General features: G+C 38.4%; 1 pseudogene; it reads left to right on the top strand.

Annotated features, from left to right (window-relative positions):
* Positions 1–24,787: 24,787 nt before the first annotated feature.
* On the top strand, positions 24,788–58,393 carry LOC130019363 (proteasome subunit beta type-7-like; annotated as a pseudogene).
* Positions 58,394–72,089: the final 13,696 nt, after the last annotated feature.

The raw sequence follows: 72,089 nt of genomic DNA, 5'->3' as shown, positions 1-72,089 counted from the left end.
TCAAGTAAAAGGTGGGAATGTGACTATAAAAACAAAATGAAACGACCCAAAGCTTCTTACACAAAATTCATTATCTTGAATTATCTTTATATTTCTTTTAACCAGTGGCATTAATAGGAGTTTTTCTTTACTTATTTCGGGGACACACCTAACAGCGATTAGGACTTACTTCTGGCTCTGTGCTCAAAGATCACTCCTGGAGATACTGAGGGGACCATATATGGTGCCAGATATCAAACCCAGTTAACCATGTGCAAGATGAGAGCCCTACCCACTATAGCACCTTTGGGACCAAATTGGATTCTCTTTATCCTAGGTCTACAGAGCCTGACTACATTCATCTCGCAATACATTTGCACTACAATTTCAAATATGATTTCTTGATCTGTAAAATTAAATCAAAATTTAGGACTGGAGTGATAGCACAACGGGTAGGGCACTTGCCTTACATGCGGTCAACCCGGGTTCAATTCCTCCATCTCTCTCGGAGAGCCTGGCAAGCTACTGAGAGTATTCCGCTCACACAGGAGAGCCTGCTAAGCTCCCCGTGGTATATTCGATATGCCAAAAACAGTAACAACAAGTCTCACAATGGAGATATTACTGGTGTCCCTCGAGCAAATCGATGAACAACGGGAGGACAGTGCAGTGCCACAGTGCTATTTTCAGAATTCTATCAAGAAACCAATAATATTTTAATAATTATTTTAAATACTTGTGAATCTTCTATTATTTAGAGATTAATAATGCATTTATTATTTAGAGATTAATAATTTTCTCCCTTCATATTTATTCCAATATTTTAGCTTAAGTTTAAATTATATTGCAACCTAAAATTATCTGACACTTTCATATTTTAAACCTATAACATATTTGTGGAGATTGTTAATATTATTACTTTTAATTCAGAAATGAAAATATGGAAGGAACAGTAAATATTACAGATTCATTCAAATGCTGGTAAGGAAGTCAAGAAAGCTGATTTATACCCAAAATTCTTTCAAGTCTAACTTCATGTTCTGAATATTACTCTATACTTATAAATCTAAATGTTCATATTTTTATTTAAAATATACTCAGTAAAAATATAAAATATTGGGTCAATAAATTTGCTACATGGCATTTTAAGATGAACAAGTTAATACTTATAGTTAGAACTGTGCATTGCTCTCTTCATTAACTCTAATTTAGTGGTGACATGACATGGTCTACCAACAATGTTTTTAATGTTGCATCTGTACACCAAACTTTAAGATTTTGTCCTCAAATTTCCAAACAGAAGCCAAAGGCATGGCATGTGATAAAATCATTGTTCATACTAATGGGAATGAAGCAAAGGAAACAATAGATTATCTTATTTAAAGAGATTGTGACTTTTCTATCTATGCTTTCTATACTTTGGGAAATATTTAGATCTTTTAAAAATACCATGGGCTGGAGCGATAGCAGGGCTAGAGCGATAGCACAGCGGTAGGGCGTTTGCTTTGCACGCAGCCATCATGGCCGACCTGAGTTCGATTCCTCCGCCCCTCTCGGAGAGCCTGGTTAGCTACAGAGAGTATCTTGCCCGCACGGCAAAGCCTGGCAAGCTCCCCGTGACGTATTCGATATGCCAAACACAGTAACAACGAAGTCTCACGATGGAGATGTTACTGGGCCCACTCGAGCAAATCCACGAACAACAGGAGGACAGGACAGTGACAGTGCTAATAATACCATACAAGGGCATGAAATGTATTTGTACAATCATTGTACCATGAATGAACGTTAGAATGCTTTTAATTTAATCACTCAGTAACTTATTTTTAAATATCCCCTCAGCCCCCATACCACCTCCAAGTAATGAAAGTCCTAAAAGGCTACTAAATACAGTTAATTTTTTGTTTTTGTTTTTTTATTTATTTGGGGATCATACTTGAAGTACCAGGAGTCACCCCTGACTGTGCTTAGGTAGGAACGTGTATATAATGTCAGGGATTTGAATCAGGTTGGCAAGATGCAAGACAAACACCATCACATCTGTACTTTATGGCCTTGCTAAATGTTTCCTGAGTGATTTCATTTTCCTTACTTTCAATTTACATTAATCCTGAAACTTCTATGTATCTAGTTTCTTCATTAAGCATGACTCACTTAGATGCAATGTATTCCCTGACTTCTAAGGGAATTAAAATACTATATACAACTGAGTTCACAAGTAAATCTAACTAAATATAACTGGACAGTGATGTTATGTCATATATGTAGAAAACTGATATTTTAGTCTGTGTAAACATGATTGAATAATTGTTTTTGTCAAAAGCATTGATTTTTTTGTCATCCTTCTCTTCTTTATTTCTGCGCATAAACTGGTTTCACTCCTAAACCGTCGAACATGCAACAGAATGAAGCACATTTTATTTCCTGAAATTTCTTTATTCCCTTCATTAGTCTTTAAGAGTTTCATTATTTGCTTCCTTACCAGAGTATAGTTCTCTAGAAACATTATATGGATATTATCCAGGTGTGTGAACTCCAGGGTTTTGGCGATTGGCCAGTTTGAACAATTAGTTAAAATTCTCGTTTAGTTTTAACCAGATGTTAGCGTCCTCATTTCCTGACCTAAAAGGCTTTTTCAAATTAAGAAGAACTTTAAATACTTGTCCCATTCTTTTTCTGAGCTAGCTGCACCTTAATGCAACTTAATATGGTCTGATATTTAGCCTGTATATATAATTAATGAGGTTTATACAACATTTGGAATAAATCAGATCTAAGAATACTTTAAATATAAGAATGCAAGCATTAATTAGCAAATATTTATAAATACATGTCTACTGACTTTAAATCTCCTTTTGCCAGATTTTCAGTTAAAATTTTAATGATTAAAGGGATTGGTACACGGCTTTTCAAGTTTTTAAATGTTAGGTAGTTTCATCCCTTAATTAGGCAGTAATCTTTCAAAAGATACAAATTGTAAGCACTTTGCACCACATCCCGACTCAGTCAAAGCTGTGTACTTTGTAAGATCCTCGTACAGTATTTGTTGACTTATAATATGATGAGTTATTATGTACTTTTGTATTAGAAGAATTTAAAAAAACAGAGAGATATTATAGTTTAGCCCTAGTAATTAACATCATCCATGATCATCAATATTTAATGTATATTTCCTCTTAGCTTAATATTTCATGCATTTTATTTCTCATAGATATTTAGGAAATTAAAGTAGAGTTACTGTCCTTGTCCATCTTTGACCAACACAATTATCACAGAGTAAATCCAGAGACCTGAGCTAATGATGATGGGTAGCTGCTTCTTGCAATTCTAAACAGCCAGGGACAAATTTGATGAGTGGATAGAGCAAAGGGAACAGAAAACATTGTTTTATTTGAGTTCAGTTAACACCACAGGTGGGAATGTCAACTGTTTAAACCTCTTTGGAAAACAATAAAGACACCTCTCAAAAGACTAAGAATTATTTATCTGGACCAATAGTACAATGGGTAGGGCACTGTTTTTGAACACAGGTGACCCAGGTTCAATCCCTGACATCCCGTATGGTCTTCCAAGCACTGTCAGGAATAATTTCTGAGTGCAGATCCAGGAACAATCTCTGAGAATCACCAGGTATATCCGCACCACTGTCCCTACCACCCCCACACACACACCAAAAAAAAAGACTACAGGTTGAGATTTCATATGATCCAGCAATACTGCTTCTTCATATCTGTTCTAAGGGCCCAAAAATTCTGCTCAGAAAAGATATTTGCACCCCTTTGTTCATTGCAGTACAATAGCCAAAATCTGGAAACAACCCAAGTTTCAAGAATAGATGATGTGATAAAGAAACTATGGTACATATACACAGTGGAATACTACTCAGCTGTAATTTTTTGAAATGCAATTATATAATTTATGCCTGCATGGATGGCTCAGAAGCAGATGGTGCTGAATGAAACTAGTCAAAAAGAGAAGGGCAGACAAAAAATGATCTCTCCCATATGTGATAAAAATAGTAAGGAAATAATCAAATGGCCAGACACAACAGAAAATAAGGACTGATATGCAGAAGTGAGTTTACAACAGCAAGAAGATAGGAGTTGAGTGGGGGACACAGACAATGGTGGAGGAAAGCAACACTTGGGTGGAAAGTGTGGTGCTGTAATATTGTATACATGAAATTCTATCACTGTCACTGTCATTGTCCTCCTGTTGTTCATTGATTTGCTTGAGCGGGCCCAGTAACATCTCCATTTAAAGACTTGTTGTTACTGTGTTTGGCATATCGAATACATCATGGGTAGCTTGCCAGGCTTTGCCATACTCTCAGTAGCTTGCTGGGCTCTCCAAGAGGGGTGGAGAAATCCAACCCAGCTCGCTTGCACAAGGCAAACGCCCTACCGCTGTGCTATCGCTCCAGCCGAGACAGATTGTGAAATTCTATCACAAACATCGTAAAGCATGGTCCCTAAAATAATTGTAAAGACCTCACTATTTAAAAAGTTAAGTATAATAAATAGATTAGGAGGGAATCCTCCAATGTCTATTAACTAAGAGACTGTTACCCTTCCTGTTCCCCATCTCTAGCAATTGCTGAAACCAAACACTTAGGTCCTCCATGCAAAGTCTTTGGATGGGGGATGTTCTGTGTCTAGATAAAAGTGAGTTTAATATTTCTTTATTAATTTTAATGGCATAACAAGAATGTGTATCATTTTGACATAAAGAGCTCAAAGTTACTATGCAAGCACTCTTCCATTAATCTTTAAAATATATTTGCTGGGTGAGCAGCCAACATAATCCTGCCTAAACAGATAAGAAACCAGAAAGCTGGCGATAAGGTGACTTGTCTAAAGCTGCTGTACAACAGATCAGGGACAGAACTCAAGTTCTCACCCCTGTTCTGGGCCGGAAATGTCACTACAGAAAGCTGGTGGTAGGAATGTGTAAATTTTTTGGTAATAGGGACTCATTCTGATCATTTCTGGACCACTCAGACAATAATTGTTTGGAACTTTCAAAAGAGAATTCCATACATTCAAAGAAATATTCTGTCACATCAGTTTTTTGAGTAGTATCCCGGGTTGGCATAATATCAGCTTTTAATTATCTAGAGAATAATTATCCATTTGTGACTTATCAAGATCCTTTTTTCCTCTCTTGCTTCCTGCCTTTAGGCCTTTTCATTGCTTGTTATTATTTGTGTCAGAGGCCAGATCTGCTGCTTTACTGGTGGGTCCTATTAAAAAAAGATTTACTGGGCAGAGGTAGAAACCATTGCATACGTAAAGATTAGGATCATCTCAAAGTCTAATCCAGCCACACCTGAACTTGAAACACACACATCTTGAATTCAACAGCGAATAATAATGAACAGTATTTGTCAGGGGACAATTTACTTTTTTTCCCCTTTTACCTTCCATATCTACTTGCCTCTCATTCCGTACTTAATACTTACTCTCAGAGATCACTGAAATTTGACACAAAACACAACCATCTGTTTGGTGTATTCTAACAATTCTCACATTTCAAAACCCTGCATTTTCCCACCCTCAAAAAGGCATCCTCAATAAATACATCTTACATGTATTAGGGAATAAATGAAAGGTGAGTTTGTTCCATATTATTTGTGGGTTTGGTGGTTAATATATGGCAATCAGCATCCTGCCACCTTCCCACCCTCAAGGATTCTGCCTGGTTCAAGACCTAGTGCCGGTGGCGGCAGATTAGTAAGAGGTGGTGATTGCCTCATGAATCAGGGCGAAGCTTTCCACAGGTGACAGTTAGTTTGATCTTCCGCGTCACTCTAGGAGGTTATATATCTTTTGTGATTATCACTCACAAGGATATCCTTGAGGGAAAGCAAGGCTGCCTCCCCAAACACAACTAAATGAAACGAACAGAAAGGAGCAGAGATAGCGTCAGGGGGCAATTGCGAGGAATTCTTTTAGGGTATATCCAAATAAAATGGAGTGTGTTTGGTGAACTCCCCCTGCTGCGGCTCCAAGCCCTATTCCTAGAGCTCTGCTGACCACATCAAAACAATGCTGCTGCATAAGCAAGGGAATAAACAGAGCAAAGACCCATTAGCTCCGTTTCCATTAGACACACAGAGGGGAAAAAAAAAGAAAATCAATAAGAGGCAAACAGAAGATAAAATTGATAGGAAAGAAATGTTAATTTTAGAGCTTTAAAATGAGGCATTGCAAACAATGGTATGCAATAAAACCTTAAAAACTATTTTTAAAACTTTCAAAATCATTTACATGGGGAAAAAGAACTCTAGCAGGAACATATACAGCATATTAAACTTTAGTGCATTTTTAATGACTTGTCTTAAACAAATTATGCATGAGATAGATTACACATCCCTCACCCACTTAACAAAAAGGCATGTGCATGAACAAAAAACAAAACCAGGTGGCTTTTAAAAAGAAATTAAGTATATACTTGGTGACTGATTGGGAGAAATGCCAAGTGATGTGAAGGACCTCATAGAATCGAGTTCTCTTGAAAGAAGCTAGATTGATGGGCTTTTCAGCAGACTGTAGGTAGAAAAGTATGAAAGATATTAGTCCCCTCTTTGGGATTCCAGCCTATAAATGTCCTCATCAGACGGGGGGGAGAGGAACGAACAAGAATTCCAGGGCACAAGGCTTATATTTCAGTTCTAACCCCAATGTACCCCTAGACATGTAATTCAACTTGCCCTTTTTCCTCTCATTTCTAATATGGAGATAATGACAACCATGCTGCATTTCATTCCTAACTTGAAGCCAGGCCTACACTCTGGCGTTTTCAAAAGCCCCAGTTTATTATCATACACAGGCCTGGTTCAAAAACCACTGGTTTTCAGTATTATCTCCAAGGCCAGGGTGCAAATGAACCACCCAGAAGAGTATCAGCACACACAAGATAGAGCCCACCTTGAGAATTTCTGAATCAGTAGGTGTGGGTGGAGAAGAAGTTTCTGTAACAAATAACCAGGTACTGCAGGAGATAGACAACACATCCTTCACCCATTTCACAAAAAGGCATGTGCATGAACAAAAACAAAACCAGGTAACTTTTAAAAAGAAATTAAGTATATACTTGGTGACTGAATTGGAGAAATGCCAAGTGATGTGAAGGACCTCACAGAATGGAGCTCTCTTGAAAGAATCTAGATTGATGGTTCTAGATTCCATGATGCCGCAGTGGGGACCACAGAGTGAAAATTTATGATTCTAAAATGATCCACAGTATCAGCCTGACCTATCTGGTACCTGGTTAGTCAAACAGACCCACGAGTCCTTGTTGAACATATTGACACATCCCATTAAACTGGAAGTCTCATTTTGCAAGATGTCTAGGAATTGCATGCCCATCCTGCTTAAGGTGCATGCTTGTAGACTACCTTTGAAGTGTATGAAATTAATTTTAAAATATTGTTGACATCTACTGTAGGATGATGGTAAGAAGAGAGGCCCAGTGCTGGGTAGGTAACACTGAGGTAGGTAATACTTAATATTTTCACATGTAAATACTCACGCTTTGCATGCGCAAGATCCCAGTTCTATCACCAGTACCTTGTGTGCCCTGAGAAGTGTCAGGATAGCACTGTCCTACCGTTGTTCATCGATTTGCTCGAGAGGGCCCAGTAATGTCTCCGTTGTGAGACTTCTTGTTACTGTGTTTGGCATATCGAATACGTCATAGGTAGCTTGCCAGGGTGAGATATTCTCAGTAGCTTGCCAGACTCTTCGAGAGGGGCAGAGGAATCGAACTCAGGTCGGCCAAGTTGGCCTTGTGCAAGGCTGATCCAGGCAATTCCTAGTACTGAAGGGCCTGAGCAGCACCACAGACCACAGCTGGCACTGAACCATCTGCACCGGTTGGCCAAGAAATGACAGGAGTAGAACTTGGTTCCCTGAGCATTGCTTGGAGGCCCCACCACAAGAAGAGAACCCCAACCTGAACATAAAAAAAATGCAGGTTCAGGATCTATGTTACAAACCACAATGCCCAAAATGAAAGAGATGGAGAAAGAGACAGAGACAGAGAGACAGAGACAGAGACAGACAGACAGACAGAGATGGGATGGGGGGAATGGAGGGAGAGGAAAGGAGCCTGCCATAGAGGTGGGGGGGGGGAGGAGTTGGGAGGAAACTGGGGACATTGGTGCTAGGAAATGTACACTGGTAGAAGGATGTGGTTTGAAACATTGTATGACTGAAACTCAATCATGAACAGCTTTATAATGGGCTATCTCTTGGTGATTTAATAGAAATTTTTTTAAAAAAATCCAAGTTTTTTATCATTTTTTCCAGGAAGTCCTACTTTTGAAACCGACATATGTATGAGGTAATCCAAAATAGTTTTTACTAAGGAGTGGACTCAGCTGTACTACAGCAGATGTCAGGTGACAAAATGTACAACTGCTGCGGTGTCTCTTCACTGTCCATATTAATTGCGTTTCCTTAGGGTATGATTTCCCCATGCATTTTTTTCCTGTTCTCTTTCCCATGATCCCAGGAAAACTCATCCTTAAGTTTGCTGTGGATGTGCTTGCTTCTTATCTAATTGAGAACACTGTGAATTTTAATCAGAAGCGAAGCAAGAATAAAAATAATTAAAAGGTGCTCGTGTACTTCCGTCAGGGAATTTCCTTTAGGGTAAGGAGTCCCTGGGTTAAGTGTCAACGATCTAATATCAGCCTAGCATCCCAACAATCCCTTCATTCAAACAAGGCTTCCTATTACCTGGAATACAAATCGGAGCACCAGCATCACATTTGTGAGATTTATTCCACCATTTAGAGAAATTCTTCTTGTAGCTCCTCTGATAACATCACTGGCAAAGCTGAACGGTTCAAAGCAGATTTCATCTCTACTAAATAGAGGTTTGGTGTCTGAGGATGAACTTACAGACTATTAAAGTTGTGAAAAACAAAGACAAATATACAACATAAAACAATTCAAGCTCCCAAAGCTTTATATTAGCTTCTTGAAAAGAACAGCTACAAGAAGAAAAAAAGCAGCAAAGATTAAATCTTTTAAGATTCAATTTGTCTATCCTGCCATTTAAAACCTAACCTTGCCTGAGACTTAGAATTACGACTGTATTTTAGTCTACATCTAAGAAAAGCAGGCTCATATCATTTCAACGATAAGCTTTAAAGTAAAAGCAGTGAGAAAATATTCTAATTTTTATCTCTCCTCCTCATGAGAGATATCAATAATGAAAGTAATGTATGTTCATATTACTTAATGATATTCTTTTTTCATGCAATTTCTTTCTTAAAGGGTGAAGACACAGTTTAAAAATTAAGAATTAACTATTACAACAAGAGATATTTTATATCTGAATTTCTTTGCAGCATAAAATTTTTTCTTCACAACAATATTTTAAAAGTGATAGTCTTACTATAATAAATTAAAAACTCTATTATTCTTTTATGAACCCTAAATGTACACAGTCACTTATGAATACATTTCAGGTTTAAACAAGTCATCTTTCTTGCACAAACAAATCAAAACTCTAAGCACTGTCTGCTTTGCAATAGAATTCCTACTACAGAATTCTCATTGTTCTGCCTTTCTAATCAGGTAGTTCTCTATACGTTTCTGTTCTGTTTTTATGATGCTAGTTTGCTGCTAAACTTAAAATTCTCCTTAGCTTATGAGAATTAAAGGATTCATGTTTATTCATTGCAAGTGATGAGAATCTACTTTCAGACAAAAGATTTTATTAGCAAATCATACCACATAATCCACCACTTACCTGTGAAAAGAAGTTTGATCTTTCCAATTGAGTTGTGTTTAGAACATAAGTAGCTCAGTTAGTCCCATTGTGTTCTACATGCCAATCCCATAAATGACTCATTGCTACATCAGGAAATGATTTTGGAGGACTGGGAGGATAATTCAGTGGCAGAGTGTGCTTTGCATACGAGGGATCTTGATTTCAAATCCTCACAACAAAAAAGACAAGAAAGAGAAAAAAAATCATTTGGTTGACACATGCAAAAAAATGGGCATAGACATCGACCTAACACCATGCACAAAAGTCAGATCAAAATGAATTAAAGATCTCAACATCAGCCCAAAATCCATAAGATACATTGAAGACAAGGTCGGCAAAACCCTCCAGGATATTGAGGCTAATGGTATCTTCAAAGACAACACTCACTGACCAAGTGGAAAGAGAGTTAAACAAATGGAAATTAAGAAGCTTCTCCACCTCAGATGCAGGTTGAAAGTAGACTGGACTGAACATGTTCGCCACTCAATGCCTCTTTTGCTGATCACAACACCCAAAAGGAGAGAGAGAACAAAAGGGAATGCCCTGCCGACCTTGTCTTCAAGAAGAAGAAGCTTCTCCACCTCAAAAGATACAATAGTCAGAATACAAAGACAATGTACAGAACGGGAAAGGATATTTACCCAATACCCTTCTGATAAAGGGTTGATATCAAGGACATACAAAGAACTGGTTGAACTCTACAAGAAGAAAATATCTAATCCCATCAAAAAAATGGGGTGATGAAATGAACAGAAGCGTTCCCAAAGAAGAAATCCGAATGGCTAAAAGGCACATGAGAAAATGCTCTACATCACTAATAATCAGGGAGATGCAGATCAAAACAAAAATGAGATATCATCTCACACCACAGAGACTGGCCTACATCCAAAAGAAAAAACGCGACCAGTGTTGGCGTGGATGTGGCGAGAAAGGGACTCTCGTTCACTGCTGGTGGGAATGCTGACTGATTCAGTCCTTTTGGAAAACAGTATGGATGATTCTCAAAAAATTAGAAAATGCGCTTCCATTTGACCCAGCAATACCACTCCTGGGAATATATCCCAGAGAGTCAAAAAACTACAGTCAAAATTACATCTGTGGTGGTATGGTGCCGCCAGCAGGTCAATCTGTACCTGTGAGGTGAGTGTATCAGCAGCCTGATGGCAATGTCATACTTTCAGATACCCCAAAATTGCTGCTGTGCCTTTGGCCAGACCCCAAAAACTTGGGGAAAAGTTTACCAAGAAAGTAAAAGGCCAAAAGTTAGGTATGTGGGAAACATACCCACAAACCACCTCCGGCTCAGCTATATAATTAAAGGCAAGGCCTCTCTGGTTCCTGATTGAACTGCTTAATGGACATGATCCCAGAGACTCAGAAACAAATCCCAGCGGCTTTAGGTAGAAATGCGTCCGGTCCCTGCAGTAGGTTACCGGTGCTGGGCTAACCCAGGTGGGAATAGGTTTTGTGCCTTGGCCTGTTCCCCCTGGCGGCCCAGTGGCTGCCATCCTCCAGAGGCCACTGGACAGTCAAGTTTGGGCCCAAAGTGACGAGTCATGCAGGGCCTCATGGTATGGGCGTGGAGCCGGTCCTGTCCTCCCCACCCCAATGAGACCCCAAGTCATAACCCACAAATGGTCTCTCTGGCTTCTGATCAAGCTGCTTAATGGCCATGATCCCAGACACTCAGAAACAAATTTCAAAACCCAGCGGCTTTTGGCAGAAATGCGTCTGGACCCCACAGTAGGTTACTGTTGCCAGGCCACCCCAGGGGGTAAGGGTGTTGTCCCTCCACCTGCGCCCCCTGGCGGCTCCATGGCCATCATCCTCCAGAGGCCATTGAACAATCAGGCTTGGGCCCGCAGTGACAAGGCATTTTGGGCCTCACGGGATTGGGGTGGAACTGGTCCTGTCCTCCCTGTTCCAACGTGACCCCAAGTCATTGAACGGCCTCTCTGGCTCCTGATCAAGCTGCTTACCAGCCATGATCCCAGAGACTCAGGAGAAAATCTTGGAACCCAGCAGGTTTTGGCAGAAATCCCTCCAGATTTAAGTATTAAAATTAAAATGCGGAATTTCAAAATCGCGCAGCCACTACTGTAGCCACGTGACATCATATGTTATTTATAACCAGCTGTAGAAAACAAATTGTCTACTGTTGACTTTTCAGCAGATCTGAGTGTTGGGGTAAAATCTCAAATAATAATGGTGGGTCTGGTGTCAAAATATTGAATGTGATCAAAGTAGAGAGAGAGTAATGTGGAAATCATCTGCCCCACAGGTAGGTGGAGGGTGTGGGATGGGGGTATATGGGGGTTGTTGAGGGTGGAGAATGGGCACTGGTGAAAGTATGGGTGTTTTATTGTATGACCGAGACTTAGACCCGAAAGCTTTGTAACTGCTCTCATGGTGATTCAATAAATAAATTATAAAAAATGAAAAATAAAGTAAGGTGGAGGTCATGCACAGTTCAATCAGCTAATCACTGGCTGAATAAATAGCAGTACTCCTACATTAAGAAAAATAAAAAACAAAGAAATGACATCTGTGCACTATTCACAATAGTCAAAATCTGGAAAAAACCCAAGTGCCTGAGAACAGATGACTGGTTAAAGAAACTTTGGTACATCTACACAATGGAGTACTATGCAGCTGTTAGAAAAGATGAGGTCATGAAATTTACATACAAGTGGTACTACATGGAAAGTATCATGATAAGCTAAATGAGGCAGAAGGAGAGGGACAGACATAGAAAGATTGCATTCATCTGGGGATATAAAGTAACAAATTGGGAGACTAACACCCTAGAATAGCTGAGATAAGTACCAGGAGGTTCACTTCATGGCTTGGAGGCCAGCCGCACATGCTGAGGGAGAAGGCAGGTCAGATAGAGAAGGGAGCACCAAGTAAAGCATGTTTGGAGGACTCTCCCAGGATGAGAGATGCATGCTAAAAATATATTATAGACCGAACATGATAGCCATTCAATTCCTCTTTTGCAAACCACAGCACCCAAAAGGAGAGAGAGAACAAAAGGGAATGCCCTGCCACAGGGGTGGGGTGGGATGGGGGTTGGGGGGGGTGGTAGGGATGCTAGGAGCATTGGAGGTGGGAATGGGCACTGGTGGAGAGATGGGTACTCAATCATTGTATAACTGAAACCCAAGCACAAAAATTTGTAAGGTCAACAACTGTACCACATGGAGTTTCACTAATAAAAAATAAAAAAAAATCATTTGGTTGAAAGAAACCATATAGTGAGGTCCCCTCCCTAACCCAACGGAGTCAGCCCCAGCAGTCTAAACCTTCCAGAACTCAACCACCTCCAAGCCCATGGCAGCCGCTCTCTACATGCTCAGACAAGCTTCACCCATGACTCAATATATCCCTGGATATCTCATACTTTACACCACTGATAAACCAATATTTGATGGGGTTTAAAATAGAAGGCAACCAATCTTGGTGGAAATATGTTTGTTCAGATATATATATATATATATATATATATATGCACATAAGGTTCACCCTTTAATAACATGTTAGTAATCTCTTATAGAAGAGCTTAATGGCTACTAGGAGAAATACAATAATCTTCACACACATTCCTCTATGAAACCATTTTTGGATCATTTTTAGCAGATTATTCACAACACACAATTCAAAATAAATTATTTCAGTTCTGCTTTGGGGGTAGGGTTTGGGGTTCAAGATGGAAATATGGTGGTAGAAAGGTGTAATAGTAGTGGGATTGGTGTTTGAGTATTAAATATAATAAAATATTGTGAACTACTATATAAAAATTAAATTAAATTAATTTTTAATATTTGGGATTTTCTATTAATATTATTAATAGAAAAATATTTCTATTAATAATATTTTCTATTAGTATTATACTTAATATTAAGGAATATCAAATTATTGAATCAGTAGTGACATAACAAACAAACAAAATCTCCTAGCCCACATTTTTTTTAATTAGTGAGACAGCATGAGGTACAGTAGACTTAGAAATTTTTGTGCTTGGGTTTCAATTATACAATGATCAAATACCCATCTCTCCACCCGTGCCCATTTCCCACCACCACGGGTCCCAGTATCCCTCCCACTCCCCATCCCCCCATCCCACCCTGCCTCTGTGGCAGGGCATTCCCTTTTGTTCTGTCTCTCTTATTGGGTGTTGTGGTTTGCAAAAGAGGCAATGGGTGGCAATCATGTTTGGTCTGTAGTCTACTTTCAGCATGCTTCTCCCATCCTGGGAGGATCCTCCAAACACCCTTTATTTGGTGTTCCCTTCTCTATCTGAGCTCCTTTACCCCTAGCATGTGTGGTTGGCCTCCAAGCCATGGAGCAAAATTCCTGGTACTAATCTCAGCCATTCTTGGGTGTTAGTCTCCTATTTTGTTACTTTATGTTCCCCAGATGAATGCAATCTTTCTATGTCTATCCCGCTCTTTCTGACTCATTTCGCTTAACATGATACTTTCCATGTAGTACCATTTGTATGTAAATTTCATGACTTCATCTTTTCTAACAGCTACATATTACTCCATTGTGTAAATGTACCAAAGTTTCTTTAACCAGTCATCTGTTCTTGGGCACTCAGGATTTTTCCAGATTCTGGCTACTGTAAAGAGTGCTGCAATGAACAAACAATTGCAGATGTCACTTCAACTATACTTTTTTGCCTCTCTGGGATATATTCCCAGGAGTGGTATTGCTGGGTCAAACGGGAGCTCAATTTCTAATTTTTTGAGAATCGTCCATACTGTTTACCTAAAGGGCTGAACCAGTCGGCGTTCCCACCAGCAGTGAAGGAGGGTCCCTTTCTCGCCACATCAGCACCAGCACCGGTTGTTTTTGTGCTTGTAGCCCCCATTTCTTTATGCTACCTTAGGCCACATATCTTTCCTAAGATATTAGGGAATAACAAATTCAGGACTGAATCTATATTCCCACCCAACAGTAGTGCCACAAGGACAAAAATTCAATGTATTTGCCTTCAGTCTCTTGAGAGACTTTGCAGTACTAGACAATGCCTGTTGTTCCTTGCAGGCAATATTGGCCAACAGAGGTTGGGAAGACTCATATAGAAATACACAGAAGTAGTAGAATAGCTTCTGCTAACCTCAACAATGATATGAAGCTCCCTGAAGTAGATCCTGTGTAATCCCTGTCAACCTTGCTGAGGCCTTAGTACATAATAGTTCTCTGTGAAATAAAATTGAGGACACAGTAAAAAGAACATTTAATGGAAACAATAAATTCAAATGTTACTTATTACAGTCATCCTGTTAAAAACTCTCGATACTTTCTCTTAGTCATTTTAGATAGAGAAAATAATTCCTCCCATAAGAAAAATAATGCACACACCAAAAATGTCCATCTGAAACCAAGTGGTCCATATGTGCTTTCTCCTTTGCTCTCCACAGAACCATGTCACCAACAGCATCACCAAGGGTGGATCTCATCTCTACTAACCAGGCACTATATATTAATCAGTTATGATAGAAGTTTGCATTAAAGGGTTTCTATGTGTCTGAGCTTATTTCTCAAACCTATTCATTCGAGCAGTATGTAAGCAAACAGTGAGTGGTTTTCTGCTTTTTCTAATTCACTGAGTAACAATAAACCACTCAAAGAAAGAACGAGAATTAAAATCAACAGATGGAATGTTAATGCTACAGAATTTGCATGTGTTTCAAATCTGCTGCTCTTAATTTTTGTTTATTTTTCTTCACTTTGTTTTATTAGATTAATAGACTTTTCACCTATATATAGGAGCAAAGAGACGTTATTAAAGTACAGGGGGAGACTGAAGTATGTTCTTGTGTGCTAAATAGAGACACAAAAATGTATCTAGCCAAATGAGAAAATAACAGCATTATGAGAACCATTTATGATTTTAACATATGTTTTAGTGATTTGAAATAAATTCAGCACCATTTATTCATATGTTTAGCAATATTTTCTCTAAAATTATTTCGAAGAATAAAGAATTGACATTTAAAAACATACTTTGGAAGTAATGAGAAATGTATCCTATAAAGATTTATGAAATGTGTCATAATGCACTTGCCTTTTTCATGCTATCCTCAAACAATGGTCTCAAACAGAGATATTTTCAAACATTAGGTGAACATTAAATTGTCTTTGAGAATTTTCTAAGCACCAGAGATTTCTCAAGTAATATTTCTTGCAAGATTAAATAAAAAGATACTATAATGAGATCTTCTCAGACATTATGTATTTGAAAATCAATTCCACAACTCGGGTTGCTATTTTGTTTTCTGAGCAGTTGGTGTAAAGTACTACATAATTTGAACATTCACCTACTAAAACTTGCATGCACATGCCTAACACTGATTTTTCCAAAATACGTGACAACGCATACTGTTTATTAGAAGGTAAGACAGAGCTCTTAACGGTCCCCTAGGGATGTCTCTCTCCTTTTCTTCTTTCCAACTGTGATTTTCTTTGCATTCCCTTCCCTAGCCTAAAAATGTTTTATGAATTATTTCAAGTCTGAGAATGTGTATCAGATTTAATCCAAAAAGGGGAAAGGGAGATAGTAGTATTTACACATTTCTGGGAGCTGGCAGGAAGATAAATCCAATGTGACAAATCTCTGTGGGCTATTAAGTGGATTTTGTTATGGAAAATACACATAAGGCATGCCTAATGAGAATGTAGGGTGCTGTGTTTTGAGAAATGGAATATTATTTATGAAGTAGGTGGGCTCCAAAAGACATGCATTTAAGGATTTAAACACTGTGGACTTAAATCTGGGCATGCTCTAGACTTAGATCTAGGCATGACATGGAACAGAAAATATAATCATACATTTTATGCAATAATGTATATGCCTTTAAAGTTTTGAACTTTTTATTTTACAAGATGCTAATTCAGAATTGTTAAAGGGGCTGGAGCGATATCACAGTAGGTGGGATGTTTGCCTTGCATGCGGCAGACCCGGGTTTGATTCCCAGCATCCCAGATGGTCCCCTGAGCTGCCAGGAGTAATTCCTGAGTGCAGAACCAGAAGTAACCCCTGTCACTGTTGGATGTGACCCCGAAAGGAAAAAAAAGAAAAAGAAAACAGAATTGTTAAGGAGAAACTAAGTGCCATATGACACGTGTTCTCTCCTAGGAGTCAGAGATTTTAGATTCAAATCCTGCTCTAGTCTCTACATTTTTGTCTATGAAACAGTGTGATAATACCTATTCTGCCCATCCGTGTAAGTCTCAATGAGAAAATGCATTTAAAAGAGATTTTAAAGAATAAGATCTTTAGACATGTAAAATGTCACCATCATTAAAATCTAAGAAGTCATTTTGACCATTGAGAAAATCCTCCACGTTAAAGTCATCTCATGGCTAGAATATAGCCAGGCAAGCTCCTTCACCAGCCAAAGAGAACCAGCCAATATAACTTCATTGCTAATGATAAAAAAAAGAAAAGACCTAGTAAGAGCTGCAAGAAGTTAAGCATATTCTTAGAGAAACTTTACTTTCTTTCATCAGACTGTGTGCAGTATGAGGACTTAGATTCTGCTTTGTTCATCTCTGTATCCCCAGCATCCAGCAAAGTTAACTCACCAGATGATGGGGAAAGAAGTAATGTGAGATGCTTGTTATAGCCCAAGGATCAAAGACAGAAGCAGAGGTCCTTGCCTAAGTAGGATGTCCAAGGGGTTCAGTTCTTCTCAGGTATGGGAGCTGGTTAGACAGTACAGCAAAGGATGGAGTATTCATCCAGCACGTAGGGTGATTGCCTTGCACACAATTAACCCCTTCTTGATCCCCAGAATCCCTGAGTCCTGCCAGAAGTAATCCCCGAACACAAAGTCAGGAAAAAAAAAACTGAGCATGACTAGGTGGGACCAAAAACAACAAACATCATCATAAAAAAAAATTTAAAAAAGGTAATGAGGCTATTCATTTTGTGTGTGGTGACAACACATGAAGTACAGAACAGGCAGTCGGGGAAGAGAGTCATGGGTTGCAGAGATGCCCAGCAGGGAAGGAACTTGCCTTGCAGATGGCTGGGTTTTATCCCTAGCATCACATATGGGAAGGAAGAGAGGGAAGGGAAGGGAAGGGAAGGGAAGGGAAGGGAAGGGAAGGGAAGGGAAGGGAAGGGAAGGGAAGGGAAGGGAAGGGAAGGGAAGGGAAGGGAAGGGAAGGGAAGGGAAGGGAAGGGAAGGGAAGGGAAGGGAAGGGCAGAGAGGATGCGAGGGAAGGGGAGAAGGAAGAAAAGAAGGAAGGAAGAAGGGAGGGAGGGAAGGAGGGAGGGAGGGAGGGAGGGAGGGAGGGAAAGATCTTGAAGGGGAAACAGAAACAAATGGAAAGTGTGAGGAGAAGTGGAATCTGATTCTTGCCTTCGTGCCTCTTCTCCTTGACTCCACCTTTGATAATGAGGCTGTCTAAGGCAGTTTAGTCCTGTGCTTTTGACTGGGCACCAAATACACTTTTGACCTTGGAGTAAGAGAATTTGAAGGCAGTTTAGTCCTATGCTTTTCACTGGGCACCAAATACACTTTTGACCTTGGAGTGAGAGAAGTTGAAGGAGTCGCTCTGGAGTTTGTGGATAGGGAGCAGGCTGCAAACACTACCCCCACACTAACCAGCTGAGCACACTGCAGGTGACACTGAAAGCGTGCTGAAACAGAGCTCCACTCCATGGGCACCCAAAAAGAGTCTCATTGCAATTTCACTAGCATCTTCCAGACGTTGCTCAACCTGTCCTTCATGGCCTGTGAACCAGGCAGAGGAAAGAATTTTGGGTAACAGAGACTCAACTGGGGGTGGCCTGATGCATTGTATGTTCATTAGAATCCTGCAACGCCTTAGAACTCTATTTTCCATGCTCTGTAGATGAATTCTCCCATATGCTGTTAGCTAGCATTCCTTAGGGTTTTAAATGTATCTACCTCTGGGCTGTAAACCAGGACCTTTACCTACTTTTCTACCCACAGAGCCTCTGGGGCGTTAACCAACCTGCCCAGTCTGGCGTTGAATACTTCTCAGGACCCTGCAAAAAGAATGCATAGCATAGATGAAAGGTCATCTACCTGTATCCCCATTCTCAACAATAATATAGACAATAAAACCCTCTTTCACATCATCCATGAATATCACTAACAGATGAGGGTGTACAGGGATGAATCTACCAGGGATGCTCCTGTAAAGTGGGTAGAAGGGCATTCACTGCCAATGTTAATGCATACAACAAATACACATGAGGCACTTTCCTTGCAGGAAGACCTGGTATGTCTATAGCTCAGGTTTCTATACCTTTGCAAAGAAAACGACAAGAGAGTGGTGAGCATAACATCCAGAGAATAACTTATTTCCCACCTAGGGGTTCTCCACCCTGGGGCTTCACTGAAATCGAAGTTAGTCATGTTGGGAATGGTATTACCATTTTAAGTTTCTTAAAAGTACAACTGCTAATACATCCAGTCAGGCACACACCTCTGGCATCTCCTCAGGCTAGAAGTGCCTCTGAAAGTCACATTTCATCTCATCACAGAGTATTTTGAAAGTGCAAGACTAAGAATGAAGACAGTGAAGTCACCAGAGCTATGGGAAGAGAAATCTGTGAATCTGAGACACATTAATTTTTCAGGAAAATGTGCATATGTTTAAATGTATTTTAGTCAATCGTGTGTAAAGATCAAGTTACAAAGAGAGTTTTGTGTTTGATTGTTGTAATATTTTCTACTGCTTTCTAGTATTTATATACCAACTCTAAGAACATCAACTAAATTGTAAGTCACATTTTCTAATGATTCTTTTTGTTATTAAGCATGTAGATCAGTGAAGGAGGAACTAGAATTAACACTGTCTCCTTTTGTAACCAGCATGTCTTCCTCCTATCCAGGGAAAGACTTAGGCAAGTTAGGAAATAGAGAAAGTGGAATAGTTCAGACCCTCCACTTCTTAAATCCTGAGAGAAGGCATTCTAAAGCCATTCCTAAATGTTTCTGATCCAGGAGCATCCAAATACTGGCTAGGGGGAGGGGAGGAGAGGAGAGGGGATGCGGGGTGGGGGGGCACATTCCTGATGGCCTCAGGGACTACGTCTGTCTACTGTCTGTCTGACTACTCCTGATATTAGGGTTAGCGTCTGACACTCCTTGTGGGACTGTTCCATGGCAAATAGATTGGAGCATCCTGCATGCAAAACATGCACCTTAGCCAGAAAAGCTATCTCTCCAGCCCCTAAATACTGCTAGCTTTCCTTTATCCATTCATTCTGGGTGTGTCTCTAATCAAGAAACAGGATTAAAGCAGTTGTGTACTAGGACAGCACAAATCTATCTGTACAAAACTGAAAGCCCATCCTTACCACAGAGACAGGTCTTAAGTGACTGATAAAGGATTTATCATTTTTCTCAAGGGTCAGAGAGTGTGATGTTTTGATAAAGGGGTCATGGAAAGTCAATCACAGTCAAACAAAAAAAAAAGAAATTTGTATGTTCAACCCAAAAAAGATGAAACTATACAGAAGAAAAAAATCATGGTTCCAAAATAAATAAAATGTGGCTCAAGGCAATTTTTTTTCATTCCCCTTTAGGTAAAATAACCCTTATATGCAGTATAATATTTTTAGGGCGAAAGCAATCACCTTTTCCATCTCTCTCCTATTTCACAATAGAGTTTTTTCCAAGGTCGTTAAAATGAAAGAATGACAGTAGACTTTCTTATCAACAGCTTGTTCCAACAGATACAATACATGGGTTGGGGATCAAAAGAGCATGAGAAGCATTTCTGCCAACATTGTAGAAAATATTGAACATCTGCTATATCTGGGATCCTGGGAGTTGTAATTATAATTTTTGAAATCTGTACACAAGAGTTATAAATATTAGAACTGTAGCCTGTGAAAGCCATGAAATATTTAACTTGTTTGGCAGGCTTAAGCAAAACTCATAAACTTAATTTAAGCAAGCCAAACACTATAGTTTTACCAATTTTATATCTTTCATGTCATTAGTTAGATAAATTAAAGCAAACTATAAAATAGCAAAGAAACTGCCAACAGGAAGTCCTGAGGGTATACCAAAAAATATGAACTCATTTTACTAACGGTCTACCTTTTGCCTTTCCTAGTTATCCACACTTGTCAAAGACTCATTGATTTGGGGATGCGGGGGTGGGGGGGAGGGTGGGGAGGTGGGGGGGAGGGTGGGGAGTGGGGGTGGTGGGGGGGTTGCTATTAAGAAATGGCTTCAGGGTAAGGAAAGCAGACACCCTCTGTAGCTTCCAGCAGCTGCAGTATGAACCACGGGCGTCTGGTGGCTTCTGCAAGTGTCTGTGCAAAGGGGCCTACAGTCATGTACCACCCTGAATGAAAATCTTTCAAACTCAGAAAGAAAGCCCTGGTATCTAGCTCTGTGCTGCTGCAAAGATTAGCTGAGAAATGAAAGGAGCGGAGAGAGACCAGCTTTCCTGGGGCCAGGTTTAGGGCTCCACTGTATTAGCAAGACTCAATCTTCACAAAGGAATTAAGGAACAGAGGAGAGGGGACTTGCCTTGTGGCCAATGCAGATTCAATCTCCAGCATCTCATACAGTCCCCTGAGCAACACCAGGAGTGATCCCACAGGTAGGTGGGGCCCAAAAACCCAGGGCAAGGGAGAGGGCAGAAACCTAGGGACTGGAATGGGCTCAGCTAGATTAGGTCCCTCTTGCCTTTTACTTCTTGACACACAATAGTGATAAGCAAACCAACTTGAGTGTCAATAGCCAAGCTTAAACTCCTAGAGAAAATGCTGTTACATTTCTTCCTTTACATCACAGCCCCAGAAGGTTCCCCATAGGAAATAAAAGACAAGAGTATGCATTATAGTCTGAATGACGAAACTAATGGATGGTGCTAACATTTCTCCTAGACCACTTCATTTTTATGTCATCCGCTTGCAATTGAATCTCTATGATTGCCTATTTATGACTATGGGACAAAGTCTTTTGAGGGGGGCACACCCAGCTGTACTAATTCCTGACATTGCACTGAGGGATCACTCCTGAAGGGCCTAATAGTGCGGGAATGAACCCAGGTGAGCTGAGTGGAAGGCAACTGCCCTACTCACTGTGCTGTCTAGCCCCTAGGACAAACATTTTTTATAGATTAGGGAAAGAGACAGAGAGAAGTGACGACGTGAACCAATGACCACAGAACTGACAGAGCTGGGTGTGGTTCTGGGATCACCAGCAGCTGATATACACACAGCAGCTGTTTGATTGGAGACTGAGGCAGGAAAACGTAGGGGGCTCCTAGGCCAGAGTCAACTCGCCAAGAGTACTTCCAGTTCACACAGCTTTCCTTCCTCGCGGCCCTTCTCTCTGCCTCGGCACTTCACAGATTCAGTGTCTCTATTAAAACTTCCTGCTCCTCTTGGCCCGCCTTGTCTCTCACTCTTAACCCCTACAAAGGACTGAAACTGACTGTCAGTTCTGGGGCTTGCCACAGTCATAGCAGCCTTTGTTAACAAGTTAAGAATCTCCAGGAATCCCCTCTTTGCTGTCTCTACACTCTGTACATGAGAGCAATCAAATGCATCAGCTGGAAACCCCTAGCTGCGAACGCATAAAAGAGCAAATGAATAGGAGAGTTCAAACGAGATATTTCACTGAAATATCCTGCTGATCCCGTTTTATTCGGCATTTAAGAAAATAATACCCATGCCCAAACAGCCCTTTCTCCCTAAAGTAGAGGGTTGATATCACACAGACTAGCTACACGGGGGAACCAATTCAAGGCAAAACTGCAAGTTCCAATTCAATCCAATCAGCCCGTGTCATATGTCTGGGTCCAGTCCAAGGGGCTTAGAAATGAATTTGAATGAGCTGATGTGACTTGTCGGTGGCCCACACAGGCAGCCCCTGATGCCCCAGGTTTCCTGGGAAGGGAGAGTTATGGTTCTTTGTGGTGTCTCCTGTGTGCCAGGCACTGTGCAAGATTATTTAACCTGTTTCTAGATTCATCTTCATAATGACTGGCTGGCATTGATTTACGTGTCCACGGTGTCCTTTTGAGGAGACATTAAGTTATTTCCCTGAGAGTAGAGGACCAGTAAGTGGAAGCTAAAACTATCGTAAGCAATACTGTGGCGAATGAAAATGTTACGGTGAATCTACAAACAATTCAACCTTGACAACTTTGGATTTTGACGCTGACCTAGCTGGGATACAGCGCTCAAACAGAGGAAATGCTGCTGTGTAGACAGTCCTGCCGATGTTCTTGGGACTGCTGTAGAGAGAGTAGAGTGAGCAATTTTGCCTTGATTTCTAGGGGAGTTCTTATGTAGAGGTCAGGGCCACTTTCCAACCTCCTCCTTATCAGCCAAGCAGGGCTTTGCAGATCAAGTTGAATATGTCTAATCTCTTAGAGTCCAAGTGATGAGTAATAGAGGGAGGATCAAACTAAGACCTTATCTTTATTCTTTTGATCTTCATCAAGAGTAAACTTGAAAAATAATTAAAGGTGGGGGTGAGGCTAGAGATTTAGCTGAATAAGTTGGAACACACAGTTTGCATGAAGAAGAAAGGTTTGATTCACCATGCTACATGGTCCCTCAATTATTGACAGGAGTGTCCCTCAAGCATTTAGCCAAGACTTGCTCTGGACACTGCTGGCTGTGATCCTCCCAAAATGAAATGAATTAAAATTAAGGAATAAGTCCAAAAGAGTTCTGAGTGACAAGTGAGAGGCATGGCATGCATGGTCTGCATGTGGGAGCTTCGAGTTTGATCCCTGGCACCACATGATCGCCTAAGCCCTGTCATGAGTCACCCATGAGTCACCCCTGTGCTCTCCATCCATAAAAGTTAACAGCATAGAATGAATAGAAATGAACTTAATAAATTCATTCATCATAAAATGAATAGAAAAGAACCAGAGGCAAAGTTCAATGACTTTCAAACTTGAAAATGACAAAACATGGATGACAATATTTTTTTTCTCTGACAAAATAACAGCAAATTGGAAACTCCAACAGCATGGCAGAGATGACCCACTCCATTACCACTCTAACAGAGTAACGGCCGTTCCTTAGCTCTGAGATTAAGATTTCTCCTCTCCGAGAGGACATAACCATAACCTCTGATTACACAGAAAGACTTGAATCCTAAGTTCAGTCTGACATGCCCAGGAGGAAGCAGAAGGGGTCTGGAGTGTGATCTGTTTTGCTGACACCTGGGCACATTCCTTCTCTGGCAGCAGTGCAGACTCGGGTACACTTGGCAGCAGTGTTATGTGAGAGGGAGAACAGGTTTCCCTGCAGGACTGGGCAGTGCTATGGGCAGCTTAGCTGGATTTCTGGTCAAGTCACTATGTCTTCAGGGAATTGTCTTTTCCCCTCAGAGTACTGGGCTTGTTTACATATATGTTATTCAGAGCTACATAATCTGTGCACAAGAGACAGAAATCCTGGTAAATCAATCCTTAAAGCTTGTTGACATTTGTCCACTTGGCAGATCATAAAAGCCCCTTGAAAATCACAGGAGTAAAAGTGTAAACTACTTACCAAATTGTATGATGTAAACGCCAAGGGAAGCCGTTGCGCAGGATAAGATCACTGAATTGTGACTGCCTTCCGAATGGAACTTTATTTTGGTCTTGGATTACATGTGAGGTGTTGCCAAGATCAACTGAAAGGAAGACAAAGACATATGAATGCAGCCCCAGAGCTGACTTTTAAGTTCTCTATCTTCAAAAAGCCTGGAGATTCTTTAAGAGATGTAGTTTTGCATAAACAATCATTGCTAACAAGAGTTTTCCCCAAATCCCAGTTAAATTTTGACCAGTTCCCTGTAAATGTTGTGTGAGTGCCTGAAACGGTTCTGGAGTTTTGAAAGAGAAAAAAAAAAACAAAATAAGGGAAATTTTATGGCAGAGAAAAGAGCACATAACATACACACTGAATTGGCGGAAAGCATTCAAACTGCAAGGGGCTGAGTTCAAGATGTCCACTCCTTCCCTACACATACTCGAATGAATAAAATAAAATGAAATAATGATGCATGAAAATATGATGATTGCCCACTCTACAATACACAAACACCTACTAGAAGCTAGAGTTCCTGAATTGAAGTCGATCCCAAACTCTGTGAAATCAGGTTCAAAGACCAAAATCCTCAAGGTCAGAAGGTAAGGTGTGGGTAAGGTCACTTTGCACTTGGCCAACTCTAGTTTAACCACAGATACTGTATATGATCTCCTGAACCCCTCCAGGAGTAGGCTACCCTGAGCACCACTAAGTGTGCCTCCCTGCCAAAAATAAAGAACATAAACTCTAAAACCCTCTTCATATATTGGAACAATCTCTAGAGTCCATTTTAAATCATTGCCTCAGTTGTCTCTTTAATTGCTTACAGAGGAAAAATGTATCAGTTTCCTTTCATCTACTATTCAGCAGGCAGTGAGAAATAAGATTCAGAGTGGGCAGAGAGGGAGAAAAGAGAGGTAGGGAAGAGAAGAAGGGAAAAGATGAATGAATGCTAGTATATGTATTTAGGCAAAGACTTTACTTAATAGCAAGCATATTTGTATCAGTAATAAAGCAAAAGAAGCCTCCGTGTCTCAGAGCTCTTCCCATGTGAAGACTTCTTATAGACACAGGGTAACCTCTTTTGTGAGAGGAACAAGGTGTCGAACCCTAATCACCGGATTCCAACTCTTTACACAACTAAAGATGAAAAATCTGCTTTCTACACTCCAGGAAGTATTTTCAAAGTTTTATAAGATCAGTGGCTGCTATCCTAGGATCTACAGGTGGCAGACACATATCACAGCACCACAGAACCTTACAGTGATAAGGGATCTCCAGGGTGACTGTTTCAATATGCAACTGAGCACACACAGTCCCTCCACTCAGTTCTCTCCGAGTTTGTACCACCAACCCAGGAAATATCCTATCTTTAAGGCAAGGCTCTTCATCTTCATTCAACTTCTCTCACTCTCCGGAGCCCACTTTTCTGAAATTATAACCACTGTAGTTTCCATCCCCTGGCTTCAAAGGCCCACCTCAAAGATGCAGTGGGTCCTGTTCCAGACCTCCACAATAAAACAAGTGTTACAATGAAGCATCACAGTTTTTTGGTTTCCCGAAGTATATAAAAGTATGTTTCCACTATTAAGTTGCAATTGCATATTTTACTTAAATGTGACATAAAGACACCAAGTGAACATATGCTATTGGAAAAAAATATCACTGGTAGATTTGCTTAACATAGGGCTGCCACAACACCCCCCATAAAGCCCCCAAAAGCAACATCGATAGAGAGCAATTAAATGAAGCACAATAAAATGATGTATACCTGGAGTTCTATTTCCTCACAATATTAAAGAAGAAATGCAATCCTCCCTCTGAAATATGAGACAGTAATCAGGGCTCTAGAAACAGCAAGCATGTGTGAGTCCAGTACTCTTTTTCTTCCCTTTATTTTCCATTACAAAAAGACAGTACAAGGAAGCATGCAGTTGCCCCTAAGTGGGCAACTTGGTTTGGGGACTCAGCCAGGCCTTGGTAGAACCTCATTCTTATGGAGCTATGGAGAAGAATTTTTTATAGGCTTCACCAAGTCAATTAAGTTATTTCTACTCATAGAAGATGCTTTTAATGAACTCAGTGATCTGTTCAACTACCATCTTTTCATTCCACATACATTTTCTGGGTGACTATTAAGTTCAGGGACATTTATTGGTAATTAAGAAACAACTCTAACTTTCAAGAAACATACAGTCCAGATCAAAATTTAGAGGAGCCAACAGGGAGGCCTATTACATCATAGTTAGAAACACAGATCTCAATGAATCCAAGGGATCCAAGTCTGCCATCGTTAGTTTTAGAGAAATGGATGCCAGAAAGGTAAATTGAGTTGAGCAGACAAGTAAAAATCACTATATGCAGATAACACCTGTAATCATGAATCAGTTGTGACAAAGTAAAAAGATCTCTATAAATTTATTTCCCTGGCAGCAAAGAACCACTCGTTCTTTATTTTTTTTATTAGTATGTTTAGGTTGGGGTTAGGGGTTCCCAAGCTGTGCTCAGGAGAAATATCTTCATAGGCAGTTCTAATGCAAATAAGTAGTGGTTTAATGCCAGGATCCAAGGATGGAGTGCTATCCAGATTCCACAATGTCAGACTTATCTGGGCCATCCAGGGTATGGAGGAACCCTCAGGTCCATTCTCAGCAGTGCACCAGGGACTCTAGATATAAACCCAGTGATACTCAGAGGACCATGTAGTTTGGGAATCAAAACCAGGTCAGTTTGTGCCCTAACTGCTATGCTACTTCCTAGCACAAGAGTCTCTGATTTATAGTAATAGGGCAAAGAGGCAGAGCCAATCAAAAGACTCCTGTGAGATAATGAAAACAATACCTATGGAAAAAATTGTTATAGTCTTGGAGCCAGAACAGTACAGTGGGTAGGGCACTTGCCTTACACATGGTTGACCCAGCTTCAATCCTCATCACATATGGTCCCCCAAGCCCCATCAGGAGTAATCTCTGAGAGGAGAACCAGGAGAAGCTCCCCAAAACACATATATGTATATGTAACATTACATATACATGCAACCTTACTATTCTAGATGACAACTACTCTCTAAATTGTTTTGTTTTTGAGCTACACCTGACAGTGCCTAAGGCCCCTCTAATTCATGGCCTAGAAGTTATTCCAGTACTGCTCAGGGGACAGTGAGGGCCGGGGAACAACCTGGACCTCCCACATGCAAAGCATATACACCAGCACTTTGAGAATCTCTTGACTTTCTCTCCAAACTTCTTTCTTTTTAATGGTGAAGGATGGCTGGGGCCTCCCAGAAGTAGTGCCCAGAGCGTTCAGGGGCCACTTCCAGCAGTTCTCAGCCAATTTGGACAATGGCTGAATGTGACAACCTAGGATCACTCAAGCCACACTAATGCTCCTTGGGGCTTCCAAGGCTGTGCCTGGTAAAGTACGTGGAACCACATGGTGCTGGAGACCAACCAATCAGGTTTGGCCACATTCAAGATATCTCCTTTACCCCTGTACAGCATTCTAGCTCCTCTTCAAACTCATAACCCAAAGAGTCTATAGTATCTATTACACACACACACACACACACACACACACACACACACACACATTGGGATTTTTCTAACCATCTTTGTATTGTGTTAGTACTAAGAAATATATTGTGTGCTCTGTAATATAAGAATTAAATGGATTTACAAATCAGCTTCCTGGGGTTTCAGAATAATTTCGTACCAGTGCTAGAAGAAAAAAAAAGAGGATCTCATCAAAACTCTTCCAGAATCACCTCATTTTGATAGGAAAGTACTTTGTGATGATTACCTAATAGGCAGCATTTGTTGAAATGCTTTTAATAGACCTTTTTTATCACATGCAAAAGAATTTCAATGCTAGTTCAGTCTCCTGTTTCATTCTGTCATGAATCAATTTGTAGAGACATTTAGAAGTCAATAATCCACTGCAGCTTTGATGACAGGTGATTAATTTCTACATTTTAGAGACATAATAAGATTTAGCAATAAAAAGGCCTTGAAGTAACCTACCAAACAGCTTTAATCTCAGCCTTGGGACTGTTGCTAAATATGAATGCTTGTACACAAATGTGAATGATTTAAGTTAGTAGGTTTTATTGCAACCTCCTTGTGTTTTCATATTAATCTTGCTTTACAATCAGGCCATCTATACAATCAATTTATGTTGGATATTTTTTCCAACACAATGCTTGTGGGGAGGAGGGGGCTAACAAATTATTTACACACAAAGGGTTTGTTCTACAAAAGAACTCATTTTCCATGCTTATTGCTGAGGGGATGACTGATTTTATTGGTGCAGCAAGGAAAAAGAAAAAAGGAAGTGAAGGTGGCCTTCAAAAGATTCAGACAGCAGATAGGTCGGGAAATGAATGGCTCGAAATGCTGAACAGTACCCCACACCTCCTTCCGCTCAGCAGCTGCTCTCTTCTTCATGAATGTGCGTCTCTCCATCTTTTCTCAGCCCGACTTTGCACATGGGTCTCTGAATAGTTTCTCACATTTATCAAAAGGTCTCTATAAATCACACACTCATGGGGAAAAACAAAAAGAGTGAAGTGAATTCAACTGAAAAGAAGTGTTTGTCTTTGACCATTAAGACATGGTAAGGTCCTCGTAGCGGATGGTTTTTGAGAAAGATGGGGAGATGTGATGTTCTACATAATTCATCATTTCTGACCAAGAAGTAGTATGTTCTTAGAAAACACTAAGATTCCTGTGGCAGATGTTTCACGTTCGGTCAAGTTGTGCTATGCTTGTTAAATCTTGGTAACTTCAAGTTTCTCTTTGTTCTGACATGTTTGATGTACAGGGAAGATCATTGCTAAAAATCTTTATGAAAGAAATGTGGGTTTTTTCCAGAAGGAAATGAGTAAAGAAGACAAAAGGTGGCTGCTTGAAACACATAACGAGAGAGAGAGAGAGAGAGAGAGAGAGAGAGAGAGAGAGAGAGAGAGAGAGAGAGGGAGGGAGAGAGAGAGGGGAGAGCATATTATGTTCTGGGGAAGATCTAAGAACAAAACACAGAGACAAGAATAAAATGCTTCTCAGGACCACCCAGCAAACCAAAACTCCAACTCAACTTGCTTGACTATGTTCTTCCTTTACCACAAACACCACAATCAAGATGCAATGTTCCTCAATTTTTTCTTGTTACAAACATCAGATGGTGGTCGTCTTTCTTTCTTCCTTTCTATTTTGGGCATGTCTCAGATTAAAGTGAATCTGAAAATAGCTCCTTCTTTAATCTGTGATTTAGAGCACCAATTCCTATGACTCAGTTATCTCAACAGTGCTCAAGCAGGTTTGGATGCCTCCAGTTTTACCCTAAATCCCTCAACCAGCACCACATTTCCCTGTGCTGCTGACAGGTAGTGTTTCTGCCAGGACCCTTTGCTGATCTGTTTGCTTTTGCTTTTTTTCCCCTCTTGTTAACACGTTTAAGGTGTATATCTAGGTAATCAATACAAACTGAGCACTTGCGTAAAGACTGGGAATTTAACTGTGAAGAGGACATTGTTGTCCTCTTCATAGTTAAATTTAATTAACACAAAATCTCTCCAAAGAGCTAGACATTATGTAACTACCAGAGTGGTGTGTGTCATAGCAGTTTTGTTTACCTCTACTCAGGAATCTGAAATTTTACTAAATGTAAATTAAATAAACAGAATTGTTGTTTTAGCCACACAATGTCTTGTTTTTATTGCAGGATATCTCCTGAGTTCCAGGATTTAGATTTTGGAGTAAGTATCAAAATAGTCAATCCCAGGAGACTTTGGTTCCTACACACACACAAAAAAAAATGGAATTATTTGCCTTTGCAAACTTCATTGGACAGTAACATACATACATATATACATGTACACAGTTCATCCTTTTGTCTAACCAGCAATATCTAGCTGTTACTAATGTTTCTTGTAGCAAGTTCTAAGTGCTTTATTTGCAAAACTTTACCTAAGCTTCAGAAAAACTTGATGAGGCAGATGCTATTATCATACCAATTTTACAGAAAACTAAAAATAAGCAATTTGTCTGAGATTCTTCTGGATTCATGTCAGACTACAAGATACCTCAACTCATAAAAAAAGAGACAGCAAGAAGAGAATGCATAGCATGAGGATTTTCATAAACCCTTTCATTCTCCTGGGGAGTCCAATTTTATATCTTCTCCTGAACCTTTGCCCCAGACTCTAGAGAAAAACATCCTTCAAAAATCTTGCATATTCAATGTTCATTCTTTCTTCCTGTTCATTGATCAATCTATTCCTGCCCTTCTCAAAAGCCTTTTATTTTCTCATAATCCCTTTCTTCCCTAAGTCCGACTCATATTCTTAACTTGAAAGATTCTTCTGAACTTTCTTTCTTAAGTACTTACATATCTCTATTTAACTGTCACTTGTTTGCTTGAGTTTTTTTTTTGAGTTAAAACTTTCCCCTTATAGTTCCATTACTTTAAAGATCAACTTATGTGTCATTCTTCATGAAGGAAATTCCGTAGATGATTGGAGAATATACTACTCTTCAAAGTACTTATTTGAATGTTTAGCTGCATGAAAGACAAAAAAGCCATGAAATAAATAGAGTTAATTTTAAAAAGAAAGGGTCTGGTATAAATTAATCTGACTTTAAATGGATTAAAGCATTTTTCTTTTATTAAGATACAATTTATATTTGATATGGTCTATGGATTAAGCATTTTAGAAAAATCATCTCATATAAATAGAAAAGGGACTTTTCTAATACATTTAAAAGCTTCATTAGGGGGTATGGTACTGCCAGCAGGTCAATCTGTACCTGTGAGGTGAGTACATCAGAAGCCTGATGGCACCTTCACACTTTCAGATACCCCCAAATTGATGCTGTGCCTTTGGCCAAACCCCAAAAACTTGGGCCAAAGTTTACAAGAAAGTAAACGGCCAAAAGTTAGGTATGTGGGAGACACACCCACAAACCACCTCTGGCTCAGCTATATAATTGGAAGCATGGCCTCTCTGGTTCCTGATCGAACTGCTAAACGGCCATGATCCCAGAGACTCAGAAACAAATCTCAGAACCCAAAGGCTTTTGGCAGAAATGTGTCCTGTTCCTGCATTAGGTTACTGGCGCTGGACCACTCCAGGTGGGAAAAGGTTTCATGCCTTGGCCTGTTACCCCTAGTGGCCTGGTGACCGCGTCCTCCAAGGCCACCAGACAGTCAGGTTTGGACCTGCAGTGATGAGACACGCAGGGCCTCACCAGATGGGGGGTGGAACCGGCCCTTTCCTCACCATTCCAACAAGACCCCAAGTTGCCACCTTCAAACGGCCTCTCTGACTCCTGATCAAGCTGATTAATGGCCATGATCCCAGAAACTCAGAAACAAATCTCAAAACCTAATGGCTTTTGGCAGAAATGCATCTGGACCTCATACAAGGTGGCCACTGCCTCAGAGCTTACTGGAAAGCCAGGTATGAGCTGGCAGTGACGGGGCAACTGCAGTCTCATGGGAAGGAGGGTGGTACCGGCTCATCCTTCACGCCCTACTGAGGTCATGAGTTGCCCCCCCCCCCCACAAGAGGCTCTCTGGCATGGCCATGGCTCCAGAGGCAAAAGGACTTAATCCAGAGCCCAGCAGCTTGTGGCAGAAAAGTGAATGGGCCATGTGTTAATCTACAGCACCATACCTCCCTGGGAGGGAAAGGGTATTGCTCCCTTCTACCTTTTTCCCTGCTAGCAGCAAGGTGGCCGCCACCTCAGAGCTTATTGGAAAGCCAGGTATGAGCCAGCGGGGATGGGGCAACTGCAGTCTCATGGGAAGGGGGGCAGTACCAGCTCGTCCTTCACGCCCTACTGAGGTCACGAGTTGCCCCCCACGAGCGGTTCTCCGGTACGGCCATAACACCAGACGCACAAAAACCAATCTCATAATTTTCTGGCTCTTTGCAGAAATCCAAAATCATTATATGATTATATGATTCTCATAACCAGCTATAGAAAACAAAGTATTTCACAACGCCTTTTCATCAATTCTGATTGTTTGGGGGGAAAGTCTAAACAATAATGGTACATCTTTTGTCGAAATAATGAATGTAATCAATGTAGAGAGGAGTTTAGTAGAAATCATCTGCCTCACAGGCATTGGGAGGGGTGGGAGGGGGGTATATTGGGGTTCTTGGTGGTGAAAAAATGAGTATTGGTAAAGGGAAAGGTGTTTGATCATTGTATGACCGAGACTTAAACCTGAAAGCTTTGTAACTTTTCCCACAGTGATTAAATAAATAAATATAAGAAGAAAAAAATAAATAAAATTATGAAAAAAAGTTTTTAAAAAGCTTCATTAAACCATTTTTATTGTTCCAGTCAAAAATAAAACTTATGTAACATGAAGGAGAGAAGCAAACCTTGATAGAGTATTAACTCTATGTAAGGAAGTTCAGAGGAATTTTCTAATTAAGGATAAGTTCATTGATTCTGTAGCTGTCTCACAAAGTAAACACAATACTTTTGTAAGTAAATGTAAAGAACACAAGAACTGATGCTCAGTTCTTGTCCTCTTCCTTGCAATTCAACCACAACCAATCAACATCAACATCTATTCTGAGCACTAAAAGCATTAAAAGTCCCTCACCCTTTCTATGTATCAAGGTCTTATCTGAAGAGTAAAATACTAGGAAAGTAGTCACTCAAGAGATATTAGGGAGGTTATCTCTAAGCAATGACCTTCCCAATGACACTTCTCCTAATACTCAATATGCCAAAAGTATAAAAAGATATTTTATTTGAAATTGTTCATTAGACTGTAGGAACAGCCTTCTGTTAATGTCCAACTTGCACCCTACATGTGCTCTAAGATCATGGAGACACATCACATGCTGGAAAAAGTACAAGCTACACTTTGACAGAGCTGACTTTACCTTCTGGTTCTGTCACTTCTGTTCTGTGTATATTAGAGAGGACCTTAACCTCAATAAACCACTATTTTTTTGAGCTGTGACATGAGAAAATAATGGGAAGGTTGCCATAAGCAATCATTCAAAACCATTTACATAAAGTATGAAGCAAGTAGTAGGTGTCCTATAAATAATAGTTTCCATCTCCCTGGACAGAAATATTCTCCATGGAGGATATGTTTGTGCAAGATTTCAAAGTGTATGTAAATTTCAGTGTCTGTAGGAAATAGAAATAGAAACATTAGGAAGCGTACAAACTAAATACAGGAAAAAATCTTAATAACACATCATCTTTTCCTTTTAAAGAATAGTCTAAGGATCAGAGCACATGCAAATATGATAGACGTATAAGTGATCAAAAGCAGAAAGGATTTAAAAAATCTCTGCAGAGATTTACTATGCAAAAAAGAACACACAGTTGGAGATAAGAAATGCTATTGAAAACAATAGCTAGCCTTATGCTGTTCTCTTGTAATTTTTTTCTGACTTTTTGTGATCTTAGGTAGCAACAACATATATCAAAGATGGATGCGCTGCTGAGACAAAAAGACGGTTGGTGGCTGTGTTAACCTCAGAGAGCTATTACAGTCGAGTAACATCTGTAATGAAATGACGGCTGCCTGTTTTTTCACCAATGTCAAATCATCATAAAATACTGGGGAGAAGGGAGGAATCAAATCTTGCAGTCCTCGAAATCTGATATCAGGTCTATAACCAACCCTGGGCAAGACGGGTAGCTTTTACAAGAGGACAAACACACTGTAAGGGAATGAATCAAAGCAAAGGATTAGATAATTGAGGAGGTGACAAGACATCAGATAGCAGGTGGCAGAGTGAGGTATGGAACAGAAGTTGCCTGCCCAGTAACACACAAGAAGAGTTACGACATTTATGCATTTTCATTTCTACAGGTGGGAACCTCAAATCATTTCATGGGCTAGCCTCTGAGTACCTCTAATCCAAGCCTGCCACAGCTCGGTTGATATACTCCTGTATCATCAAAGATAGACCCAACATATTTTCAACAATATTTCTTTGGTCCTAACAAGATACATTTTAAGTCTAAATAACCTGTAAATCCAAACCTTATTTTATATGTTTAAGAAATATGTTCGCACAGGTTCTATTGTACAGAGCCATAGATCCAGGAAATATTTGTTCCCCTACTCTGTGCTAGTCTTGTGCAAGACGATTCTCCCACAATTCCATTTGTTTTTCTGTCCATGCCGCTATCTTTTTATAGATGACAAAATAAGAAGCAGAGAAGGCGAGTCACTTGTATAATGCTTTCCCCCAATATGCTAAATCTGATGCCAACTTCAATGTTCACATATTTCAAGACATGACTCTGCTTGCCTTTCTTTTTTTTTTCTTTTTGGGTCACGCCCGGCATTGCTCAGGGGTTACTCCTGGCTCATGCACTCAGGAATTATTCCTGGCGGTGCTCAGTCCTGGGGACCATATGGGATGCTGGGAATCAAACCCTGGTTGGCTGTGTGAAAGACAAATGCACTACCTGCTGTGCTATCACTCCAGCTGCCTCTGCTTGCCTTTTACCTGAATGCAGAACCTTAGAGCTTTCAAGCTTTCTCCTCTTCCCAGGACATGAAGGAAGAATCTGGAACCTAGAAGTCCTCCATGACAACTGGCAGCTCGTGGCAATATTTTTCCCATTTAACTGAAACAGCATAAAATTTGATTATTGGCCTATGATTTGAAAGAAGATTTCCAGACTTCTTTTATTTAAAAGCAAGCGAAGAACATCTTTTAGCAAGTAAAATAACATCACATGGCTGAAGAAGTCTGGGGATAAGCCAGCCCTACAACAAAGGAATGATTAGCTCTCAAAATAGATTCTAACCCCTCCTAACCAATCTGCATTCCTATTTTAAATTATCCTCTTGACCTTAAAGACAATACTCGGTGGGAGAGAGACACCTAAAACTCCTGGTCTTCATAACTCAGCCGTGTGATGTATTTAAAGTTTCCCACAAAGTAGCAGTAAATTCGGTTCCAAAGACAGTTTAGGAAAGTTACAGGAAAATCGTTGCTCTCTCGTCTCAAGGACTTTCCGGTACTTCAAGAATTTAATTGTTAAAAATATAGGATCTTGAAATTACAATATTTTCTAAAATTGGGCAGACATCTTTTAAAAAAAAATAGCATTATAAGGGATGAAGTGATGGCATAGTGGGTCGGACAGTTTCCTTACATGCAGCCAACCTGAGTTCAGTCCCTGGCACTGTGTATGGTACCCCAAGCACAGAAGGGAATGATCCCTGAGACAGAGGCAAGAGTAAGCCCTGAGTACCACCAGATGTCCCCCACTCCCCACCAAAATATCAGCTTTACAGCCTTAGAAAAGACCAGTGTCTAAATGTCTTAGAAAACCCTCAATGTAATCTTGCAGCAGGTGAAGCAATGAAAATTTTAATTCGTCAGGAAGGCATGTTGAACCAGAAACAAATACAAAGGTGAGTGATATAAAATAAACACCTATCCTGGTAGCATTCTACTAATGATTCAAACTGAACAAAATATTGCACTCGTCACTCTTTGAGCACTCTCTTACCTCATCTGAGAAATGCAGTAGCCTTGTAGAAGTTATTTGACTTAATATACTGAGTTAAACTTACCCTTCTTGCTTCACAATAGTCTAATATTAAATTCTCAGCTTACTTCCTTCTGAATGTCATGTCGGAGCTAGTTGAAGGTAGGATGTTAGCACAGAGGTCTTTAGGATCAAGTTGTTCAGATCTTTGTAAGGAAAAGACCCCTTTCAATAAAACACACTCATAATTTATTGATTTAATAAATTTATTTAATAACAAAAGTATGAATGGAATGCGAAGCTTCCTTTGGAGGGAAAATGCATTATTATTTTATCATTTAATAATATCCTGCCATGTACTGGAATCAGTGTTTAATAATATTAGATCAACTCATAGTGTACTGAGAAATAATAGACTAGTCTTAAAATAATAGCCAATGAGCATCTCATTCCTTATTGTTTTCCCATAAACTGTAATTGTAGCTACCATAGTAATATCTTATTGTAGTGTAAAAAAAATATTGCTTTTATTGGTGATGAAGTTGTTGTAAAGCCATATACAAATTTTTCAGAAAATTATGGAAGATGTACATAAAACTTTCAAATTTGTAATTGTACCTTTTTGCCTTTGGAGCATTAGATTGTACTCAGATTCATCACTGGATTGTCACAGCTCAGTGACTTTTTACCTTTTTATCCATGGGGATTGGCATTGAATCGAGCTGAAAACCATTGAGTTACACAGCAGTAACTTGTTGGAGGGCTCACAAGAAACCAATGTTAGAAAACTGTGGTTTTTTTTCCACTCTGGAGGGTCCATGTTCTTTCTCGAACCATGTATCACTGTCTCTTCCCCCTCACATTTCTCTAAATAAATGTCTTTAAAACTAAAAAAAATAATTGCTTTATTTCTTGACTTTACATATAAAACACTCCAAAACAACTATTGCATTTCTCCCTAGACTGTCAGCAAGCTGGAGCAACAAATCAGAATCTCTAGATTCTCTCTTATATCACAGGTTTACTTTTCCTATTTTTTTTTGTTTGTTTTGTTTTTCAGTTTAAAGAAACTTAAACATGAATTGAGCAAGATGTAAATTAACTGAGGTGCTGACTTGCCTCAAATTGTCATAGCATGGAGCATTCCAAATGTGCCTAATTATAGAAATCCCTGGTGTGTTTATTAAAACTAAATATTCCCCAGGCCTCTCCCAGGAGCTTCTGATACTATATATCTCACCAGGCAAGTCCAGTAAGCACTGTATTGGACAGGTTTCTGGAAAGGGAAGAGATCTCTCTTTGCGCTCCACAAGATGGCTGGTTCAAACCAGTTAGGAGAGGGTAAAAGATACAAGTCCTCTTAATTGGAACACTGGAATACAAATGCTTTGTTTACTGCTGATCATTCAAAGGACACAGATAAGAGCAGTGAGGAGCTGACTTTAAAGGCAAAAGAAAAAAGTAAAACACTTGGATGAGACAGCACTCACCTATAGTTCATTAATTAAATCTGAAGAAAGGTGCCTGCCCAAAAGGTTCTGAAGCTGCACGTTCACCATGCCACCTTTTTATGAGTAAGAAACGCATGAACTTCAGCTCCTGTGAACCATGAAGTTCTCGAAAGATCTACCTTCCGGTATCAAATGCCTGTGTCCTTCCCAACAGGTGAGAGATCAGGAGACAGTCCTCATTGCCATTCTGATGATCAAAAATTGACCAGGCCTTTCAGTACACAGAGAGAAAAATTCCAAACCAAATGTACTGTGGTTCTTAAACAGATTAAGAATAAGAAATCTAGTGATTTGAATGATAAGGAAAATAAAGAAAGATGTGAATTAAAGGCCCGAGAGATAAAGGCCCGGGGTTTTTCTTTTTTTCAAAGACTAAGCTTCCGCACAACCACTAGAATCAATACTCAGTCATTTCCATGTTCCATGTCACTCACATAAGCATTTTCACCTTCACCACCTTTAATCAGAAAAGAAGAAATAGAAATGTTTACTTGTTAAGTAAGTAGAGATCTTTCTCTTAAACTAACAGCAGTAGTACATGAGAATTTATATTAATGTTCCTTTTCTAAAATCAGCATCATTTGCTTTCAGGAATATGTCTGCTATAAGCTATATTATAGTGCAAATTAAAAGGAAAAATGAAGGAAAAGTCAATGACAGAAGAATTCTGTAATTTTGTAATATTGTAATAACACTCAAGGAAAGCCTTAGGGAACATGAAGCATGAAGAATAAAAGGTAAATTTAGATATTATCACTGCAATCTGTCTAGTCATTATATCAGTAAAGTAAGACATATAAACAAACACACACATGCTTAGGAAGGTTAATTTTTGTTTTCATGAACTAATACGATTAAATTATGACAAATTCCATGAGCATTATGCATATTTTCTACTATACAAGTTCCAGTGGGACTTGTTCAATGTTGTATCTACTATCCACAGAGCTGAGTATAAGATGTGGCACATGCCATATACTTAATAAAGCTAAGTGAATGGATGGATGGATACATGGATGGATGGATGGATGGATGGATGGATGGATGGATGGATGGATGGAAGGAAGGATGGATGAATGATATTTCAGACACTTGAAGAATAAACAAATATATCACAAAATTTTGAACTCCCTTCATCTTTAAGAGCCAGACATTTCTGAAACCATGTTATATAAAATGAGACCTGTTAGGATGAAGTTATGAAATCCCCTTCATAAATTCAGCAAGGGATTAACTAGTTTTTAATGTTTCTCAGCTTATGTTATCTTATGTTTCTTTCTAATTAACTTTGAGTTAAGTAATTTTTACAAGAATACCACAGAATTTCCCATTTCTATATGCATCATATTGAGAGAACGGGGTGTTGATATGTGTATTACTGATGATGTTACCTTTGATTACTTGGACAAATTTATTTCCACTCTCAACACATGAGGACATTTTCATAGAATGAAAACATTTTGTTTGCTTCTTTAATGTATAATATGTCATTAATATATAACATGAGGAATGAGGACATTTTTGTAGAATATAAACATTCTGTTTGTTTCATTCTTAAAGACACTAATTTTAGACTCCATGGCAATTCTTTTTAAATAATTTTTATGATTTTTAAGTCACCATAAAATTACAAAGTGGTTCAATTCCTCCATCCCTCTCGGAGAGCCCAGCAAGCTACCGAGAGTATCTCGCCTGCACGGCAAAGCCTGGCAAGCTACCCGTGACATATTCAATATGCCAAACACGGTAACAGTAAGTCTCACGATGGAGACATTACTGGGCCCGCTTGAGCAAATCAATGAACAACGGGAGGACAGTGCATTTATGATTAGGTTTCAGGTATACAATGTTACGATATTGATCCCTTCACCTTCACCAGTGTCACTTCTCTCCATCATTGGCCATCTTCCCATCTTCTTCCCTCTCACCAATCTGCTTCTATGAGAAACTGTATTTAATATATGTGTTTTTGTAGTGTGGTTTACAGTGTCATTACTAATAAGGTTTCATACATAACACTTATCACTTTTCGGCACCACCGCCTCCAATTACTATGTTTTATCTCCCTCCTCCTACCTCCACACACTCTGTCACCTTATCTCTTTCTGCCACCCCTTTCTCCTCAGGTAACCCGGATACTATTAACAACGCCCATTTGTCCTTTCATTTTATTTTGATTATTCATCAATTTCACATCCTTAAATATAGCACATGTGAGTTAAGTACTCCAATACTTACTTTTTTCCTCTGACGTTTTTCACCTATTTCACATAAATTTCTCAAACTCCTTTCATTTTGTAGCAAAGGGAAAAACTTCATTGTTTATAACTGAATGGCATTCATTTTATAGATGTTCCATATCTTCCTTATTCAACCATCTATCAATAGGAATTTCAACTCTTTTCACATCTTAGTGATCATTAATAATGCTATCACAAACATTGGGGTGGATTTTACACAAATGTTCATATTCTTCAAACAGATAACCAGAAGTTAGATTACTGGATTATATTAAAGCTTTAAATGATAAAGAAATTCTATCCACAACAAAATAAAACTAAATTGCTGTTTAATTTTCTCATTAAAAATGATAAATCATTCCAGTAACACAGAACAATAAAGGAACAGTGGATAAAAATTAGTACAAATTCCCTACTACTTAGCACTTCTGAAATCAGCAATAATTTCATTTAATTTAGTGAATGTATGCATGCACTAGTCTAAACACACAGTTCTAATGGAAAGGTATTTATGGGCTGTAATAGGCTCCTTCTCATGTGCATTTAATGGTCAAATTCCTCCACTGCGTTTTTAAAGGAAGTTAGCCACTATGGGTAGAAAATAAATATCATACTATGGTATTGCATACATTTTGGAAAAATGTCAAATTAAAATACATTTAAAGTTCTGACCCTTGAAAAGATAATGTCCTCAGAAAATTTACTTACCCAAATAACTCATTTCCTGACAGTGATGAATAACTGAGATTGTGCTATTTATGGAAGTGATTTAACTGGCTATGCACAAGTGATAAAGTTCACTTCACTTTCTATGAGAACAAGTACCTCATGATGAAAGAAAAGAATATCCAACAAAAACTTTGAGATGTTTAGATGCTGTATAAGTCACATCCATTGGGAATCTCAAAAACATTGGAAGAAAAAGATCAAATTCACTGTTGCAGTAACTGTCTTGGTAGTATTTGGCATTTTTGCTCTGTGAAAGAGGCATCAAAGATATCCTCTGAGTACGCTAGACTTGAGAAAAAGAAAATTAAAAGTATTAAAATGTTAAGGCCTATGTTCATAAAGTTCAGGGGAAATCTGATCATACTACATAGATTTTAACCGGGCAAGTAAACAAAGTGAAGAAACTCTGAGAAAATAACATTTATTTCACTTTACAATAATTATGGTTTGAGGAAAAAGGAAACAATGCAAGCCAATAAATTTTAATACAAAATTAAACACCAAGTAATAGTTTTACACTAATAGAGTTTATAGGGATCACATATAGGAATAAAGTTAATATAGTACATTTTTATCTATCAACAATATTTAATGAGAAATGTATATTTTTAAGACCCATTTTGAACTGAATAAAATATCTAAAATATCTCAGAATCAATTAAATCAGTTAAACATAAAACATTTAGATTTATCTGTAGAAAACTATAAAATGCCTTTAAGAAGATATAGAAGACTGAAAACTATTGACATGCTTTAACACTGCATAGATGTCAATGCTTTCTTAACCTACATAAAGATTTTTCCATTGAAAACTACAAATTGAGAGTTTTTGACAAAATGAATCTAAAGTTCATTTAGAGAGTAATGTGTCAGTATAACCAAGAAAAGTTTTAGAAAGAAAATTGTATGGGGATTTTCTCTGTCAGATATTAAATGTATTTTTGTAAAGCTATTATAAAGCTATAATAATTGCAAGCGTTCGGTGGGCTACAGTTGCACTCTATGATACAAGTTATTATATTGCATAGTTGTATTAAGAGGAAAAGCTCCTATGAACTTAGAGGGAAGTTCAAAAGTAAGAGGAGAGTAGTAGAAAAAGTAGAGTTTCTCTAAAAAAGGGAGCATAAATGAAGTCATTTCTATGAAAGAGTTTTGCCTCTTTCCTCCCATGGGGGGCAATTCTGATGGAACTTCTCATTTTAAAACTATGAAAATAAAGAATGTTTACACTTTTTATAGTTTTGAATTTTTTCATCAGAGTTCTCAAGTTTAATAAGATCACTTTAAAAATTCCTCTGGCAGTTATATGGAAGAAGAAATGGGTACATTCAAGTTCACATATAAGAATAGGCAGCAACAAAAGGGATTTTAACAGTAGAGACAGACAGTAAGAATACTAACTATGTTGATATCAATGGCATAACAGAGTACATGCCAATTAAAAATCTGAAATAATTTTCAGATATTCTTGAGCAGTTGTATAATAAGAAATAAATAAAGATGGGTTCAGAGGGGAAATGATAGAGAGTTCAATTTCTAAGTTGTTATTTTCAGGAAATAATTTTCATTCTTACATATTTATTTTGCATACTGAAGTTCATTACATAATTTTATTTGTAAAAATTCTTATGAACTGCAGAAAAATTTGGAGAATACTAGATTTGAATAAGCAGTTTTGCATAGGTATGCATATTCCCGTTTTCCAAACAGAAAAACCAGGTGCTAATAAAATTTGTGAAGTTCCTTTATTAACCTAATCAGAGACAATATGAACATTTTAGCTTTAAGATCCTAGCTCTGTTTTCAAATTACTAGGCCACCTGAAACAGGACATTCTGAACACTAAACTTCTGACTTACTAAGGTTTTTAAATTTCTCTGGTTCAACTCTGATGATATAAAAAACTGAGTTTCAGACATCTGGCCCATATCATCCAGTAAACATAGAGACAGAAACCTGATTATAATCCAATAGAATAAATCCTAATCAAGCTAGTGACCCACTGACACCTTCTGTCTCATTACTTGAAGCTAAATCAGGTAGTAAAATTAATAACATTTTAAAAACATTGAAAATATCATATTTTCTATTAAAAATTACAACTATATTCAATCCTCAAAAATTCATAAATCAGAAATTATATCAAGAAACTAAAGATAAGGTGAGTCAACAAAAGTTTATAGGAAAAACATAATTGCCAAAATTCACATGGACAATATTAAACTCAGTTTATGAAATTCTAAAACCTTTCCCCAAGTTCTCCCCACATATAAGAGAAATAAAATAAGCATGAGAAGATATACTCCAGGAGGCATTAATGATAATTTTGAATAGATCGTCGGCAAGATGATGAAAATTAAACAAAACACGAAAGGTTTGTCTATCCTATTAAAATCAATAGTTTAAAAATTGCTTACCGATTACATTTACCTTGACATCATAGATTACCTCTAACACTATTCTTGCCTTGATGTATTTTGACCTCTATTCATAGAAAATGAAACTCAACTGTAAGATTGATTTTTAGATCTCTTTATTCAAAGTAAAAAATGAGCCAAAATCAAATTTCAGCATACATAATATTTATGCTTACAAAGTCAGTCTAGAAAGTGTCAACATTGGGTGCATATTAGCATTATGGAAGATCAGCAGGTATTGGGTGACAAAGCCATGATCAATAAGAAAGTTCCCAGTAACTAGCTTGATTATATATATATATATGTATTTTATATATATATATATATATTCCTTCATTATACTATAGTTATTTTCAACAGTATTCCTTAAATTCATTTTTCTAAAATGTATAAAAATGATCATTCAGTATTCCTAATTTGGAGAATTTCTCCTATCCACACGATAAAACAATTAACCAGGATGTTAGAATAGAAAATGAATGGCAACCGAGAGTTCAGCATTCTTATTAGGCCACATGGCAACCTACCTTGAAATTCAGATTCTACCACTTGTTAGCTATATGACTGTGACCCCATCACTCAGAATCATGGTGTTTCAATTTTATTATCTATTAAGTGAGGATGAAAGCAATTGCACCGCTTTCATAGACCTATGAGGATTAAATTAATACTTATAAAGTTCCAAGTGCAAAGTATGGCTCAAAATAGGTGCTGAATAAAATTTTTTTCAGTGAAATAAGTTTCGTGAATTTTCACAAATTATTTAAATTGTCTAGGTCTTGATTCCCTTCTCAATAACAAGAAGTGATTGTACAATTTCTAAACACTACTATCTTTGACTTGATTTTTCTCAAGATTCAAATACTTGTGACAACTAATGGAGTATCTATTCCTGAATAGATAGGCAAATTTTGTTTCCAACACGTAGATATATAATCACCAGTTTGGGGGTCATTATAAAAGAATAATATAATGAGAAAGGGCATAAAACAAGAGGAAAATATGAGGAAAGTCACTGAAGTTTAAGTACTAAGTGAGTGATAATCGGAGCTTAGTTTGAATTTAGGAAACAGTTTGACAGTGTTTAAATCCCAACAAATCCTAATCTGTGAAACCATTGACAAATTCTCTAGCATCTCTATCTTCACATTCCCCATCCCTACTTTACAAGTACAGTATAATGAGATTGTGCGTATAAAGCATGCAAAATGTAATTAATCACCTGTATTCCAATGGTGATTATATTTATGTTTACAATGTTTATAAAGTGAAGCAACTTTTAACCAACTCTACTATCAAAGTAGTCGTGTCTTACTTCATCGAGCCAGAATATATCACATTTATAAATATCAATTTTGAAATGTGTCTTTTCAATATTCTGTAAAAATATTGGGAAAGGTTTTTTTTCTCCTACCTGAGAGACACTTCCTTAATATACCAAAGAATCCCTGGTTAGTTACCACTAATACACAGTTCCAACATGAAACACTCTGTTCATTGCCTTTACTCTCACAAAGGATGCAAAACAGAATGATTGTATTTTAACCTAAAGTAATTTTTTCACATAGTCATCCTCTTATTGCTGCCTGGAAGACAGCATGTCAATAATTTAGACAGATGAATGTCTATCTCCTATATTTTGAGAGTGAAATGAGTTAATTAATGTAAATCATCTAAAAATGTCTTAGCACACTATGTTCCATAAATGTGAGTTAATATCATTATTTGATGTAATAATTTAACACAATTAAACAGGTACACTACAGAAGCAAGAGACTCGCTTTTGCAATAAATAGTATGAATATATATAAAATATGCATATATGTCTGTATGTATAAATATATATATATGATATTGTAACTGTGGTGAGAAGCAGATAATGGCTTTGAGCTACAGGTTCCAAGTGATGATTACTGGTCTCACTAGAAATGACATGAAACTGTGTGAGTCATGAAGAGGACAGAAGGCAAAAAAAAAATCAGGGAAGAGATGTCTGCTGGTGTTATTACATAGGTGTGTTTAGATGGCTTTTTAATATCACAGTGCTTTGTTATTTTTTTCAGGGAACACAAAGAAGAGAAAGTTTCAAGGACAGCATGGAAGCTTCATACTGCCAGCCCAATTCCTAATAGGTAGGTCAAGCAGCTAGGACTTAAAGAGCAGCTAAACAAAAAGCTATTTGGAAGAAATCCCATGCAAGTGAAATAAGAGCTGGTGACCTGGAGCAGATGGTATGAGATAAAAAAAAAAAGTGTTGGGCTGGAATGTGTGTGGGGTGGGGGTGGGGGGGAGGTTCTTCAGGTTGGACCAGAAGAGAAACTAACCCTCCAGTCATGCTAGTAAAGGGTCAAGGCTCACTGTGTGTTCTTTATAATAGAGCAATTGGAAATTGATATCACAACTCCTTGATTTCCTTCAGTACATGTTATATATTCAATAAAATACATGGAGACTGATTTCAGCCAGTCTCTTCAAACCCTATAATCATTCTCAAAACCTCTTGGATTGAAAGACAGAGGTAAATAAAAATAAAAATTCTGCTACTCTGAATGTATGAAATCAAGAATAACGACTTATTTTGAAATACTATGCTAACCAAGTCACTGTAACCAAGGATGCTACGCATTGGATGAAGCTCTCTTAAGACCGCAAGACACCTGGAAATTCTTAATGACTTAACAGATTTGTCTGTTTGAGATCATAAAACATTTGCTTCAATCTAGTCTTCCATACCACAGAAAGAGGAAGTTTCCAGCGACAATATTTAATTAGTATCTAATTAAGAGCATCAACATGATAAGTGATGCAGGTTCTGGCCCCAGTGTTTGTACCTGGATATGGGTAAACAGTTTCTAGTGAGTCTTGGCTGTCTGACAGCTCTCAACTGTCACTGGCACCGCAAAGCCAAGGGAAGGTGCTGATGCTCCTTGGCAAGTGTACACTAGTAAACATTCAAAGCAGTTGGAGAAATCCAATCACACCAAGTAAACAACTTAAAGAAAAAAAATATGGGCAACTAAATACTCACATCTATATGCTCCACAGTGGGCCTACATTATCTCTCCAGTTGTCTGAAAAAAATCATCAATGTTTCCCCCTCTTAATTGAGGTACTAGAATATTGCTCACCCAGGTAGAATCAGTTCACCTGCCAAAAGCCAACTATTCATTTGTTGCAAGTAAAATTCCTTGATAAACTACAATTACCAAATTGACTTGCCTCTGGGGAGCAATATGCCTTCTGCCAAGGCACTGAGGGAATAATATCACTACATATCTGGAAATATCTGGGCTTATTAATCTTTTTACCACTAGGCAACTCTCCCAAAAATGAAGACTCAGTGACTATGCTTCTTGCATTTTGTTACACACAAACCAATTACATGACCTTCTCCTCCTCACTGAATCTTTCTGGACCTCGGTTTTCCTCACCTATGAAATGAGGAAATTAGACCGTCTACAGGTCTCTGCTGGTCTCAAAAGATATGGTTTGGTGTGCATATTTACATAGCATATTCCTTCTGTAGATTTTGAAATTTCTCAGGAGACTCTCATTAGTATTCTCAATATTTCTGTGAGGCAGCCAGGTGGCAAGGTTTATTATGCCCATTTTTTAAAAAAGAAAGACAATGAGACACTTTGCTGACAAGGCATTCTTGACCAAGAAATACAGACGAGAAGTTAGGTGTCCTAACACTAATCAAGAACTCCCTTAACTCACCTTGCTACTAAACTAAATGGAAAGTCTATGATGAATAAAATATTCTATGCTCACAGGGGTAGGGAATGGCATTTGATCATCTTGCAGAAAACTAATGATTTAAAACAATGATTTTCAAACTGTAGCCCAGGCAGCATCGCAAGTAGTGACTGCAGTTCTCATTGACATGTCCCTATCTGTGTTTTCTCGTTTCTATACTCGCCAAAAGGTGAATTTACTGAAGAGGAGAGTGTTAAAGAATGTCTATCAAAAACAAAAATATAATCTGTAGAAGATTAATTAAACTTGCAAGGGAAAGTCTTCAGAAAACAATCTAATTGATATTCATTTAAATAAATAGAGCTAATGTTTAATTATACATATCAATGAAATGAGATATTCATGAAAAGAATAATCCAATGGACTTTCAGTAATAGTATGTATTTCTCGCAGAAGCAGTGATATTCCTAGCTTAGAGAAAATGAATATTATTATTATTACTAGAAAGAACATTATCCAGAGATTCACTATTTTTTATTTAATTTCCAAAGCCTCATTCTCCCAGGATGATGCAGAGAGCCAGGTGATAACCATTACACAACAGGTTACATAAGAAGAGAGAACCCTGGGCTTAGAGATACTAAGTGGTTTATTGCCATGTCTGCCCTATTAGCCAGACAGAGACACAGTCTCTGCCTTCCAAAGCTGTTTATTATATAAATTGGCCTGAAAAATACTCCAGAATAAAATCAGTCAATGCATCTACCTCCAAACATACAGAAACGTGAGACATCCTTAGGGAACATATCCCAGTATCATTTTCTGATTTTATTTGACTTGGAGGATTGTTCCACAATTCTTATTTTCTGATTTTCTTTGACTGTGTAGCTACTCTTCTGAGAATTCATAAGTGCTCAAAGTCAATAACATAACAATATTGAAAAATCGGACATTTTCCCCAGCCTGAACTTCAACTCGCTATGTCCTCAATTCTGTATTCATCTTTACTACATTTTTTTTTCATTTTGATTGGAGGCCACACATGATGCTCAGGAGTTACTCTTGGCTTTGCACTCAGGAATTACTCCTGGCAATGCTCAGGGACCATATATGGCATCAGGGATCAAAACCAGGTCAGTCACATGCAAAGCAAGCACCCTACCCACTGCACTATCTCTTCTTACTATATCTAACCTTACTATATCTTACATCCTAAAGCCAACAAATGCAGAGCACAAAAGGAATTTCTTGGGTCTACATCTCCCAGCATTGCCTTCACTCTCACTGATTGAAATGATAAGTCTGGGGACAACTGAGAAAATTTCTGTAAAACAATCCTGAAATTTGAAACACCTCAGAGGCAAAACATATTGACGAGGTTCTGAATACCTTTTCTGATTTCCATGTATGTTGCAAAGTCCATAATTCTCCTTTTTTTTATTTCATAATTACTTGCAATTCCTTGTGCTTCTCTTTAGCACTAAACCTAGTTAAAGACCTATTATGGTCAAACATTTCAAAAGCACCCACTGAGGGTACTCAGTCACAAAAGTGGGTGTACCAATAAACTAATGCTTCTGGAGGAAACTGGTTACTATAATGCCCACAAACACTCTGAAAGCCCCTAAGAAGTCTTTTGCATACTCCAGAATCAAGCAGTGGTTCTCCAGTCCTGGCTGATAGTCACCAGCTATGAAATGTTGGCCTGATTGTGCTCCAAGACTCTCTTTTCCATCTGCAGGAATAAAGTGATGACTCCTATCTCTTAGGGTTTAGGGGAAGAAAGAGACAGAGACAAAGTGACAGAGAAAAAACATCATTTAAACACATTCTGACCATAGATACTGATAAATGTTTTGCTGGTGATTAAAATTTCCTTGTTTGGGGCTGGATAGATTGCACAGTGAGTAGGGTATTCGCTTTGCATGTGACCGACCAGGGTTCAGTCCCCCAACAACCACCAGGAGTAATTCCTGAGTGCAGAGCTCAGGGGTAACTCCTGAGCATGACAGGATATGACCCAAAAAGCAATAAATAAATTAATTAAATGAAACTTGCATGAAGTTTATTTTAACACATTTCCCATGCTGGTGGCACTATTGATAAAATATAATCCTTTCTGTGAGACTTGCATATTATTCCTAGTTTGTTTTATAAACTTATATGAGAGGGAACAATGATATGTTAATCTGTTTACACATGAAAAAGAAAATTTAAACAAAAGAGAAAGAAAACTTTGATTCAATCCTGGCACTGCCAGGAGACCCCTGAGCACAGAGCCAGGACTAGGTATCCAGAGTATCACTAGGTACAGCCCACAAACTCCAACAAATAAAAGAAAATAAATAAAGAAGAAAACTGGGACCAGAAGGCATATCAACTGGTACAGCAGAGAGCCCAGGCCTACTGTGTGTTTGATTCCTGATATCCCCTGGACCCCTAACACAGGCACCAAAGCATCAGGCCAACTAGCCCCCATTTGGGAAATTAACAGAACTTTTCCAGCATGTGTAATTGTATCAGATATTTTGCTGGTTATTAAATGAACATTTTCTGCTCTACTTAAACTGCTTGTGTGTTTCTTAAAAGATTTTTGGACTTACAATTGGTGCATGTTGACCTTCCCCTCTGTACAGAGACAGCTTGGTTTCATGTCTGTGCAAATTGTTATTTTAAGTGGAAATGTGAAGGTCTTAAAAGTGGTACAATGAAAAATTTCCATTCCACACAAACAAATATAGAACAAGAAGAGGTAAATAAATGGCAATGACATTTTTAACATGACATTTTAGAATATTTAAAGGGACCATAAGAACAATAAGTGCATCTTGTGTGCAACTGTCTTTGAAGTTCTAATCTCAGTTCACGCCACTAAATCATCAAGGAAGGTTATTTTTAACTTGTTATGTAAAGGCTTTAGGAAAAAAATCAAGGAGCTCTGAGTATAAAATGTCAAACAGAAAGGTTTTTGTATGTTCTCAGTACACTAAGGTGATATATGTATGGATCAGAGAGAATGAATTTATCCCCCATTCTCTAAAATACCATGGAGAGATTTATGGGATGGACATTATTTTTAATATCTTATTTGGGGTACTTTGTAGTTAGAATATATGTGTTTGGCTAAACTACAGTACAAATTTAGCCAATTAGCTAAATATTATGCCTGAAAACTAGATCGAAGCCTGATTAGAAGACTCGAAGAAGACCAGAAGTTCTGCTGTTGTATAGAGAGCTTGAAACGAAGCGGTGGAAGGCCTCATCCTTCCAGCACACATGCAACCTATTACTCCTTACAGAAAAGAGTGTCCTTCTAATTCTTTCTTTCTAATTTCACCTTTCTATCCTTTCTTTTCTGTCACTACTCTCAAGTGCACATCAGATTCCGCTCTCGTACCTGTCTTCATTAAGTCTCTTTGTCAAAACTGTAAATTTCCTTCATGTCTGCCTTTTACCTAAAACAATCACAGGTATAATGCAAGCTTTTTCTCACTGATGCCTATCAGTCACTGGGTAACATTTTTTTTTGTTGTAAACACTCCGTTATTTTGGGGTCAGTGTGAGAACCCTACATCCATCATCTTTCTTCCAAGGGAGTAAACTTTATTAATAGGTTATCTACCTGCTTTTATTCATTTTTAGAAATTATTCATTTGAAAATGGAAAACCTGATCCAATGTTTGCAGTTGAGGAGGAATGGCAAGATCCAAATTTCCCTCACAGAATAATGTGGGTGAGCCATGATCTACTTGTTAAAATTCTTGGATTGCTAATAAAAGTCATAATATACCAAATGGTGGTAATTTGGATGAAACAAGCATATCAATCATTAAGGAATGGGCTCATGGCTCTTTATCTAGGCAGAATCATTAAGTAGAATTTATGATATATAATGTATACTATTAAGCAGCTTCCATTAAACTTGCCTGCCAAACTCATTCTATATTGAGGGACATTTCAGAAGCAAGATGTATGCAAGAGCGCCACCTATAGTAAAACTCCCACATTTATTTTTTAATACTAAAAACCCAGAAAAGACCAGATTTTAATGGTGAAATTAAAAGAAAAATATAAGTAAATAAAATAGTCTCATTTTAATTTCTAAGTTCAAGACACCTCCCCAGAAAAGAAATAGTTTAAATTTTATTCTTTTAAAATATAGACTCTAAGACTATCTTTTTTTCTGAGAAAGGGAAAGCAGCTCGATTTTGCAGATTATTTAAACCATTGGAATAGCTTTTCATCTTTTTTAAATATATATCATCTCAATGAAAACATTATATTTTGGCCGTTTTCATTAAGTTCCTGCTATTGTTCCATTAATTATGCTTAGAGTGATCTTCTTTTGTTAAATCTGAAAACAGTAGCCATTGAAAGCACCAACGAAGAGAACCAGGAAGATGACTTACTAGGCTGGAGGGCATGAGTTGATGCATGAAGTTCCTAGTTTGATCCCCTACCCAAGCAACTACAGATGGGGTCCTGATGCTCAGGTCCAATTAACATCTTGTCCCTGGGCCCAATTGTTGAACTGGTCAGGTTGGCAGGAGTGATATCAGGAGTCCTACAAAAAAAAGGATGGAAGGAAGAAAAGAAGGAATCAAGGAAAAAGGAAGGAAGGAAGGAAGGAAGGAAGGAAGGAAGGAAGGAAGGAAGGAAGGAAGGAAGGAAAGAAGGAAGGAAGGAAGGAAGGAAGGAAGGAAGGAAGGAAGGAAGGAAGGAAGGAAGGAAGGAAGAAAAGGAGGGAGGGAGGGAGATTTTCCTGATGCTTACTGTTTCAGAAAACATATGAAACATTTCAACATAAATGTAAGATCATTGAAGAATGCTAAGGAGATCATGATTGCTACTACTGTTGGGAATTGTCCTCTAGGAGTTGATATCCACTGAAATTTAGTCTTAAATACTTGTAACTTTGACCTGAAAGCTAATTATGAGGAAGTTGAGCCAAAAAATGAAATGAATAAAAAGACATTTCATTGGTATTACAGAAATAGTTGCCAGAAACGGCTTACAAATCATGAATATCTGTCGAGATGAAAAGTTGGCTCTAAATTATTATTCAACTGGGTCTTTAAATCAATGAAGAGAAAAAAAATGATTACAATAGATCTTTAATTTTCAACTATGAAAGGGCAACATGTTAGCTCATTCCACTGTTTTGCTGCAGAATGTGGAGGGAGATTTTTGCTCTTTCATTTCCAAAGGTGTGCTTCAACAAAACAAATAAATACAAACACAACATATGTTGAAAGCCATCCCTGCTGCAGATCACATAAGAAGTTGTTCAGAGTTCTGACCACGTGTAATTTAGCAGGAAACAAACCAAGGGAGGAGAATGTCCCACAGATAATCAATTCATGAGCTCAACTTGGATGGACCTTTGGCTTTCTGTAGGCACATTGTTCACTGTGGTGAGGCTGGATTTTAAGTAGATTCGGGGCTTATCGAGCACAGTGCCAAGCAGAGAGCACAGCTTGCTGATGGGGTCTGTTTGCAGAGCACGAGTAGCTGGAACTGCAGCTGCATTCCCGCAGTGCCCTGCGACTGAGCTTCATCTGTGCCCTGGGAGGCCCACTCCTCAGGATGAGAGGATAATTCACCCGCGATAGCCCATTCAATCTTCAGCCTCCTGGCTGACGCTGCCAACAGAAGTGCCAATTAATGCCAATTACAATGGTGACTTTTCTGATATGGGCACCCACTCATATAGGCCATCAAACAGCCATCATATATTAATGACTGTCAGTCATTACCAATATGGGCGAAGTTTGAACTAGTGACCTAGAGGAGAACTGCTCTTTATCCTACTTCCAACTCTCTGAACCATCCAATTCCCCTCCCCCTTTCTTGGCCAATGTTCTTAATTATAGTTTTGTACCTGAATAATGAATGTGCTACATTTTGACAGTGACAATTGCTGAAACCGTGACAGTACAAGTGCAGTTCCTGCCTGCCACTTAGCAATCCCTGTCACAGCTTTCAGGCCAGTGAAGTCCAGAGCAAAGCTCCCCAGGACAAGACACTCTCCCTTCTCGTTCAATTGAGTATCTTTTTAAATTTGCCTTTACCATGCTTTTCCAACAAAAATACAGCATTTTATGCAGATAAATCTGTTCAGTAAACTTCCATGCAGAAGCTGCCAATAGGGCTTTCTTTATAAGCTGTTCATTATCTCATGTAGCCTTAAGGACACAAATAGTCCTTAACCAGTTCAACAGGCCACACATTAACGTGGAGAAGCACCTTTGGGTCTCAAAAGGGTGAAGCAGTTAAACACAACAAACAATCTGAATGACATGAAAGTATCATGTTCCTTTTGTACAACACACGCTTCTCTCCATGAGCATCATTTTAACTACTTTAGGGTGAAACCCCCAAATGGCCCATGTTTTCTAAGCCGCAGAACTGATTTCAAATACACTTTGACCTGCAATCTGGAATACTGATATAAATCCTGGACTATTCCTAGATTTAGAGGACCAAGGGGAATTTTAGGAGAAATTGGTACTACGCCCTGCACTCCATCTTCTAAGGAGCCCCAAGGAGATGGAGTAAAGATTTCAATTGATCCCCACCTTAACACTCCACATTTAAAGGAAAAAGGAAGTAATCCAATGGCAGACTCTATGGTGTTTCCAAGGCCTTACTTTCTTTTTAAAAGTGGAACTATACTTGTAAACTAAAACCCAAGGTATAGGAAAAAAAAATTCTGGGATTTCACTTACCTCTCCTATGTCCATGTGATGTTTCAAAAAGAAAGACAGTTCCTTTAAAAGTGTTTCATTCTGATGCATCAATTTAGAGACCACGGTTAAATAATCTGTCTTTTTCACCTACTAAAATGGAGGCAATATTAAAACTAAACCTCAAGTGCAATATTTATTTTACTGTTTTAAGGTCACTTCTCTTAGTGCCCCCAGTGTCCTCTGGGTACAACGCAACCCATGCCATTGGCCAGGCAACCAAGATTGGACTCACACTATTTTCAGATAAGGAGGGAGGGGGGCACTCCAGCTGATAAGACACAATGCCCAAGACAACACAGCATGGAAGAGACAGAACCAGAATTGGAACCCAAATGTCACTGGCTCCAAATAACATAATTGCATCACATGACCGCAGGCCTATAACTATGTAATCAAGAAGTAGGTCAGGCTCCCTTAGGTCAATTTAATTTGTGTGAAAAATCCTCAAGACACTTGTGGATCTTGGAGATTTCAAGTCATTCTAGGTTATCATAGAATAACCCAGAGCAGCAAGCATTCTAGAGTCAAAGGGGCAGAAAACACTAACATCCATTATTGCCCAGTGACATGTATGGCATAAGGAAAGATACAAGGAGGTAAGAAATGCAGACATAGTTTTTCTTGAACATATAATGATTATAAGCCCAAATGGGTGCCACCTAAACCTTTAAATATACTCAGTGATTTCAGAGCTATTATCATTGAAGTCTGGGCTGGAGCGATAGCACAGCAGTAGGGCGTTTGCCTTGCACACAGCCAACATGGCCGACCCGAGTTCGATTCCTCCGCCCCTCTCGGAGAGCCCGGCAAGCTACCGAGAGTATCTCGCCTGCACGGCAGAGCCTGGCAAGCTCCCCATGACGTATTCGATATGCCAGACACAGTAACAACAAAGTCTCCAATGGAGACGTTACTGGGCCCGCTCGAGCAAATCGATGAACAACAGGAGGACCGTGACCATGACCGTGATCATTGAAGTCTATGGCATCTTTATAGACATTTTGTACTTTCTAATCCTCCCAATGGATATCCATACATCATTATATGGATAGATAATTAAGTCTCAACAAAATTCTCCAGATTGACCTAACAAAGCAAACTTGAGCTGGAATCTGAACCCAGAGCTCTGAAAGTCAAAAGCCAGAAGCTCTTTCTTACTGTATTGCTCCTCAGAAAAAGGATTTAGTTTTAGAGCTCTCTGCAGTTATTTGTTTGAAGAGGGACAAGGGAGCCCCAGAGGGTGTCTCTATGTGGATTAAGAAGTCTCTCCTGCCTCAAGGAAACAACTGGTGGAAGAGTATATGGGAAAATATTTTTGAAATAACCAACCACAAGAGAAAAATGTTTTTAATCTTTTTGGGTTGTATTTTTTAAAAGATGAAAACTTTTTTATCTTCAAGAGAAAATCTGAGGAAATGTAAAACTAGTGTACATGATAAATGAACTGTAGCAGTCTGAAAAAATAAATGAACAAAAGCAAACTGTATCTTTACCCTGCCTTTCAAATAGTAAGTGCATTTGCCAGCCTGTGATTAAAAATCAACAAAAAAAAGTAATCTCAAAGACACAACAGTCTTTTGAAAAATAGTCTTTTGAAACTGGTTTTTGAAGAACACATGTTAGCTGTCTCTTCTTTTATGCTGGACAGACTGAGGCACAGTAGTTCCTTCATATGAAACATACTAAGACTCAAGAACATTTTAACAATTATTAAATATATATGAAGTGTTATATGTAACCCTGGAGATAAATTTTTTAAGATCAAACACTAACACCTGATGTGATGAATCTTCAGAGGTCTTAGAACTTGAGCACGGCGGAAATTCTGGACTAAACACAAGGAAATTAGCCTGGACTTTAAGCAAGCTGAGGTCAGAGCAAGAAAACATCGAAGACCCAGGTATAATAAATATTACAGGGGTTGAAATGCAAAGTCATGAAAGATTAAAGGAAATAATAAAAGGTTTGTGACTTAGGAAATCTAACTTTGAGGGAATGTGTGACACCCTGAGGAAATCACTAATAGAAAATCCACAACTGAAAAGTAGGCATTATTTATTGGTACAAGTGAAACTAAATAGTTTCTGATTCTGCGGATGACTAGCAGAGAGGCAATGGCAGGAATTTCTAACAAGCGTTCTGCAGAATCAAGTGATATCTTTTAAAAACGCAAATATTTAAATGTTCCACTTTAGCCCAGACTGGAAAACAAAACTATTGAACAGAGGCAAAGGATGGGAATTATTTTTTATTTAAAGACTAAAATGAAAAGACGGGTCCATTAAGGAAAAAAAAGTCAGCAATATAGCACAGGGATAAGGCATTTACCTGCATACTGACTACCTGGGTTCAATCCCTGACACTGCACGCACCCCTCCCCCACCTACCCTCCCCCCTCCCCCCCAGCCTCCCTCCTGCCAAGTACCACCAGTACCACCTGTGAGCACAGAGCCAGAATAAGTCCTGAGCACTATCAGATGTGACATCTCCTAGCATCTCCTTTAAAAATATATAAATAGGGCTGGAGTGATAGCACAGTGGGTAGGGCGTTTGCCTTGCACACAGCTGATCCAGGTTCGATTCCCAGCATCCCATATGGTCCCCCGAGCACAGCCCGGAGTAATTCCTGAGTGCATGAGCCAGGAGTAACCCCTGTACATCACTGAGTGTGACCCAAAAAACAAATACATATATATATATATGTGTGTGTGTGTGTATATATTTGCATATATATAGGCAAATGTATTTTTCTTGAAAAAAAGATGACATTGTTGACTAAATTCAATTAGATTTAGGACAAAGGTAAAAACAAAGGACTTAAGTACATTCCTGAGTACTCTCTGTGTTTATATTGACGGGAAGTAATAGTTCTTCATATTTGTATTTGAAGATACAGCTCTTCTGTGGCTTCCAAATTGCAACTGAGATTTTTCTCACTTACCTACATTTTCCAAGATTAAACTTACATCTACATTTCGTTGTCTAAATTTAATCGTTTCTCTTCTCTGACTACATTTGGAATGCTACAACTGCAAGTTTTAAACAGTTTGTATGCAAGATGTTGTTTTATGTAAAGAAGGGAAAAGATTGACAAATCTAAACCAAACAGGGAAGAATTATAAATATTTTGCTTCACTATTGCAACTTTCTCCATATGCCTCAAATAAAACATTCCCAATCAAGCTTCACTTCTAGAGAAAGCTTATCAACAAATAGGTCTCTATTAGTATGTAACACGTGTAAATGTAATTAGCTCTTTCAAAAGAAATCATTGAAATATGACATGTCCAGAAAGAAATAATTTTTTTTCAAATGAAATCTGAAACCACATGTTATAGACAGACTGATAGCTGGGTCAGTAGCCAGAAGCTGGTTAGGGAAGTCAGTATGAAGGTCACTAATTTCATTCTGTTTTATTTCAAAGGAATCTTAAAACAAAGAACACAGCCTTAACTGGATGGTGTAGAGGAATGGGTGATTAAAACAGTGCTTTACTGTAAGTCCTGTGTGATTAAAAAGAGAGAGAGAGAGAGAGAGAGAGAGAGAGAGAGGAAGAGGAGAGGATAGTGTTTTGCCAGAATATAGTCTAGATATTAGCTTCAAGTAAAAAGAAAGACTGAGAAAAAAATAAAGACAATATCAGTAACAATAACTGGTTTAAAGTTGTCTAATATTCCTTGACTAATATTCTTGCCTAATATTCCTATATTTTTTCTTTATATCCCAATGTAATTACTACTTGAGGGGAATCAGTTATTTTTAACTGGGTATCTAGGTCATTGGAGGGTATTTGTGGAGACTTCTGGGCTTTCTCCATTTATTTCAATAGTCACTTTAGTCTTTTGTTTCATCAACTTTATTTTTATGGCAAGTTCCCCGTGGCATATTTGATATGCCAAAAACAGTAACAAGTCTCACAATGGAGATATTACTGGTGCCCGCTCAAGCAAATCAGTGAACAATGGAAGGACAGTGCTACAGTGCTGTTAAAAATAAAATCAAGGGCTGGGGCTGGACCGATAGTACAGTGGGTAGGGCATTTGCCTTGCACACAGCCATCCCAGGTTCGGTTCCCAGTATCCCATATGCTCTCCCAAGTACTGCCAGGAGTAATTCCCAAGTGCATGAGCCAGAAGTAACCCCTATGCATAGCCGGGTATGTCCCAATAAACAGAAACAAAACAATACAAAACAAAAAATCAAGGGCTAGAGAGATAACACAGGGTTTAAGGAACTGCTTTGCGTTCATCTAACCCTGGTTTAATCCCTTCTATCAAATGTTCCAGGAGTGACCCATAAGCACAGAGCCAGGGCTAAGTCCTGAGCACTAGAGGGTGTGCCCCCCCTCAAAAAAAAAAAAACACAAAAATGTGAATACAAAACCTTAGCTATGCCTGGCTTGAAAGTACTTACTTGGGAAGCTAGAGGTTGTTTTAGTGTATCAGCCACCATTTGGAGGTTTCTCTTTGGATAACTGCAGCAGAAATGAAATCCTGTAAGCCGACTTTACCAAGAAAGAATACAAGCTCCCAAGGGTCTGAAAAACCAAGACAATCATTGCAGGCGTGGTCTATAAGGATGGCATAGTTCTTGGAGCAAATGCAGGAGCAAATGAAGGGATGATTTTTGCTAGCAAGAACTGTTCAAAAATTCACTTCATATCACCTAATATTTACTGCTGTGGTGCTGGGACACTGAAGACATAGATGTGAAACCCAGCTCATTTCTTTCAACTTGGAGTTCCACTCCATCTGCACTGGCAGCCTTCCCAAAATCATGACAGCCAGTGGGATGCTGAAGCAGATGCTTTTCAGGTATCAATGTTATGTTGGTGCTGCCCTAGTTTTAGGGGGAATAGCTGTTACTGGACATCACCTCTACAGAATCCATCCTCATGGATCAACTGATATATTGCTTTCTGTCATGATGGGTTCTGTCTCCTTGGCATCCATGGCTGTTCTTGAAGATATGTTTAGGCAAGATATGAAGTAAGAGAAAGCCATGAAACTGGTGAGTGAAGCCATCACAGCCGGTATCTTCAATGACCTGGGCCCAGGGAGCAGCATCATCAGCAAGAGGCAAGAGAAAGCTGGACTTCCTGCACCCCTATCTGTGCCCAACAAGAAGGGGACAGGTTTGGCCAGTATAGGTGTGAGAAAGGGACCACTACTGTCCTTACCGAGAAAGTCACTCCCTTGGAGACTGAGATGGGGGAAGAATCAGTCCAAACCATGGGCATTTCCTGAACGGGCAGTGGGGTGGTGATGTGGGGAGGAGGGCATTGAGGATCCCATGTAAGTTGTTTTTTGGCTGGCACTTGCTGAACAAAATTCAATAAAACAGTTTGAAAAGCAAAGATACACAAATAAAGAAATAGTAATAAAGCCCTAACTAGTATTTCAGGTTTCTGTCTTTCTCTTATTAAACAAAGAAATTGTTTTAAAATATGCATGGTAAACCACAACAGCCAAAAGGAGAGAGAAAACAAAAGGGAATGCCCTGCCACAGAGGCGGGGTAGGGTGGGGGAGGATGTGGGAGTAGGAAGGATACTGGGATCATCAGTGGTGAAGAATGGGCACTAGTGGAAGGATGGGTACTCGAGCATTATATGACTGAAACACAAGCAATAAAGTTTATAAGCCTGTAACTGTACCTCACAGTGGTTCACTAATAAAAATTTTTTAAAAATAAAACAAAATAAATTTTTAAAAATAAATTAATTTAATTTAATATGCATGGCGTCTGTATCACCCATCACACACAAAAACTATGGGAAAAGATCTAGTGAGTGGTATGAAGAGAAATTATTTGGAATAATATTAGTTTAAAAATCAAGGAAAATCCTAAAATATCCTGCTAAATAAATATCCTGCTGAATAAAAAAATAGGCATACAAATGAGAATGGGACAATATCAGAAAACCCCACCCCACTCCCCAAAGTCCCATTAATTCCAAGTTGATATACATTTCTCGTTCCAGGAGTCATACCAAATGTGAGCAGTGTCCAAGTCCCCAAGAGCATGAAGCCAAACCCAATGACAGTTGGTCAAGTTAGGCTGTAAAATTAGGGTCCAACAAATGTGTGTATGCCCTGAAATAGGAAAGGGTGCACATACCTCTCAGCAATAGATACTCTTATCCTTGAAATAGCTCCTTCCAAAACTACCAGTCTGAAGACAGCATTACCCAGAGTTTTGTGCTAAATGTTTGTAGTACTCAAAGTTTCAACGTTTGGGGCTGGAGCAATAGCACAGTGGGTAGGGTGTTTGCCTTGCACAGGGCCAACCCAGGTTCGATTCCAAGCATCCCATATGGTCCCTTGAGCACTGCCAGGAGTAGTTCCTGAGTGCAAAGCCAGGAGTAACCCCTGTGTATTTCCAGGTGTGACTCCCCCCAAAAAATTTACACATTGAAACCCCGAATCTCCATGATGATGAGGTCTTTGAGAGGCAATAAAGTCAGGATGGTAGAAACCTCCTGATTAGTGGCGTCCTTATAGAAAGACAGAGTCTCCTCCTTCTTTCCCTCTCCCCACCTTCCACCCCACATCTCTTTCTCCAGAAGTCAATCCTGTTGGTCACCTGACCTCAAACTTTCATCCTCCAGATTCCCTGCACATGCAATTCAGCAGTTCGTGGTACAGTCATCTGAACCGGCTCAAGAGCCTGCATTGACACACCAGTGATGGAAAGATTTCTCACAGATATACATATCCCTTTCTACTGGTTCTATAAGCATGAACTTACAACTCCTTCCTCACAGCAGCCGGGGGTTAAGAATCATCATTTCCCCTCTCCCTCTCTCTTTTTTTTTTTTTTGGTCTTTGGTCACACCCAGCAATGGTCAGTAGTTACTCTTTATCTGCACTCAGGAATTACTCGTGTAAGTGCTCGGGGGACCATATGGGATGCTGGAAATAGAACCCAGGTCGGCTGTGCAAATGCCCTACCCACTATGCTATCGCTGTGCTATCGCTCCAGCAGCCCACCCCCCCCCCACACTTAAACTCAAAAGCAAACTATGTAAACAAATCCTATCCTATGTGAAGTTTATGAAGGCTCCACAAGGCTTCAAGATTATAATTACTGTAGCTGGGAGCATTTTCTCTGAAACACAACCTCCAGCTGTACAGCAAGCAGCCCTGATGTGACCCAGCCATAACCTTTGCTCCATAAGAGAAAAGAAACCATCACATTTGAATCTTTTTTTTTAATGCAGATACCCAAACTGCCCAATATCTTAATTTCCCCAAATTATTTACTAATCTGGACTTCTTTGAGCCCAGACAAGGGGTTAATACCTTAAAGACAGAAGCAGGACAGGTCAATACACTCGTGCAAAATCCACAGTTTTACTTCTCCTGGCTCTTGAATTCATCAGATTTAATACTTACAAATGTTTTTAAATAAAGACAACCCCTCGCCATGCTCTTTGTTCCAATTAGGCTTTCTCCTCCAGACTCTACCAGATGCTAAACTTTTGCCACTTTACAAATATACCTGTGTATGATCCCCAGAACATCTCATCCACTCCTGGCTCACACATTATAAGAAGGTGAATATACACACTAAGCTTCATGTGTTTCTGAGGTACATAAGACTGTTTCTCTTCTTGTTTCTTTCCAATACTAACTCAATTATCAAGTAACACATTTTTATGAAGGAAGTTTAATCAATTCATTATATATGAAAAGTCCTTACTTGTAAAATATCCCCACAGTGACGGAAAATTTCATTTAAAAATTTAAAGGATCCTAATCCAGAGCATTTTATAACTTCTTGGAAATTTTAGATGTACATATATTCATTCATACACAAGCATGGAATAGCAACAACTAGTGACTAGAATCTATTATCAACATTCGTAATCTCTTAAACTTTCTATTTGTTACATATTAACTTCACAGAAGAACATTACAGTGAAAATAAATTTTCATAAATATAAGCACCTTCACAAACTTCACATAGAATGGAATTTGTTTACATAGCTTGCTTTTCAGAATTTCTGATTAAATGTTTTCATTTAAATGGAAAATAATATTTAATGTAATATCTAGCCTAAAGTGTCCCTGAAGCTTCAATTGCAAACAATCATAATAAAGAATGTTCTTGTTTAATCTACAAAATAAGTACATTTGATTTTAATTACTTGGATAATGACTAAGCAAGTACATGAGGCACATCCCTTCCAAGAGATAATGAAAGACACAGAGGAGCAAACAATATTCCTGCGAACAGACCATCACATTCTGACTCCGAGGACGACTCCACTAATGAAACTCTGTCTTTGCAAATGACTCATCTTCTGAAGACTGCTCTGAAGATGTTGGAAATCAGAATGATGCATGTGAAAATGAAATTAATCAATATGAAGATGGGGAACAGCAGTCTATCACAGAAGAGCTGTTTGATAATAATGAAATTGAGGAAACAGTCAGTGGTAGAGAAACAAATGAAAGCACGGGAAATGTCAATGATAATAATGAATAAGTAACTAACTCTTAAAATTCAAGAGGTAGAGTTAGCAAACAAAGACAAATTATCATCCAGAAAAAAAATTACAAAGACATGAAGCTATAGCTACTCGTTAGTTTACTCAAAAAAAAAAGATATGAAACTATTAACATGGTAATAAATTTAAGGAGGAAGAGTTCTAAAGTTTTAGATCTTCATATCAACAGTTAAGTCTAGGGTGACTGGAGTGATCCAACATAAAAGCAGATCATTCAAAGAAAAGACTAGAAAGTTCTACTGGATTTCGAAAAGGCATTTAGAAATGTCAATTTGAAACTTCCTTAATTGCCCTCACCTGTTTTGCTCATACTGAGTTTCCAGCTCTATGCTAGCCTACTTTGTCTATCCCAACAGTATCTCTGTCTTCAGTGACTCTCTTAAGTTGTTAAATGTAGAGTTTTTTCTCAATTTCATACTGCAAACTAATTCATTTCTCTCATAAATGATATTACATAAACATTCTGGTGGTGAATTCTCAATATATGGAATAGCACCTGGAGAAACTTTGGTTCCATTGTGCTTTTTTCTACAGTGTTATTACTCTGTTCAGACACCTTGAGTAAAGTTAGTCAGAGGAGAGTGACAGATACATAATGATCTCTCATATGTGTGGGATGTTAAGAAATAGTAAAGGAAATACAAATGGCCAAAGGCAGCAGAGACTGGGAACTGGCCTACAGAACTGAGCTTATCAGAGTTGGGGGGGGGGCTTAAAGGTGGGGAAACTGAGGCAGAGGACAATGGTGAAAAGTGTAGTGATGAAACATTGTATGCTTAATAGTATAGCAAATTACCCCGACTAGAAAAAAGTAATAGAATTCTATACATATAGAATTCTATATAATGTTGCTCCTATGTAAATAACTTGTTCTCTAAGCATTTCTCTTTTCCTAATTACACAACCCCACAACAAAATAACCATTATAATTTGGAGGTGGAGGAATAATATAGTCGGTAGGATACTTGTCTTGCATGTGGCCTACCTGGGTTTGATCCTCAGCACCCCAGACGGTCCCCAGGCACCACCAGGAGTGATCCCTGAGCGCAGAGTGAGAGTAAGCACCGAATACTGTTGCTATGCTCCAATACACAACCCCCCCCAAAAAAAAGGAAACTAAAAGTGAGTTTAGCCTAGTGGGTAATTCTTTAATTCAGTCAAGTCTTCTAAGTATTAGGTACAAATTTATATGTGATGTTCTCCTGATTTCATATTTGCTTCTATTTTCCATCATATTAAATCTTAGATTTTATTCTATTGTTTTTTACATCTATATTTGCATTTATTTCTTCTTGTCATCGATGTGTAAAATGAAACACACTTAAACGTTTCTGCTGCAACAGTGTGACAATACGACCAAAAGTATATCTGTCAGAAATTTGAGGGTGAAAAAGCAAGCAAATGTTCATATATTACAAAACAGGAATTACAAGGAGCAAATGGGACAATAAGTTGAGTTAAATCAGTAAAAGTTGCAAAGTAAGACACAAGAACCAAAAGCAACACATAACCAAAATTAACAATTGAGCTATTTTTAAAAAACAGCAATTGCAAAGTTGAGAAATTCAATACCATCTCATGAAGAAAATCGATTATAATTTTAATTTAAAAAAATAAAAATAGAAGTCTACATCTGTTGTTAAATGGGAAAATTATCACAAGATGAAATTATTAAAAAAATTTTAAATATGCCCCCTCTAGGGAGAAAGAATTGAGGTGGATTGGAAGGTATAAGAATAGATTGCCCCATACACAAATATCACTTAAATTCTATCTTTAAAAATAGAGCAGATGGATGATTTAAAATAATAACTGAAACTCTAATTTGATTTAGTATTCAGAGCCTTTGTGAGATCTCATACATCATTTCTGTGGAGTTACAAGACCATAACCAAGTGCAGGTGCATCAAAGATTAAATAAGTGAGGGAGCAAAGACACTATATACAAGCAATTCTGTCAAGACTTTGGGGGTGGCTGGGGGTAAGATAGAGAAAAGAGCTCAAGCTATGACTAGAAAATCAAGAGAGGACTTTTTACAGAGAGAGCATTGAGTGTATATATCCCCAGAAGTGCTTGAAGATGAATACCGAAGACACAGAAAGGCTGATATTACTTTTTTGCAGTGGGAATCTCGAGCCAGTGGTACTTGACGGTAAGTTCCTATAATGCTTGAGGACCATGTGACTCCAGGTACTAAAACCAGGAATCCTTCATGCGTTCCAGTTCTTAAACTATCTCCCCTTCCCCTGAATCAATTGAAGGAACACTTCCTCTGGCAGTATCTGGAAAGAGAATTGAATGGTTTTAAGGTCCTGTCCTTGAGGAACTCAGGGCTGAAAGTGAATTCAGATGAGACAGTTCTGTACAAGGGGTTATAAGAACATAGAAGGGATTGGAACTATAGAGAAGAGATTAAAGAGCTTCACAAAAAACTTGGACCAGTGGAGAAAAAAGCAATTGAAAATTACACACACACATACACACACACACGTACACACACACACACACACACACAAAGTAGCAAACTTTACCCTTAAAATTGGTGAAGGAGGTATATTTTATGTTTATTTAGCCACAATAAGCAATATGCAAAGTGTACAGTGACATGGGGGAAAATGTTATATTTGGGTGATATAATTAATAGAAAATAACCAATGTCTATAAATGTTGAAAAATGAACTGAAAAGGTAAGTTGATGGAGGACAGATAGTACAAGGATCTTAATTGCTAGACTAAAGTGTTCACTATGAATTAATTTATTCCTAAAATGTTTCAAAGAAGGTGTACTTTCAATCTCTGTTTTATTCAGCTGTGTGTTATTTTAATACTTACATTGATCATGAGGTATTTATTTAATACAACAGCTTAAAGGAAAATGAAATTAAAAGCACTTATTGAATACTTGCAATTCTCTAGGCATGGGGTAGAGAGATACAAACAAAATCAAATCTGTGCCTTTTAGAAATAATATCATGAAAAGTGGCAGAATCAAATGACTTGCTGTGGCCAATTAAATGAGTGAAAGTAGCATGTGGCATGATCCACAGGGAACCATTTCGGTGTTACTAGCTTACAGTCCAGCTTACTCTTTGCCTGCCATAGACCATGGAAGTATATTTCAAGAAAAGAATGTCATCAGTCAAAGAATTCTGGAATGTTCAGCCAAATCTGCTGTGTAACCTCGTATAATTTTATAGTCTAAGTAGAGTATAACTTGATATTGAAAAAAATATTGTGGATTTAAGTCACCTACTTTTAGGATTTCTTACTGTTACATAGGATGACTTAACCTCACTGATACACAGCGACAGCTCCCAAATCTCAGAAGGAATTGCCAGGAATGTTGACATCCAGCTTGTTAAAAGCTTTATTGCTTGCCACAGTCAGGTTACCCTAGATCAGGGTGTGCACAAGCACTCATACACACTATTGGAAACCTGTATATTTCTCAGTTTTCAAGCCCTCTCTAAATCCGAAGCTTACTTTTTTCAGACATACGAAAGTACAAATAGTGCCAGATTTGACATAGTTGGGAGATGATCTAAGGAGTACTCGCCTTACACCATCACACCCTTAAACTTCCCTCTAACTTTCTCAAAACGGCCCATCACTAGCCCTGTGCTCTGAGAACCAAAAAAAATCACGTACCTTTCATTCCAGTTCCTGCCTTTATTTTTGAATTATTTCTTTAACCTAGACTACCCGCGTGCTAGTACCTGATAATACCAAGACACAGATGACCCTTTTTCATGAAATACTATATTAATTATCTATATCTGCGTATAATACAAATGCATTCAGACTTATGATCCATACAAAGTAATTCTTCCTACAAGTGAAAGAAAGAAGAAGTAATGAAATTTTACTATAGACCTCCTCATGTGCCTGGTATTGTGTGAGGTATCTTTGGAATTCTCAGAGTTTTTTATGTTTTTCCTTGTAACTTTTAAAACTCTATACTTAGTATAATATATCATATATTATCCTTTTTAGAAGAATATCAGCATTATTTATTGAGCCCAGTCTTGCAATAACATGTTGTAGACTCTCAGTAAATATTATTATTCAACAACAGAAAAGAACCCCAAATGTCTTCAATATATATTTATATTTATATTTTTAATAGTTCTAAAGGGAAAGAAATGACATTAGAAATATATCCTTCACCTCCATGATTAAGTCTTTACCTGGATTGCAAACACTGCAGTATCTGTCTGTACAGTTCATCTTAAAAGCTTGTCCTGTGCAAGAAGAGACCCAGGTCTTTGGAATCTGCTGAAAGGCCCTTGTAAAGACTTGAGGATTTTATCTGGTGCATATTTCTCATCTACATAATTGCTGAACTCAAGTAAAAGTCACTGCAACCACCAACCAATCAGAAGGCCTGGGTAAAATTGCAGGAGGAAGCCCAGAGAAAGAGTAAAACAGCTTTAGGCTTCACAGGACACTAATTAATCATTTTGGCGAGAAGTTCCTCTCCCCATGGAGCTTAATGGCTTCCAGAGAAGGTTTGGATGAAACATTTCACCAGATGGATCCAGTACCTACATTAAGATTTCGCCACCCACACCCTTATGTATTCAGTTATTTCTCCATAAAATATTTGCTAATGTGTTGAATTAATGGAGTTTTGTTAACAAATTGAAGAAATCTATAACAATTCACCTTTAATTTTTCATAACAGTTTAAAATAAAACAGATAATTCATATTTGTGATTATCGCTGCAAAACTTAATACTTATTTAATTATTGTTTTACTTAATGAACCAGTGTAGCAGCATAGCAGTGGCAAATTAATTCTGCTGAAGAAAAGAAAAGAAAGGGAAAGAGATGAGACGAGAAAATAAAAGAAAAGAAAAGAAAAGAAAGGAAAAGAAAAGAAAAGAAAAAAAGAGGGAGGAGAAAGAGGAAGGAGAGAGGAGGAATAAAAAAAGAAAGAAGGGGAATAAGGAAGGAAGGAGGGGGTAAGGAAAGAAGGAAGGAAGGAAGGAAGGAAGGAAGGAAGGAAGGAAGGAAGGAAGGAAGGAAGGAAGGAAGGCAGGCAAGAAAAAAGGAAGGAAGGAAGGAAGGAAGGAAGGAAGGAAGGAAGGAAGGAAGGAAGGAAGGAAGGAAGGAAGAAAGGGAGGGAGGGAGGGAGGGAGGGAGGGAGGACACCCTATTTTGTACTGAATTATTTGAATTTAAGGAAATAAAACATGATTTATTTCAAAAGTCATCATGCTGCATGTTCCTTGTAGACACTGAATTTGAAGCATAGGTTATATAAAACAAGTTTCCATCCTGTGAGCACCTACAAAGCAGGTGTTTAATCCCACTGAACAGATGAGGAAAGTGAGGTTTAGGGTGATTAAGTTACCAAGGTTAGTTGACTTAAAATGTATAGAACAAGTATCAAGACCTGTTTCTTCTTTATCCAAACCCCAGCATCCTCCAGAATTATACTTCATAATATAGCATATATAATCTCATTTTATAGAAATTTTGTTCAGAAGATACATGCATATGTAAAAAATTGTAAGAATGATTTTACATATGCAGTTTGGACTTGAAAATTTTTTAAATTTCAAAAAGAATAAAAGAGAAAATACACATTTTATGAATCTAACCTTCTGCTAAGAACAGGCTGAGATAAAACAACTGAGGAACAAAATATTAGTTATGTTTTTACCTAGAAATTAATAATGATCAGCTTTATTTGCAAGGCTTTACAGCAAAGGTTAAAATAAATGTTGATAAATTAAGACTATTAACACAGACTGGTAATCATCTAAATAGCAATTTAGTGACATTGCCATCTTATAGTTTAATGAAATGAAAATTTGAATTGATTGTATAAGGAAAGAATTTCTTGTTTATTCTAATCTTGATATTATGGCTGATAATTTCACCAGCAGTTCTGATGAAAATATACCTTATGTAGCAACACCACAGGAAACTAATGATCATAATGAATCTACCTGTCGCCAAAGTACAAAGATAGAGACTCATAAATCTTATAAAAATCACTAAAAGCAAACAACTACTCAGAACAAACAAATTATTATTTTATCATTGCTTACATGTTTTCTACTTTGAAGATAGTGTTATTATTTTCTGAGAATATTGTCAATAAACCTTTTAGATATTTGTATTTTATTTTAACATTTACTCTCTCTACTTCACAGAAATTACCGAAGACTAAATTTTAGTCCTCTCTGTTTAATGATTATAATGCAGTGGCTATTTAATCTTTTTCATCAAAAGATGAGGAGTCAAGTGATAAATAATATTAATATTCATCTTTTGGCCATAGCATTTGTCAATTTTTATAATGTATGATTAAATTATAAGTTACTATTCTAATTCAAAATAAAAGTAGATGAATTTTGTAATTTTTTAAAATTTGTACCAAAATTGTGCTAAAAATCACAAGAGCAGATACTTCAGCGGAGAATGTGATGTTGGAACATTGAATTCATGAAATCCTATCATTGGTAGTATTATCAGTTACTGTAGTTAAAATAAAAAATAGAATGCATTTTAAAATCGCAAGATGATTTTAAATGCACATGAAATAAAACTTTAGCCAATTACCCAGAAAAGTCCATAGTTCTAATGATCTTTAAATAAAGAAAAACTAAACTAAATATAACAAAAATCTTTATTCAAAGACAGTTGTGGTCACTAGATATCTCCCTCCACTGTAAACATCCAGTTCATAATACATAGATCAAAAATGAGCAGGTTATTGTGAGAAAAAAATGAGATCCACATAGATTGAGCTCAAATGAACAGGAGGAGGGATTGTTGATTAAGAACTTTTAATAAAAGTCATAATTTTTTTATTATTTGATTATAATATTCACTCATTATATGTCCTCACCGGGGTCCCTTGGACGGGGGCGGGCTGAGCTTCCCTCCCTGCCCCGAACAGAGCCCTGGCAGCTAAAGACCTCCAGAAGCAGCCACAGCCATGCTTAAGACCACTCTCCACACGTTCAGACAAACCTCATGCATGAAGGAACCGGCAGAGGAACCCAAGCATGCGGGACCCGGAGCTGAGATCTCCAAGCCTGATCAGATTGGGACTGGGCCTCCTCCACTCAGATCCCCCATCTTCCGGTAGGTAGGCGTTACACCCACCAACTGCCCCTGGCGCCGGGTTATCCCATCAACGGCCAAGACCCAGAGACTATAAAACCCAGCTCTCGGAAGCACACATGGCCGCATTTGCAGCCGTGCTACCTCTTATTATCTTGAAGAACCCGGTAGACTACCAAGAGTATCCTGCCTGCACAGCAGAGTCTGGCAAACTGCCCGTGGCATATTCGATATGCCAAAACCCAGTAACAATCATGGGTCTCATTCCCCTGACCTGAAAGTGCCTTGAATGTGGCACTTTCTAAAATCTCCGTACTAGGACAAAGGAGACATTGCTGGTGCCTGCTTGAGGAAATCGATGAACAACAGGATAACAATGATACAGTGATTACCTCATAAAATTTAATATTTCCAAAATTTTGACTCTATCATGTTTATGATCATGTTATCATGTTACATGGTAGCACTGTAGCACTGTAGCACTTATTCATCAATTTGCTCAAGCGGGCACTAGTAATGTTGTTGTTACTGTTTTTGGCATATTGAATACACCATGGGTAGCTTGCCAGGGGTGGGATACTCTCAATAGCTTGCTGGGCTCTCCAAGAAGGGCGGAGGAATCAAACCCAGCTCGCCCAGGTCAGCCGTGTGCAAGGCAAACACCCTACCCACTGTGCTATCACTCCAGCCAGTACTTACCTAATATATATATATATATATATATATATATATATATATATTGCAATATGTGTTCCAGGACTCCAGCTCAGCAGTGCAGCACACTCCTGGCATGTGTGAAGTCCTGAGTTTGGAGTGAGGAGTGAGCAAGGAGCAATCAGGGGCTCTCAGAAATCCAGCAGCAGCAAGAATCTCTGTCTGTGGATAGCCACAAAGAGCTAGGGAATAGAGTAGAGTAGTCCCAGGGGCCTAAGTCCAGGGTTATTGCTGTGAAGTTTGATCCTTGGTAGTGTGTGCGTGCACTCACACACACACACACACACACACACACACACAGAGTTCAATGGCTTGCTTTTACTATAAAACAATGATATGATAGAAGTTGTGGTGAGTGACATATACTGTTGCCAACAATTTAAAGTGTGAGCTATGGAGACTAAAGAGACAATATAAGGGTTAAGATGCTTGCCCTGCATGCAGCCAACCCCAGTTGGATCCCCAGCACTGGGTGGTCCCCTAAGAACTAGTGGTGGTGATCTGTAAGTTACAGAGACAGGAGGAGTTCCCAAAAACCACAATATATGACCTAATAAGACCCAAGAAATTAAATAACAATGACAAAAAAAAAAAAATTGAGTTCCTGTGTCAAACTCCACTCTGATTCCCAGCCGTGCCTCTTACCAACTGCATGACATGACATCAAGTAAGTCCTTTAACTTTTTGCACCTACAAATTGGGAAGAGTAAGAGCAGAATCCTAAGAGGTGTTTTGTGGAGATGAAAGGAATTGGGGTTTCAAGTAGTGTGTAGCACTTAAAAGCATTCAATGGGTATTATCCCTAAAGACACATCTGTGAGGGCAAACACAATAAGGATGCCAGAGTTGGAGCTGTGCACGCTTCCTCATCTGAAACTTCAGAAATGGGACATTTTTTAAAAAATGGATCCTTAGAAAGCTTGAAGGAAAAGAAACTTAGAAGAGTGTTTTTTCAGGACAGTCATGTTATCCAATAGTTTGAGCCCAAATTATTACATTCCTATTATATTTCGCAGTTATATCCTGATGTGTTACCAAAATAAGTCTATTTTCTTTATTTTAAAAAAATTAATTATTTTCATGGCCTTGCGCCTAATCAAACCTGGTTGGATCCCTGACACCACAAATGGTCCCGAGTACTGTCATGAGTAAACCTTGAACGTGCCTTGTTGTAGCATAGATAGAAATAATCATAATAATAAATACCCTCTAGACTTGAAGGAGCACAAAATTAATGTGGCAGAAACTCTCGAATTGTCCTAGCCCAGGCACTGGCTTTCCCTGCCAAGAGAGCTGTTGTCATCCAGAGTGGGGCTAGACAGACAGGTGCAGATTATGTGGGTCAGTTCCCTGAACACAGTGAGTTGGGCTGGAGTAGACACTGAAAACAAGACTGTGCTAGAATCTGAAACTGAGATGCAAACATACTAGCAGTTAGTATTGCAACTCACCCAAATGTTGAGTTGTCCTGTTTCTCGCAAAAACATGTAAGCAAGAGGGGCCAGAGTGATAGTACAGCGGGTAGGGCATTTGCCTTGCACATGGCCAACTCAGATTCAATCCCTGGCATCCCATATGGTCTCCCCAGCACCACCAGGAATTATTCCTGAGTGCAAAGCCAGGAGTAACCCCTGAGCATTGCTGGGTATAACCCAAAAAGAAGAAAAAAATATGTAAGCAAGGAAAATAGTCTGAAAGGTAAAAAGAACAATCAGACATTGAAAAGGGGGCCTGAGTTTCTGACACCTTTTTTATTACTTTATTGAAGTCTCTGCCTGAGTTTGGTTACATTTACAAATTTGGGGGTCTTTGATTTCCTTGTTTCTTCATCCCAACAGATATAGAGCCTTTGCTCGTATTATCAGCCACTGTACTTTATGTTACTTCCAACTAAAATAACCTTCTTTTTTAAATACCAGATTTAGGGAGCCAGTGCAATAGTATAACAATAGCAAGCAGGGCACTTGCCTTGCATGCGGTTAACCCAGGTTCAGTCCCCAGTACTCTTTATGGCCCCACAAGCCCTGCCAGGGGTGATCCCTAAATGTAGAGCCAGGAGTTATCCCTGAGAACATCCAGGTGTAACCCCCCCCAAAATATTATACTCACATAATTAATACTTAAATAAAATAATGATGTTCAACAGCTTTGTAGATATATAAATTAATTCATAAATAATTTTTTAAAACAGCAAAATAGAAATAATTTCTAAAAAATGGAACATCTGAGTCAACAAATACTTTATGTGTTTACTATCTACTATAATAAACTATATTCTAATCAAGTTTATTATAGTCAGGGTATTTAAAGGGAGTCTTTATGTCCAAATTGGTGAAAAAGTGCTTCAAGGAATGCCCTGCCACAGAGGCAGGGTGGGATGCGGGGGTTGGGGGCTTGGAGGGATACTGGGACCAGTGGTAGTGGAGAATGGTCACTGGTGGAGAGATAGATACTTGATCATTGTATAACTGAAACCCAAGCACGAAAACTTGTAAATCCACAACTGTACCTCATGGTGTTTCACTGTGTTTCACTAATTCGTCGATTGCCTCGAGCAGGCTCCAGTAACGTCTCTTTCATCCTAGCCCTGAGATTATATTCAAGTGTTTCACTAATAAAAATGTTTAAAAAAAG

This window comes from Sorex fumeus, unplaced genomic scaffold (genome assembly GCF_029834395.1).
Source record: "Sorex fumeus unplaced genomic scaffold, SorFum_2.1 ptg000008l, whole genome shotgun sequence".
NCBI lineage: Eukaryota > Metazoa > Chordata > Mammalia > Eulipotyphla > Soricidae > Sorex > Sorex fumeus.
This window is presented reverse-complemented; position numbering and strand designations above follow the sequence as displayed.